This window comes from Bubalus kerabau, chromosome 4 (genome assembly GCF_029407905.1).
Source record: "Bubalus kerabau isolate K-KA32 ecotype Philippines breed swamp buffalo chromosome 4, PCC_UOA_SB_1v2, whole genome shotgun sequence".
Lineage (NCBI taxonomy): Eukaryota > Metazoa > Chordata > Mammalia > Artiodactyla > Bovidae > Bubalus > Bubalus kerabau.
Window position 1 is genome coordinate 31,514,844 of NC_073627.1, and position 71,439 is coordinate 31,586,282.

The window sequence follows — 71,439 nt, forward strand, 5'->3', positions numbered from 1 at the left end:
TTTCTCTGGCCAAGGAAATGCTGAACGTTGAGAGTTATTCTGTTCATTATTCAGTGCTCTTCCCAAGTCAGGGTGCTGTTTTTCATAAAAATGTGCCTGTCACTTGATTTTCCATAGGCCTTGCTTTGGGGATTGAAGACCTGCATCAGAGGAAAAGTGTTAATAGTCAGGTTTACGCCACAGATGAGAGCCCACAGTTCCAGGCAGGGGGCTGTACGAGTTGCACGGTTGGTCTCAGCTGTCTCCACGGTGATGCTGCTGGAAGCTTTGTGAGCACACAGCTCACCAATCAGAACAGGGCGGCCATGAGGAAGCACACATTGAGAGTGAGACTTTAGAAGCTTTTAGAGAGATTTTACATGGCATGACACCCAGTGTGTGACCAGGGGACATGTCCCTCTGGCATATCTATCGGATCCTACAGAACCTTGGAGTCTTCTCAATCTCTTTCTCTATCACTCAGAAATACAGCTGAGCCAGTGATTAAAGCCTGTTTTCTAGGCTCCAAAGAACCAGGAATGTGAGGAAGTCTATCCATGACCATGGGTGGGGCCGGAGTGGGGGGTTGCAATTGCCTCTGCTGGCAGAGTCCTGCTTCTGATTATAACCTGTTTGATATGAAATCCCAACTCTATGATTCTTCATGTATCAGCTAGCTTTAGCTACATAAGAAATCATTCCCAAACTTTTATTTTTTTGGCTGAACTGTATGGCATGTGGGATCCTAGTTCCCCCACCAGATATTGAACCCTACATTGGAAGTTCAGAATCTTAACCAATAGGCCACCAGGGAAGTCCCCATTCCTAAGCTCAGTGGCTTAAAATGACAATTTATTGATTTTCAAGATTCTGAGAACTGGCTGGGCTTCGTTTGGCATCCCTTCTGATCTGGGCCTGAATCCACTGTTCTGTCCAGGGTGGCTCGTGGGTCTGGGGTCTTTGCTGAGTTGGGTGGGATGGTTCAGATCATGCTCCATGAGGTCTCCCCATACCCAGAAGGCTTCCCTGGGCTTGTTGTGATGATGGGGGAACAGTCCCCAGCAGTAGTGGATTAACCCTCAATGGGCAAGTGCTCTTTAAGCCTCCTAATATCCCATTGGCTAAAGCAGGTCTGCTCTGGATTCAAACCCTGCAGAAACAGACTGTACCTCCTCACAGAGGGAACAGAAAAGCTACATTGTAAGGAGGCGAGCATACAGGGACCAGAAGCTTTCCTGGCTATTTTTGCATTTAACGAAGATTGACGAGACCCTGTGACAATGTTCACCCCCGGCTCATAGGAGCTGCTCACTAAAGAGTTATTAAATGAATATGATTTTAAGACTTTATTTTTCCTTCTTTTCACATAGTTGAGGTTAAGATGCTCAAAATACACTGTTCCCAGAGGCTGGTTCTGACTGTGGATGCCAAAAATGCCCAGCCATCTGTTTACTCTGTCATCATGGAAGAAGCCAGTAAAGTCCAGTGACCTTAGTTAGAGGAACTGTATAGCTTTTGTTTCCTTTATAGAAGCAGCCACTGGCATAGACTGGGAACTCAGTCTTCATCCATTGTGTGGTTGTTAAAACAACACCAACTGGTTTCAGCTCCACCCAGGTATTCACACATAACATTGTGTACAAGCAGTAGGGGGTAAGGATCAGCTGCTAAAATTACTGGGTGAAAAGTGGCTCTATCAGGGATATCTCTGGAGAAAAGTCTAGTTTGAAAAGATGCATGCACCCCAAAGTTCATAGCAGCACTATGCACAACAGCCAAGACACGGAAGCAACCTAAGTGTCCACTGACAGAGAAATGGGTAATAAAGATGTCATACATATATGTCATATGTATACAATGAAATATTACTCAGCCATAAAAAAGAATGAAATAATGCCATTTGTGGCAACATGGATGGACCTAGATATTATTGCACTAAGTGAAGTAAGTCAGAAAGACAAATATCATGTGATACTACTTATATATGAATCTAAAAATAAAGATACAAATGAACTTATTTATAGCACAGAAATACACTCACAGATATAGAAAAGAAAACAAACTTATGGTCACTGAAGGGAATTAGCAGGGAGGAAGGATAAATTAGGAGTGTGGGATTAACAGATACACTACTATTTAGAAAATAAATAATCAACAAGGACCTACTGTATAGCACAGGGGACTCTACTCAATATTTTGTAATAATCTATAAAGGAAAAGAATCTGAAAAAGGATATACGTACACATGCGTAACTGAATTCCTTTGCCATCCACGTGAAACTAATACAACATTGTAAATCAACTATAATTCAATTTAAAAAAAAAAAGGAAAAAGAGGATAGAAAAACTTGAACTTACAGAAAAAGTCTTATTGCCTTTTCTAATAAACCCCACATTCTTAGGAAAAAGAAAAAGAAAAGTGGCTCCACCAGTCACCTGGGTGGACACATACCTGCTGGTGTGTCGTCTGAGTACAGGGCTCCGGTGCCACCGGGCTTGTGCACAGGCTGGTGGACCAGGTTCCTATTTTCTCTAGCTCCATAGCTGCGGAGTCCAGGTATCCAGCCCCTCAGTGGTCGTCTTCCTCAGCTTGCTGGAGTGGAGCTCCTTCTCAGAAGGTCTTCCAGTTGGGGGCCCATCCCTGACAACCCTCGCCAACCACTCTCCCTCTGGATTCTCTGGAAGAACCTCTTTGGAGGGGGTTATTTGAGGAACCTGGGGTGATCTGAGTAACAATGTGATCAGGATGCTTTTATTTCGCTGGAGGAGTTCTTGCCCTCCCTTGCAGCCTGCAACCCTGGGGCATCGTTGGGCTTCTGCGCACCGGCTCAATGTTCCTCTGTGTGTCACTGGTCTCTGTGTGTGGAGGTGTGTCAGGGGGTCCTGGAGCTGACCTAGGAGAAAAGACATGGCCACAAGAGTCTGCAATACACAGCAAGCTTCATCAGTGGATCTTGGACAGGGTCGCATGAGAGACAAGGTCAGTTCATCACAGCTAGAGACCATACACAGGGACCACTATCCAGAAAGGGAGGAGGGAAAGGGACTCCTGGGGAGCAGGGCCAGGAGCGAGGGCTTACATGTGTATCTGTGTGTATCCAGTGATGCTGCCCAATGGGACATCTCTGGGTCAGAGGACCGAAGGACCATAGCGGTTTGCGGGGGTATTACAACCACAGACTCTTTCTCATCAATGGCTTGGAGTCATGGGGTAAGGTCTCATGGGGCTTGCACAGCAGCCAAGTTCTAAGTGGCTAAAACTTTTGGGCTATTTTTAAATAATTGGATGTGTAAGCATTGGAGTTAGAAGCCAGGGAGCTTTTAAGTAATGGGTCTCAGCCTGCAGTGAAGATGTAAACCACCCGGAGGCCACAACCCCGTAACTGGGGTTTGGGTGTTCTTCCAAAGTCCATGATGAGGCCACGCCCTGAGCTAAGACTCAGTGGTCCCCCTGAGAGGAGAATGACCACCTGATAGGGGAGAGTCTGAATGGTTACTGGGAATCACATGTCCCTGATGGCCTCAGACCACATCCTCCCTATTCCTTACTGGGGATCACAGCCCCTGTGAACACTGCCTCTTCCCTGCCAGGGCTGGGGAGGCCTTGGCCGATGTCTCCTGCCTCCACACCTGCCTCTTCATTTCCTGAAATGCCTGGAGCCATCTCTTCCGTTTGTGTCCATTGATTTAGGCTAGAATGTCAGGGCCCACGAGGGTCATGTAGCGCAGTGTTTCCAGTGGTGAGTTCCAGGGAATCTAATCCTTGGAGACAATCTGAGAATAGGCATTCAGTGCTCTGATATATCTAGGAAAGGCTTCATCACCTAGTCTCCTCCTAGGGGCTCCCAAGACACAGTTGTAGGTTCAAGGATCCAAGATGATAGTGGAGTGAGTATGTTGTGTGGGGCATCCTTTGGGGAGGTTCTGGAAAGGACCTCGCTGGGGAGAAAAATTCAAAAGAGTCCTGATGTCTCCAAGGATCGAGAAGCTTACAAGGTAGTGAAATTCAGATTTTAATGGTATTTTGATTTCATTATCGTTGTACAGCATAAAGGATGAATGAGCTATGAGAGCGATGAGGGAGAGAGAGCAAAGAGGGACAGAGAGAGATTCAGAGACATAAGATAGCAAGACAAGGGGAGGGGCTTCCTTGATGGGCCAGAGGTTAATGCTTCACCTTCCAATGCAGGGGGTGCAGGTTTGATCCCTGGTTGAAGAGCTAAGATCTCATATGCTTCGTGGCCAAAAAACCAAACCATAAAAAAACCGAAGCAATATTGTAATAAATTCAATAAAGACTTTTGAAAAAGGTGCACATAAAGAAATCTTTAAAAAGAAAAGGACAATAAGACAAGGGAGTCATTTAATCCCCATGGTTGAATGGACCACACTTTGCATCTGAATCATGTCTGACCTTGCTTTTAGTGAGGGTTATAATGACTCTCAGGCTTCCCAGGTGGTGCTAATGGTAAAGAACCCGCCTGCCAATGCAGGAGATGTAAGAGAAGCAGGTTTGATCCCTGGGTGGGGAAGATCCCCTGGAGAAGGGCATGGCAACCCTCTCCAGTATCCTTGCCTGGAGAATCCCATGGATAGAGTGGCCTCGTAGTTGTGGTGGGCTCAGTACTTGTGGTGCATGGATTTAGTTACTCCTTGGCATGTAGGATCTTCCTGGACCAGGGATCGAACCCATGTCCCCTGCACTGGCAGGCGGATTCTTAACCACTGGACTAACAGGGAAGTCCAACACTTTCATTTTTGTCACTGTGAAAACTGGGTTGAGTCCACAGAGGCACATTTATGGGATGTAGTGGCTTATGGTCCAAGTTTATGTTTGGCCTGCATCACCTGCCAACTCTGTGCCCTTGGGCACTGTGGTAACCTCTGGGGGCTGAAGGGGTCACAGTGGTCCACCCCTTCTGGGATTGTTGTAGGTATTAAAGTCAAGGTTTCAGCACAGTGTCTGGGGAGTGCCTGATCAGTTATAGGCATCACATTTTGTAATTCCCTCCCCAACCACACGATGTTGACTTTTCTTCATTTCATTAAATTATCTTCCTTGACACTATTTTTAATATCTTCACAGCATTTCATCTTATGACTGTACCAACCTTTATCCCCTATTGTTTGAAATATGGCATGTTCATTTTCCTTCTACAACAAACAGCTGCTTTTTTTTTTTTTTGCATATCCATATTTCTAGAATTTTCCTTTCTGGATCAAAACTGTAAGGTAATTGCCACGCAAGGTCCGGGATTTATCACTGAAGTCCCCCAGAGAGGTATTTCCTAGTCTTAAACAATGAAGAGTAAAAATACTTGAAGCTTTGCCCAGTCTTGCTTTGAACCTCTCCAAAGGTTTTGACCTTGATCTGTGAACTTCCTAGGCTTTCGCTGAGGTTTCCCACTGGTTAAGTGGTTCAGGGGGTCACAAGGAAGAAAACATCTGTTCTCAAGTTCAATTGAAGTGCAGTCTCGTTCCTCCAGCTCAAAAGTGCTCAGGTAACAAAAGGAAGCATCGTGGGGAAAATGAGGCAGCTTGGGGAATGCTCCCCTGGGTCTCTTGCTGAGATGCTTTGTGTGTGCCCGTCTTTTTGTTTTGCTTTGCTGGTAATGAATGCTTCGCTGCCTGGTATGGTCCCACCTGCCTGAATCAAGCATTCCCTTGACTTAGAGTGGACCTTCCTGTCCACCTCCCTCAAAAACAACCGGCCTCTGTCAGCCAGCCCAGGTTGCCTTCTTGGCCTTGTTTCGCCTGGCCGCTGGGACTTGAAAAGTCCGTCCACGCCTCTCCAATTCCCTCACCTCAAGACTGTTACCTCCTCCATCCAAGGGAGCCTCTCTCCACCAGGAGAAGAAAAACGTTCCTTAGGAGTAAGAGTTTTTAGAAAAGTTTCAGAGTTCTCAGTCCCAAGTGCAAAGCCACATGGGACCCTCTCTTTCTTGGGTTGCTTCGGAATCCCCGCTCTCGCCTGCTCGTGAGATGCTGGAGAAGACCGCCTTGCCCCTCCACTTGCATCTATGGAATTCGGCCTTTCTCAGCAACAATGTGTTTGGGAACAAAGAGTTCTTTGTACTTCGTATCGTGCCAATGGCTCCACACGACCATTCTGTGCTTTGTCTCTCCCATAAGTGGGGCAGCTAAAGATGCGATGTATCCCATGATAAACTTCAATCTGTGTAACTGAGGGAATGGCCCTGTGCCAACCTGAGTTTGTGTGTCATAGGCTGCTTTTTACCTGCGTCTTCGTTGCTCGTTGAGAATATCTTCTAGGGGCTTGGAGATGACATAACTTCAGATATGTCCAGCTATAGCAGAATCTGCACACGGAAGTCAACACTGGCTTCATTCCTCCTCTTCCCCCTCTCCTCCTCTTCTTTCTCTCCTCCCTCCCTCTCTTCCTTCATCCCCCTCTTCAGCTCACTCTCTTAATAATAAACTGCTCAGAGAGTCTAAATGGGTCTGGATGGGGCAGTAACCAGCCTTCCGAGGCCCTTTCAGACCAGCTGTGTCTGAGCCCCGCCAGAAACGCCCACACAGGCTGCTGGCTGTAAGGAAACAGGAAGGGCCACCCTGCTGGAGTAAACACTCCCCAGATATTGACTGAGTGCTTGGTGGGGCTGATGTGCCAATGACATTCATCCCCTGGACAAATGCCCAAATGAGACTCATGTCTGTTTTTCCTTTGGGGAATTCTGCATAATGGAAAAACATCACAGGTTTGGAAACCAGAGGAGCTGGTTGCAAGTCCCAGCAGGTACTCGCTGGTGCACGGAGGAAAGACCCTCAATTTCCCAAGCCTCAGTTTCCAGCTAGAAAATAGTCCCGATTCCCTTCAAGTAAGATACTATATGAAATGGCATTTTGGCCACTCTAAGTGCAGAAGACAAGGGTTGCCTCTCACTTCCATGCATCTGATTCTCCTCCCTGTAGAGAGCAGTGATGGTCTCATGAAATCAAACTACCAGCCGTGCGCTGGGTCCACCTTGTGCCGGCTGCACAGGTGAGTGATGCTGACAGCTTGGAGGCAGGATGAGTAAGGGCACTGGGAATGGGGGCCACACAGGATGGGGCAATGGGTAGAGGTTGTAGGATGTTCTCTCTCTCTTTTTTTTTAATGAGAAAATAAACTGGGATGCATAAACAGATAAAACGTGTCAGTATCTTTGGTGAAAAAAGGGAATTAGATCACATAACATCTATGGAAGCACCATGAAAAAGGTTTAGATGTACTATGAATCCAGACAGCTATGTGTGTTTGTCGCTCAGTGGTGTTTGACTTCTTTATTTTTTTGTGACTACATGGACTGTAACCCACCAGGTTCCTCTGTCCATAAGATTCTCCATGGGAATCCTGGAGTGGGTTGTCATTCCCTTCTCCAGGGGATCTTCCCAACCCAGGGGTCAAACCCAGGTCTCCTGTGTTACAGGCAGATTCTTTACTGTGTGAGCCACCAGGAAGGCCCCAGACACCAATAAGAGGCTCCAAAAAGCAGTGGGTACCAAGAGTGGATTCTGCAGCCAGGTACCCGGATTGAATCTGTCCTCAGCCGTTTCCTCATGGGGCATCTTGAGAAAGTCACTCCATGTCTTACCGTGCCTTGATTTCCCCCACACCCCATCTTGCCCCAGTCTCCTTCCTTTGAATTCTTACACCCTGAAGCAGGAATCTCCAGGCTGAGTCCTGGCCTGAGTGGCAGCAGCCTCTGCAGTGCAGTCTTCAGAGTCAGATCCTGGGGGCATCCAGGAAGGCGGGGTGTCTGGGTGGGGGGTGGGGTTTGCTGAGACACCGTGCTCATCGGTCCCCATCACCACCATGTCAGCAGAGGACTGTGGGAACTCCTCTCTCTCTCTCTGTCTCTCTCTCTCACACACACATACACACACATCAGGTATACATACAAGCCCCTCTTATGCCTGCCAAGACTGACCACAGCTGTGTAACACTGCAGCCTGCACTGGGACTTACCTCGATTTGGGGCCACCTGACACCATATGCTGCAAAGAACCGACTCATTGGAAAAGACCCTGACACTGGGAAAGACTGAAGGCAGGAGGAGAAGGGGGCTACAGAGGATGAGATGGTTGGATGGCATCATTGACTCTATGGACACGAGTTTGAGCAAACTCTGGGAGATGGTGAAGGACAGGGAAGCCTGGCGTGCTGCAGTCCATGGGATCACAAAGAGGCGGACATGACTGAGCAACTGAACCGAACTGACGCCATGTGATGATCTGACTGGATGCTGGAACATCCCGGTGAATGTTAGAAATGACCTACACCTGAGCCCCCTCCCAGACCACCGCGTCCATGTGTGGCTCTGGGTCTGGGCAAGGACATTCCCAATCAAGGACTGATTCTGAGGAGCAGCCAAAGTTGAAATCTGAGATATGAAAACAGACTAAATTGTTTCCCTGTGACTGGGGAGATGCTGCCTGGGGGCAGAACTCCCTCCTGACTGTGGAGTCCAGCAGAACAGAACACAAAGTGTCTGTGGCAGAGCGGGACCTCCCTGCATGCATGGGTGCTCCAGACGGGGGATCCTTCACAGAAGAGGGAGAGAAACTGCCAGAATTTCAGGAAACTCATTCACTGAAACCAAGCCCCCTTGCCCGGAAGCTTCCACCTAGAGAACTTGGTAGAGATGGAGGACATTTTCTTTCTTTTTTTTTAAAAATTAATTTGTATTGGAGTACAGTTGTATTACAATGTTGTGTCAGTTTCTGCTGTACAATGAAGTTAATCAGCTATACATATACATATATCCCCTCATTTTGGGATTTGCTGCCCATTTAGGTCACCACAGGGCACTGAGGAGAATTCCCTGTGCTCTACAGTAGGTTCTCATTAGTTATCTATCGTAAACATAGTATCAATCTGTTATACGTGTCAATCCCAGTCTCCCAGTTCTCCCACCCCTTGCAGAATGTTTTCTGAGGGTTTGAAGGCGTCCAAGCTGCAAAGAGTCTGAGAAACACCCTCCTTTCTTTTGTGTGCCTCTCCGCAGCTTTTCCATTGTCCTGCCCGACAGGTTAGAATGTTTGCAACAGAGGCTTGTTTATTTGAATTATCTCATGAAGGTCAACATTTAATCCTGACTCGATTAAAACCCCACGGAAGACAGAGCTGTAGGAACCCATTTCCAGGAGCTGCGTTTCAATGTCTGCCTGTGTGACAGGGTGGAGAGAGGTCTAGACAGTCATGGCAGGTGGCGGGGGCCCTGATTTGGTTCCCTGCTGAGATCTTGTGAAGAGATGACCTGTGCAATGTTTGAGTGCCTTAAAATGATGTCGTTGATAAAGGATGAAACCTACTTGCACACACATTATACACATAGTGTACTGCATTGGCCTCAAAGTCCGTTTGAGCTTTTGTATACGCTGTAAAAGAAAAACCTGAATGAACCTTTTGGCCAACCCTATGTTTCATCTTCGCAGACTTCACTGGGGGTGGGGGGGCACTGAGGACTGGGTGATCTCTTTGCTCTGACACAGGCTGGCACTGGGGGTGAGAATGGCCTCGGATCCCAGCTTTCGGGCACACCTGAAGCTCCTCTCCCTCCAGTCCAGGCTCCCCACACTCTAAGGGCCTCTTGAGATCACTGTGTTCTGGTGACACAAAGCTGGGTGCTGTCTCTTTAAACAGTAGAGGCTGAGACGCTCTCAGGCCACCATGACATATCCCAGCATTGGACCAGCCCCTGAATAAACTGGATGGATGCCTGGTCTGGCTTCAGTTACTGGGGAGCATCACCAGGGCGCATTTCGGGGATCCTGGTGGGAAGCAGCAGGATTAAACCTGCCAGCTGCTGGTGTCTCAGCTGCCCTGTCCTGGGAGGGGCCTGCCTGACACGCGTCTGAGTGTGAAGAGAGCCGCGTGGAGGAAGGGGTGACCCTGTTTGGCCCGGTGAGTTGTCTTGGCAGACTGTGCCTCTGGATGGTGTGTGCTCATGATTTACAGAGCACTTGCTGCCCAGCCCCACACCCTGCAAACCACAAATGGAAAGGATCGCAGGGGAGACAGCGCGTGTGTGTTGGAAATGACCAGAGAATCCAGGGGTTTCTAAAATCCTTGGCTAAGAGCTGGGTATACACTCTGGCTGGGGAGGCCAGAAGGGCCCTTTGGGAGCACCTAGAAACCCTGGCACATCCAGAGTTGAAGGGAAGAAGGGGACCAGACACGCCAGCCCTGATGGAAAACAGCCCCACGCACACAGCTGGCAGGTGACCTCGGATTGTAAGCAGGTTGGGGAGAGGCTTTCACTTGTAACGGAGCCCTGGCCGGGACCTGGGTGTGGCCGAGCTGGTGACATCACCCTAGGAAGCGGCGTTTGTCTTCCACAGCTGGGGGCTGAACGGGCAGGAGGCAGGCGAGGGGCAGTGAAGTGACTGACAGGGACGGGTGGGTTCAGATGTCCTGTACTGTGACTACTGTGCGAGCTGGTTAATGACTAAAACCTTGGGTGCAAAGGAAAGGAAGAAATGAGCTATATCTTACCATGTGTGCACTTTTCTAGATGTCTATATTTCATTCAGAAGTTTAGCTGGGAAAAAAGACAAGAAAGGAAGAAAATCCTGAGTAGATATGCTAATATTTATAAAGTGCTTAGAACAATCCCGGGGAACCTGGTGATCATGTCAATGTTGGTTTAATAAATAAAAAGTCTGGATGGCACAAATTCCCAGGCAATTGCCCTGGCAATAATTCCCAGGGCAAACCCATCCTAGAATATGACCCAGGAGAAAAGTGATCACTCCCATTTGTTTAGTTAGTCCTTCTACCTACAAATGTGCTTTCAATCTAGGAGGCTGATAAGCGATGTTAGTTTAGGGGGTCGGGCTTTCCTTAAAAGGTTGTTGTGAGGATTAAATGTGAAATAATATTAATAATAATAGTGACAATTTCCTGGGTACTACTGATCCTTTATTTGGTTCCAGACACTATGCTAAGTATTTCACAACTATCTCTTTTAATCAACACCATAACCCTTTAAAATGGGCATTCTTAGTCCTGTTTGCAGATGAGAAAACTGAAGCACCCGGTACCTCAGCAAACTGACCAAATCCACAGCCCTGAGTAAGCAGGCTAATCAGGTTTGTTTGAGCCTCCACACCTAACCACTGGACCACACCCCTCTTACAGACCACCTCAGAATCCTGCTAACCCACCTGCCATATCACTGGGCAGGGAACAAAAATTTCCCAAGGATTCGTCTTTTTAATCTAAGGATTTTTGAAAGACCATTGTTTGAAGAATTTTTCCAAATTATCTTTGCTTGAAGAATGTATAATTAGCTGCCAGAGGCAGCCGCTTTCAGATAGTAAAATAAGTAGATGGGGGTATTTGAGTCATTCAGAGCGGTGATGTTCTGTGACACAGAGCTCTGGCAGGTGCTGGTGACTTGTGTGTGACCTGCTGCGTTGGCAGGCAGACCTGTAACGCCCACCTTCCCGCTCCGCGTTCCTGCATCAAGGCGGGCTCCCAGAGCGTCTTCCCCTCTTACTGGGGCGCACCCACCCTGCGCCCGGAAGGGTTATCCTCTCTCCCCGTGACGCTGGGCAGACCGCCTTCAGCCGACTATGAATCAGCTGATTTCCCTGGCTGCTCTTCCCCCACCTCAAATGGCCAACTCACCACCCTATGGCCGGGGACGCAAGCCCAGGCCGGGCACCAAGCCAGCAAACTCGTCTGGAGCGTACCCGGTTGTGGTCTGGATTTGTCCAGCGACCCCCGGGCGCGCTGTCCTGCAGTGGGCAGCCTTCTCCCCCACCTCCTCCAACTCTCCCCCTAGCAGGCCCGCTAGATCCGTCCCGGGAATCCGAGGCACCTGGCGCACCGCCTGGGCGCAGACGGGATCGCGCGGGCGGGCTTGGTGCGGGTGAGCCCCGCTAGGACGCAGGGGCAGGCCAGGGGCGCCAGGACTCCAGGGGAGGGATGTCTGCCTGCGCTTAAGTGCCATCTCCCCCTATCCGTGGGAGGGGCATCCAGGCTGGACCTCCGCGTGGGCGCGGTCCGAATGCGTGCGTCCCAGAGCCTGGCGCTGGGCACCCGCGGGGGCAACCTCTGGTCGACTTTCCCACGTGGGCGGAGGGGGCGGAGGGGCCAGTATATCGGTCAACTCTTGGTCTCGGTAAAGTCAGCGAAACCACGGGAAACGGAGGTGAGAAAGCTGCGCGGTCTGCTAGTTTCCAGGATAAGTCACAGCAGTTTTGCCGTCATCGACTTTCTCCCGGGGCGCAGCGTAAGGCCCAGGCTGTCTCCTGCCCTCCCTCTCTTCCCGCTGCCCTTTCCCCTCCCCGAGTCCCGCCCCCCTGCACACGCTGACCCAGGGACACACCCTACTGCAGCGACGCAGACAGGGCGTTGTTCCCGTTAAAGGGGAACGCCGGGAGCCTCCCTCCTGCCCCTCGCTTGGCGCGCGTAGCCCCGCAGCACAGCTGCCTTTGCGGACGCCAGCCGCTGAGCGGACGCACGGAGTGTGTGCCCGAGGCAGCTCTGAGGATCTCTGAGGATCGGGGACAGCTATCCTTTGGGCCGTAAGTGCTTTGGCCGGGAGAGTGGAGGAGACGGAGGAGGAATGTGGGCATCTTCCATCGACGGCGCCAGAACACGCGGAGCGAGGGGGCTTCGGGCTGGCGCGTTCCCCGAATCGCTGGCAGAACACCGCCTGTCCGGCGTCATTCCTGCGGGGCTAGTAAGGGTCTGTTATGGAGAACCTGCGGGTCTGTGAACCGCCGGGGGCGCGGGTGCTGATGTCTGGATGTGGGGCAGGGGCGGAGGACTTTTCGTCTCGCTCGAGAGTCGCCTACTCGGAGACTCGCTGGCAAAGCAGTCCCTGCGGTGGACATCTTCAGGGTATAGGGTCCCCGGGGCCCCCCAATTTCTAGCTACATACCCGTTCATCTTTCTCTTGTCTCCCCCCACTTCCCCTCGCCTCCTCGGCATGAGGAGTCACTGGATTTAATTTAAACCTTCTGGGAGACGTCAGAAAACCCTGCTTATTTCCTCTGCACGTTCCAGGGTGTTTTTTTTTTTTTTTTTAAGTGTTGCTGAAGGAGAGGACGGAGGGGCCTGCGACTGGGTACTTTAAACACTGAAGTTATTGAATCGTTGTTTCTAGCCCAAGACTCTGTCCTTCAACAGTTTCGTAAACGCAGCTTCGTCTTAGCAAACGTGCGGATCCTTCCGCAGATCAGACGCGGGATGTGAGGTGTGGGGTGAGGACCGCACCGCGGCGGACAGAAGAGGTCCTGCCGGCTCCATGCTGCTGCACTTATTTCTGGCGGCGGGGAGCTCACCCCGTTACCTCCGCCTCTCCTTCGCACGGACACTTGCTCCCCTCCAGCCTGGGCCCTGAGCGCATCGGCCCGACCAGCGCCCGGGGAGGGCAGGAGGCGCCGGCCCCAGCAATTCTCCCGGGCGGTTCTTTCCTCTCCCTCGGCTCTGCGCCTTCTCTCCGGGGCCGCGGGTGTCTTTGCCAAGCGGTGGTGGGGTCGGGGCGGCTCTCCTGCGCGGGCCAAACTTGAGTGGAAACTCAAAGCCTAACGAAACGCGGAGCGGTCTGGGGACCCGGCTCTCCGCCGCGCGCTCTCCCTCCTAGCACGCCGCTGGATCCCCGGGCCTCTCGCAGAGACCTAGGCCCCTGCCTGCCCCTCGCCCCCACCTCCACTCCACCGGGAGAGCGCTCGCTCTCCCTTTTCTGCCCCCCTTCCGCAAGCTGGGCCGCCCCCGGAGCGCCCGGGTGGGTGGAGGCGCGCTGCAGCCTCTGCTTGGCACTCTGGAAAAACCTCCCCTCCCGGGAAGACTTCGACGTGCGTCGTGCGTACCGCTTGTTTTCTTCCAAAAGCAAAAGATATTCGGCCCGGCGGGCTGCGGGGCAGGGATGCTACAGTCGGCTACTGCCCTCTTTCGGCGGCCGCGGGGCCGGGTGGGCGGGCGGCGGGCCAGGCCCTGGCATTCCGAGCGCAGGACCCTCCCTCCTCCCCTCCCTCCTCTCCTCCCTCCTTCCCTCCCTCCCTCGCTCGCCCGCTCGGGCCAGTCAGCCCGACCTCACGTCCAATTCGGCTGTGTCTCCTGTCAGGGCAGACGGAAACTCCGCTGAGCAGAACCCGCCGCCAGAATGCTGCTCCTGCTGCTGGGTATCATCGTCCTCCACGTGGCCGTGCTGGTGCTGCTGTTCGTGTCCACCATCGTCAGCGTGAGTGTCTGGCCGGGTAGCACGCGCGGTTGGGGCGCCCGGAGCTCGCCCAGAGCTTGGCCTCCGGACCACGATTTCCGCCACGCCCCCTCAAGTTTGCAGATCGCGAGTCTCAGACATCCTTGGGCCTTTTGCAGTTTCTGGCAATCCGTGCCTTTTCAGTAGTTTTTGAGAATATCAGAGTGGATTCAGGGGTGGGGAGGAAGCAAGCAAGCGCTGGGCTAGGTCAGTACACAGGCCTCTCTTTAAGCCAAAGAATGTGAGTGCAGATCCAGGGTCCCCCCCCTACCCCCTTCGTGTGATAAGCTTGTTTAACATTTTTCTTGATGGGGCGGGGGAGGCGGGGAGGTGATGGGGGGCGGTGGTGGTTGTCCTAGAGGAAGGAAGTGGAGAATTTAGGAAGGTCTGTTTTTTCTCCAAATGGCATCCATCAGATGGGTGACTTAGTTCATGAAACGGCCTTTAGGACTTGAAACTGGCAAGTTAAAATTAGATTTTCCTTAATGGTTCATAGTCCCAGGTCTGTTTTGTGCTGTGGACGGGGCACCTTCTTAGAAAAGCCTCCTCCAGTACAAACAGATCATTGGGATAACTTGCATTACAAAATCAGCAAACATCCAGCTCAGTAGGTTTTAAACTTATTTTCTTAAAGATGAGCCCAGACTTGGGCAGTCATGTGACTGTGGTCTTAACTTCTTAATATACGACAAGTCCCAGGTATGATGTTCTTGCTTGGTTCAAAGATTGAAAAATAATTATGTTGGGGACTGATGAGTTGATTCATCACTTACCAGCATCTTCCCAACATCTTAACAGTAGGTTGACGGGAATTACCAATAAGGAAATGAGTTCAGAGTGGCCGTGGCACGGGATCTGGGACTCAGGAGATCAGGGGAGGAGAGACGGCTTGGATGCAGGTGTCCTGGCTAAAGTCCACGGCTCCTTCTACTGCCGTACACACCTTGGCACAGAGCAACTCATATTTGTGAGGTTCTTTTCCACTTACAAAGTGCTTTTTACTTGAAAAGCCCTGGCCCTCCCCTCGAAAAAAGGTTTGGGCCAGAGCACCACCTCTCCCCTTTCTCTAGCACCGTGGGCTCTGGCTGGACAGTCGATGAGGCTGCTCTTTGCCTTGCCTTGGTCTTCTTCCTCCCCGTCTCTGTCACTCCTCACTCCTCCTCTGACTTACTGCATCTGGTTCTTTCTAGCAATGGATGGTGGGCAATGGACATGCGACTGACCTCTGGCAAAACTGTAGCACCTCCTTGATGGGCAGTGTCCAGCACTGTTTCTCGTCATCAGCAAATGGTAAGGATGGTTTTTTGTTCCACAAACTCGTCCTGGTCTGTCTGCGACGTGCCTCTCTCTCCAGACCTAGAAGCACTTGTTCTTGGAAGCTAGAGCGGTGTTGCTGGGCTGGGGTGAGATGTGGCCAGGGGCTTGGAAGCCAAGATGAAAGGTAGCTTCACTGGCTAAGCTGAGATCTCAGGGAATTGTTGTGCATTCTCTCTACCTGGAGAGAAGCCCTAGACGTGCCCTCCTGTTCCTGCTCATCACTTAGTGTAATTCTTTTAGTGAGTGAAGAAATGTGGATGCAGATAAGCAATGATGATGCAAAATCTCAGGCAGATTCTGCTGGGAGTTTCGATCCAACAAGCAAGTTTGGTTTGCTGGTGGAATATCCAGGAGTGCCCTGGGTCTTCCTGGTGCAGTGATGGAGGGGCTGTCCCAGGGATCCATGGGCCCCTTTTGGTCTCCAGTTACAGGACTTCCTCTCTGGGTCTTGGGCCTCAGAGATCCCATATAGCCATCAGAGCTGTAGAGTGATTCCTTGTTGCAAGATGGGGCATTGACACTGTTTGCATGTCCCCAAGCTGAGCCCGGGGGTATTTTTACTCTGTCCTCAGCATCTTTGCTTGTGCGATGTTGGAATCCAGGCTTTCTTGGGTTCGGGTTAAAGGGATTAATTGGCAGTGGAAGCACACTCTTAGATCCTTGCAGTATCCAGAGGGAGGGAGGGCTCAGCAGGGCCCTGGGGCCTGTGAATGTAGAGAGGCAGTAATAAATACGATGCAGTCTTTTTGGTGGCTGGGAAGTGTCTGGTGGCAGCATGGACCCCAGCAGGGGCCGCAGTGCCTGGTGTTGAGGACACAGTGGGCCAGGCTCTTCATAGTCTCATGTTCCAAAGGATGTGTCCTCAGCCTGGACATGAGGTTTCAATGTGGCCACAGCTGCCCCTTGATCAAATATTTCCGTTGAAGATGCTATAGCCAGTGAGAGAAACCATTTCAGATGCAGCTGAACAAGGCAGGCAGGGCAGTGGCCATTGGTTCTGGCTTCTCATCGTCCAGTTTCACTGCTGGGCTTTCCTTCTCTGGGCTGTGTACCCAAACTGTCCCTGAAGCATCACCAACCAAACATCTCTAACCTCAGCATAAAGAGAAACTGCTAGAACTACTCGAGGAGGATAGCCAAGCAGTAGAAAACACTGTTTTATGTGTCTGCTTTCCTGGGGGCAAGAAAAGAGACCCCAGTCCTTGTGGAAGGGAGCAGTCCTTAATTCTTTTCTCTGAGTCTGTGAAGAATATTGAATTAAAACCACCCTTGAGACTGCGTGGTGAGTTGGTAGCCAAGTAACCGAAACCCTCAGGAGTGTCTGAGCATGTGGCCGGAGCACTGCTTGGCCCCAAAGCCGCAGCATCCGGTGTCTCCTGGGCAAGGTCTGGCTGAAGTTCCCCGAAGGCTGAGAGTGGGAGGTGCTCTGCTCCCTACTGACACCTGGCGGCCATGCGTGGTGACTCCGCCCACAAGGGCTGGCTTTCCCTGGGACCCTGGGTACCCACTCGCACCTCCCCTAAGTGGTGTGTGGCCATGTGGAGTTGGCTGGGGATTCTACACTCACAGGCCCGGAAGGGGCAGTTTTGGCAGGCATGTTCCAACCCGGCTGGGTTTCAAGAGGGATGAGTCGGCAGAGGAGCAGGGATCTAAATTGTCCTGCAGCAGGGCAGCGATGTTCGTATGCTGCTGGCCTGCCTTCTGCATCGCCCGCGGTAGGTTAGGAATGGCTGCTATACTGTCCTCCCAGCAGCTCCCAAAGAGGCACCAGTGTCGTTTCAGTCGGGAACTTCCCATCGCTCAGCTAGCTCTTTGTGTTCAACCTCATCTTCTTGGATTTGCTGACAGTGACCTTGGAGTGTTTCATCTCGGGTTTTTATCCAAATCCACAGTTGCTTTCCTGGGAGGGGAGGGGGGCGGTTCCAAGATCCTGCTTCTCCCCTACACGTGCCTTCTCGTCTCTCCCAGGAAGGGCGTTTTTGAGGCGCTCTGGACAAGCTGTGTTTGTTTGCACTTGAACTTCTAAGTAAGATGTTCCCATTTCAGCTTCCCCAGTGGTCAGTATCTCTGCTCTCATCTTCTGATGGGTCAGCTTGTGTTACAGCCTAAGCTCTGATGGATTTGAAGCCACTGGGCCTCCTTTGCCTTTTGGACTGGGTTTAACCATTTCTGTGCCAAACAAGAGGTGAAAAAAATACGTAATTAAGAAAAAAATTAGACTGCCTTTACAGATGAACCCTGTTAGTCATAAACCAGTCACCATGGTTTGTATTTGCTCTTAGAATGTTTCAAACACACCTTTTATTTAAGTCATTGAAAGTAATTTTTTATTGATACTTGTTTGTGAAGAATATGTCAACAAGTTTGTTATGTGAAAATGCGTTGGTTTACATGACTTGCTATTTTTTTTGAAGGGGCATATCTTTGTGTGAGTGGATGCACCAGAGCATCCACTTTTTTTTTTTTCTTATATGAATGGTGCTTGTTACCACATTGACTGCATGGCAGTCAAACATCTATGTTACTTAGTTGGATGGAGACAGATTTTCCTTGAACTCCCTCTTTGTATTAGAGTTGGTTTTAGATTTCTTAATAAATGCCCTCAGCTTTGTCTGCTTTTCCATTATCTAAATGCATTTACATACATTTAGAATATAAATCCCTGGCTCTATCCTGATCCTGGCTGCAGGCAGAGGTGAAGGAGGCCAGTGAGGGAATATTTATCATGACCTTGTTTTGAATGCCTCTTGACCCAGGGCATACAAGGACTTGTAGACTCTGGACTTTGGTCCTGATAGTCCTGAGCTCTGTGAGGAGTCAAGAGATCACTGCGGGGAGATGAAGAGAGCATAGGCCAGATGCCCGAGGAGTGGAGGCAGGCAGGCAGAGCCGGAGTTCAGGGGAGGAAGTGGAAGGCAGGTCTCCTGTGGGAGGTGGGATTTGATCCATCCTCCAAAGGATGGGCAGGATTTAAATAAACACGGGCAAGGAGGAGGCAATTCCCTGTCGAGGCAATGACATGACCTAAAGCAAGGGGAAAGGTAATGGAGAGACGTGTTCCAGTTGAGATTAAGATTGACCCCACAAAACAAAACATCTTTAAATGGTAGTGACTTAAATAAGATAGTTTATTTCTCTCTCTTTCAAAAGAAGTATGGAAATAGGCAGCCTAACATAGATATGGCAATTCCAGGAAACTGTCAGAGCCATAGGCACTTTCTACCTCATTTCTTTGTCTAATCCTTATGGAGCGGACAGCTGCCACAGCGCCAGCCATTTCATCTCGGCTTCAAGCTGCAGAATAGAGAAAGGAGAGGAGAAGAATGTGTCCCCCTCCCTTTTAATGAAACATCTTCAGATAGACCACACACCTCTGTTTTTGTCTTTTCCTGGAAGTCAGTCACAGAGCCACACCTACCGTCAAGGGAGGCTGAGCATGGAGTCATTTGACGTCATGGGAAGCATGACTTCTTGATTCACAGAAATTTAATAGCAAGCACCTCCCAGTAAGCCTGGCTTCTCTTCAAGGCAGTGACCACATCTGTCCGTACCCAGTCATACTCTGACAATAGTTCTGGTGCATCCTATGCTGTTTCAGACTGGAGCCCGATTACTTTAGGATTCTGCAGACAGTCCATCTCTGCCGTGTCCTGGGACCCTTCAGCAGCACAGTGACCTGTGTTGGCAGTCGGATGACCCTTTGACTTCCTTCTCTTTTTCTCCACTTCCCCAGTCATTAACAGCTCTTACTGTTTCATGATGTCTCTTGAATCCTTGTTTCCTCCCAGTCTAGTCCTCTCTTCTGACCTCCGGACCAGCCTGGCCAGCCACCCACTGGACAGTTCTGCTGGGATGTCTCAGAGGCGTCCCCAGACCAGCCAGCCTTCGTCCTCCTCCACCCAGTCTCCCCCTTTGACAGTTTCCAGTATTTTAGTGGAGGCTGTCTCACCGTCCAGTGAGCTTCACACTCAGAGTCTGCCTGGATGTGTCTCCTCTCCCTTCTCAGAATCGTTCTGGTCCCACTGGTCACTCGTCATCCCCACCCACATTGCACCAGGGCCTCTGCAGCAGCCTGCTTACTCCTGATCTTTCTCTCTTCATTGTTCTTCATTTTGTACATCGAATCCAGGATGATATTTAAACATACAAACCTTGTCATATCACTCTCAATTTAAAACCTCTCAGAGGTCCCTTTGGTCTCCATCTTCAGATGAACATCTTTGCTAAGGTCCATACGTCTACCTGAATGATCTGCTCCTATTAAACCTCGCCCCATCTCTTCTCCCCTTCATCTTGGCATTTCAGCCTTCTCTAACTTCAGTGATCATGGACTGCCTGCCTGGACTGCCTGCCTCAGGATGCCCCCTCTCCTCCCTTCTCCCCTTTCTCCCTGGTCTCTTCCCTTCTCTCCTGTGCCCTTTCATGCAGGACTATTCACTGAACACCTGTCTTGCAGAAGATTCCACTGCAGACACTGAGGGTGCCAGTGGATGAGAGCTTCCATTTTACTGGGCAGATCAGTCAATAAATGTGGATAATCAGGAGGCAGTGATAGGAAGGATGAGGAGAATAAAGCAGGGTGATGTGTGGTGAGGGACTGGGGTGGGGAAGAAATGATCTCTTGAGGATGACCGGGAAGGAGTCAGCCACAGGGACATCAGGGGGCAGATTCCAGACAGTGGGACTTCCTGAGGACAAGGTCCCTGGGGCAAGAAGGAGCCTGGCAAAGCTGATGTACGGAGAACACAGGGGATGGAGAAGCAAGCCAGCCTGCAGGGTCTTCTAGATCCCAGGAAGGACTCTGGGGCATGTGGATGGGGTTCTAAGTATCATGGTTTAATTTATACCTGCTCTGTCTTGCATGCATTTCTCAGCTGTTCTATTCCAAGTTGGAGTAACAATCCTGTGCATTTATAAGGCAGAATATGTCAGAAATCTTACAAAGTAGAAATCCTATCTATTTCCAGCAGTAGCGACCTTATGGCTAGCAGTAGGTTGTGGGCAGCCTTAGACCAGTCCTTTGGATTGAAAGTCAGAAAACAATAAGTCTGGCCAGTTTCAGGAGCCCCTCCCTGACTTGAGCGCTCTGTGTCTCCTGTGATTGCCAGGTTTATCTTGTTTATCCGTTTGGTGGCATTGCCACTTTGGCAAGGACATCAGACCATTTCCTCATCTGTGGCTCAGCTTTTGGTCAACAGTTTTAAAAACATAGGAGGCCCTCTGCACTTAGGGCCTCATGTTTTGCAATTTAGCATCTTTGTGGCTTCCTGGGCTAACCCACAAGCTCTGCCCCAGCAGTGGCTCTGGATTCTACACGCCCTTGTGGGATGCGGAGGTCCCGGCGGGCAAGGGAGGTGCGGGGTGGGACGAGGCGTCCTGATGCTGATGTTTCAACCATTGGAGTCTCTCATCAGATGCCAGCACCTAGGAGTAAATTCAGAGGCTTGTGCAGACCTGTGTCTCACCATATGGTGCTGGATGCTCAGTCTTTGCTTTTTAAAAAATGTAAATTGCTTTCCTGAGATTTTACCAGTGTTGAGAAAGCATCCTTTGTAGTTCAGAAGCTGGGATTGGCCATGGGGCAGCTTGAGGGCATGGATGCTGTCTTTTGGTGCCCAAGAAAAGGATGCCTGGCAGGAAGCCTTCTGAGTATGTGCTCATCAGCACACACATAGACTCTGATGCTGGCAGGGGCTCGGGAGGTCATCAGACCCATCCCCCTGCCCCATGTCACTCACTTCAGACCCCTCTGCAATGTACCCATTATATGCTCATCCTACCAGTGACAGGGGACTCACTACCTTTCAAGAGACTCCCTTTCATTTCAAAGAGCTATCAGAGTGGTCCATTCATCCATTCTTTAACTAGACTGAGCATGTGCTAGGTACTGGACACTGTTCCAGAAACCGAGCCGATGGAGCTGAACAAGAAATACCAGTCCCTGCTCCAGAGGATGGAGCTCACAGTTACTCGGGGGAGATGGAGGAAAGACAATGAATGAGTCACTGCGGGCAGCGGACAGTGCTCTGCAGGAGACGGCCAGAGCGACGGATAGCAGGGCGCCACTAGGGAGGAAGCAGCTGGTCACAGAAGGCCTCTTCCTGCCAGAGTCACATGGGCGGAGGCTTAAAAGATGGGAGGGGCCAGCTGTATGAAGAACCACAGGAGGAACATTCCAGGAGGTACTGGAAAGGGCCAGCTCCTTCGGCAGGGAGGAGTCTGGTGTGTCCACCAGTGCTGGGCCAGCATGACTGAGTGCAAGGCTGCAGGCAGGAGGGGACAGGCTCTGATGCTGAAAAAGCCAGCCCGGACATACGGAAGGGTCTGAAGCAGAAGAGGGGTGTGATTTGATTTGTGTTTTGAAGACGCATTCTGGCTGATACATTGAGAAGGTACAGTGTCAGCAAAGCACTTGGATTTAGCAATCTGTGGCTCAGGGTAGACGTCTGGCATGGACATTCAGCTTTGGGGTCATCGGTGTCCGCAGGAGGGTATTTAATGTCTGGAGGGGAATTGATGAGAGGAGAGGTGGAAGGAGCAAGGGGTCCAGTGTGAGTCTTGTGACATCTGGTGGCTGATGGGGGCAGGAGGGAGCTGGCAGAAAGGTTGGGGAGGAGGGGCCCATGATGTAGAGGGAGTGAACTGCTGTGGGATACTGTCATTAAGAACTTACTTAGCTGTGGGACTTCCCTCGTGGTTCAGTGGTTAGGCCTCTGAGCTCCCATTGCAGGGAGCATGGGTTTGATCCCTGGTTAGGGAACTAAGATCCCACATGATGTATGGTACAGCAAATAAAAAAATAAAGCAACGTAGAAAAAAGAAAGAAATCACTCAGCTGAGGCCACATCAGTCCCCTAAATTTTCAGTGGTTTCTGGTTGTCTTCATTCATACCTGGAGGCTTGGACCTCATCCTCAAGGTGTCTAAATCCCTGTTCTGTCCCTGGAAGCTGTGGTTTTTTCTTCCGGGGTCTCCCCTTCTCCAGATGGTGCTTCCTCCTTGCAGTGACCTTCCTGCTGCTGGTGGCAGTTCTCTGCCCCCCATCCCCGCCTGTGTAACATGTTGTCTCTGGACTATGGGCATTGGCCTCCCGGTGCTGCTCAGCTGCTGGCTTGTGGTTGGCCTGGCAGGTAGATGCACAGAGAGGGGGATCTCTCTCCTGTGGCCACCCCATTCATTCTCCTCCCCACTAGGCTCTGTGGATGCCAAACCTAAAGAAAGGCTGAAGGATCATTTAACTCCTTAGAGTTCAAACATGCTTTTGAACTTCTTGGGCTTCCCTGGTGGCCCAGACAGTTGAGAATCTGCCTGCAATGCAGGAGACCCACGTTCAATCCCTGGGTCAGGAAGATGCTCTGGAGAAGGGAATGGCTACCCACTCCAGTATTCTTGCCTGGGAAATCCCATGGACAGTGGAAGGGTGGGCTACAGTCCATGGGGTCGCAAAGAGTTGGACACGACTGAGTGACTAACACTTTGAATTTCTCAGCAGCCCAGTGGATTGGCACCATGAGTCCCTGCTTTTCTGCATGGGGTCTGCCTCTCAAAAGCTGGTTACCTGGGGCAAGTGTCCTCATGGCTTAATAGGGTAACTGTGGAGGTGAGACCTGGGGTGGTTGCCCATCATGTCCCACGCATCCTGAGTCCTCTTCCCATTCAGGATATAATTGTGACATGGGGGGATCTTGAGTGGACACTGCCTTTGAGCTGGGCCTTGGAAACTGGGTAGAACTTCAGTAGGTGTGGGGAGAGAGGAGAGTGCATGGTTTACTGAGCTTGGTGAGCTAGTGGCTCTTAATTTCCATGATGCTTGGACAGAAGGTCTCTGATAGTTTGCATATGGAGAATGCCTTTTAAACCTAAAGATCCTGAACCCCTTCCTCCACCAGGCATCCCCTTTTCCTCTGTACATCCCTTACCTCCCCTGGGCAATTGAAATGTCTTTCTCTTCTCTTCCTTTCTGAAGTCACTGTCTGTGGCCAGACTCCACATGTTCAAGTGTTCTTGACAACACCAACACAAAGTGTTCTCTGATCAATCAATTTGGAAAATACTATTTCAAATCTACTCAGGCTATTCTTTTTAATGGTAAGACGTTTCGGAACCTTGAGTACCTTACTGTACGTTGCAGTGTCCAAGGAGGGACGTTAATATACTTGACCATGGAAGCCACTTACTTTATTTTTCTGTGTGTGTGTGTGTGTTAGATGGCTCAGTTGTATCTGATTCTTTGTGACCCCATGGACTGTAGCCCACCAGGTTCCTCTGTCCTTGGGATTTCCCAGGCAATAATACTGGAGTGGGTTTCCATTTCCTTCTTCAGGGGATCTTCCTGACCCAAGGATCAAACTCACATCTCCTGCATTGGCAGGTGGAGTCTTTACCACTGCACCACCTGGGAAGCCCTCCATTTTTCTGTTTAATCAACAATGTTTTGGGAAACAGCCTAACCTGACCCTCCTGTTACTAGAGTTTTCCAACCAGGGAATGGAGGAAGCCTGAAATAGCTGGACATTTTCAGTAACCTCGGAACCTCAATGACTGTATTATATTCCCTGTTCCAGTTTGAAGACTAGTGGGAATAAGACTGTTGGTGTCAAACCACACATATAAATTAGACTCTGGAACAAATTCCTCTGCCCATGAGGGAGCCTCTTGGTCAGGAGGGCAGTTAACCAAGTGACGGTGTCAGGTGCAGCCTGAGCGCCTGGAACATGAGTTCACTCATCATCAGCCAGAGGTTTAGCTGGAGTTGAGATGCCCCCCGGGATTAGCGTTGAAAGAGCCTCCCCATGGTCTCCCTCATCCTTGTGAGCTTCCGGCCGGGGTCTGTGGGCTGAAAGACCCCATGTGGCTTTCCCCTCTGGCTGCATCCTTGTGGGTCCCAGGGAAAGTGAAGCCGGGGCCCAATTTCAGAGCTCCCAGCTGGGTTGGATGGGAAGAAGCTGGAACCCTGGGCAGGGACCACTCGGTCCCTGCTCAGGCTCCTGCCAGTGGGCAAAGCAAACATACAGCAAAGTCCTCGTGGATAGGATGGAGGCTGCTCGCAAGTCAGCAGCCTCTGGAATGACATCCATCCCAAGAAGGAAGGAAAGTGGCAATTTGTGGGATGTCAGTGGGGAGGGTGCCAGCTAGTTCAATGGTAAAGAATCCGTCTGCCAATGCAGGAGACGTGGGTTTGATCCCTGGCTCAGGCAGATCCCCTGGAGAAGGAAATGGCAACTGGCTCCAGTATTCTTGCCTGGATAATCCCATGGACAGAGGAGCCTGGAGGGCTACAGTCTATGGGGTCTCAAAGAATCAGACACAACTGAGTGACCAAACAACAACAGCGGGAAGGGAGGTTAGCGGGTGTGTCAGCTGCTTTGCAAGACGGCCTGGCATTCTGGACAGGACGGCTCTCACTCCTCTAGTGGTGATTCACCCCAGTGGCTCCTTCCTCCTGGCTTGGCCTCCCCAGTTCATGCTCTGACCCATCTGCCACTGCCCTTCCTTTCACTCTTGATGGAGTCAGAGAGCTTTTGTGAATTGCCAGAGTGGGACTTGAGGTTGGCGGGGCAGGCGCTCGGGCATGCCTCTAGGCTGGGAGGAAAGGAGGCAGAAGGACGCAGAGGGGCCGGTGCATTGAAGAGCGTTGCAGCCTCCCTGAGCCCTTCACTCGCTGGCTCGTTGGCCCTGGGCTAAGAATACAGCTGAGGGGGCAGATGTATTTCCTTCATAGCTTAGCTGCTGTGGGGTAGGAATCTGACCTTTGGTCATTGGGCATCTGCAGCTTTCCCTTCTGTGGCGGGGAGGAGCGGGTTTCTGCTGGCCGCCATGGCCTAGCCCACGTCAGAAAGCTGTCAGCAACCCTATTACCTGACAGGCTCATCAGAAGAGCAGGTCTGCAAGGAATTCGGGGGTTTTTAATTCCCGGGCTCAGCACCAACGTTGGAGGTTAAAACGCTGTCACTGGGCATTCCACAAATAGTTGCCGGGCACTGAGCAAGGCCTGGAGAATGACCGTGGGTGCTGGTCATGGGCTCTGCCAATGACCTTGAACTTGCAATTTGAGAAAAAAGAGTATCACTGGCCTGGGGCTTGGGTAGAAGTTCAGATTTGCCACCTGGCATGTTGGCCTCACATTAATTTGACTTTGTATAAAACAGGACTGCAGTGGACAGCATTTTCCTCTGCATCCAGGTCTTTCCACTCTAATCACTGTTTTCTGTACATTGGATGTATTTGGCTATAGTAGAGGTTGGCATCTGATGCAAAGAGCCGACTCACTGGAAAGGACCCTGATGCTGGGAAAGACTGAAGGCAGAAAGAGAAGAGGGTGGCAGAGCGTGAGATGGTTGGATGGCATCACTGACTCAATGGATATGAATTTGAGCAAACTCCGGGAAACAGTGAAGAATAGGGAAGCTTGGTGTGCTGCAGTCTATGGGGGTCACAAAGTTGGATATGACTTAGTAGCTGAACAGCAGCAACAGAGGTTGGCAAGCAATGGCCTGCAGATCCAGTTGGGTCCACTGCCTGATTGTGTAGATAAGGTTTTGTTAAGGTGAACAGGCCACACCCACTCATTTACATATCGAATGAGGCTGATTTTGTGCTAAGATGGCAAATTTCAGCAGTTGCCATGGAAACCATATGACCTGAGAAGCCTAAACTATTTATAGTTTGACCCTTCACAGATAATTTGCCAACCTCTGTGCTGAAGCTCTCATAAGAACTGGTATCAGAATTGTATTGAAATGGGCTCTGCTCTCAAACAGCATTCTGGTTGGCACCCTATAATGGCTTATGTGGACACAGTTGTCCACCTTATTCCTTGGTGTGGCCCAGATAAAGATACCCTAAGGACCCCCTCCCCACCCTCCACCAAAGTCTACAGCTACTAATTTACTCTGCCCCTGAGCTCAGCCTTTTAATGGGGTTATTTGTATTGTACAGAGCTTTTATATCAACATTCTTATTTGAACATTACACAGTCCTCTGAGGTAGCTGGTCCCTCTTGTTAGCCAGTTAAGCAGGGGGTACCCAGGCCTGTTTTGATGGAGCACATGACCTGGCCTGGCTGGGGCCACAGCCTGTAGGTTTAAGGTACATACTGTCAGTAGCATTCCTTGCTGAAGAAAGCTTTACTTCTCATCTTGATTTCTTTATCCAAGGAATTATCTGGAATAGTCTTTTAACATTTCCGAATTTATTTTGGCTGGTTTGTTTCCTTTGAGATTTACTGAGGTTTTTTTGTTGTTGCCTACTGCATAATTGGTAAGACTATCCCATATGTGTTTGAAAATTTTATCGTCATCACTATAGAGACATAAAATAATGTATATCTTATCATATTTTTGATCTACTTGATTTACCTGTTCTGAGAGAGGTATGCTGAAGTCTCCCACTGTGCTTGTAGCTGTATCCGTTTCATCTTATACTTCAGTCATTTGTTGCTTTATATTTTTTCCAGGTCACACTGTGCACAGAGGTTTATGACTTTTGTTTCTTTATGATAAACTGGAAATATCATGAAATATCCTATGAAATATCCCTTTTTGGCCATCTTCATCTTTTTCAGTTTGAATTCCAGTTGTCTGATGCTATTATTACTATATCTTTTTGTTAATATTTGCCTGGTGCCTCTTTTAAAAAACGTTTTAACTTTTAACTCTTGTTGGTTTTAGGTATCTCTCTCGTATCAGACTCTAGATAGGAATTACATAATTCAAGATGGAATTCTACATCTTATAATGATTTCCATTACTGTGATTGATAATATAGTTGAATTTATCCTACTTTCATCATGTATGTGTTATTGTGCTTCAGGTTGAAAACTTTCTTCTTCAACTTTGTATTCCCAGAGCTCAAAACAGTAGATTTTTAGCCAAGGCCTGCTGAATAAAAACTTCCTTGATTCCTTAATTCTGGTTTGATTAGAGAGCTAACTTATGGAAAATTAACTCAGTTGTAATTAGGTTGGCATTAAAATTCAAGTTCCTGGTAAAAGAAGTTTTGAGAAGAATTTAGTGACATTATTAAATTTAAGAGACTTTTCCTATTGATGTAGTTTTCACTTGTATGATTTTGAGTTTTCTCTAAATGTGAGGCCTGGCAGAAGTTTCTGTTATTAATGAGAGTGGGGGTAGAGACGAAGGAAAAGATCTCAGAATTGGATAAAGAAATCTAGGATGTTACCTGCACCAACCGTGCTCCTTCTAAGGGTGTGCCTTGAAGGACATTCCTCATGATCTCTGTTTTAGTTCTATATTTAGTTCTAGATTTATTTTTGTGGCTCAGATTTCTTTATGTTGCCAGCTTCACTTACCAGACTGCTGGATAATTGCTTTATTCAAAACATAGAGTCTTCCCTGGTGGTCCAGTGGCTAAGACTCCATGCTCCCAATGCGGGATGCCTGGATTTGATCCTTGGACAGGGAACGAGATCCCACATACTGCAACTGAAGATCCCAGTGGAGCCAAATAAATAAATAAAAATAAATATTAAAAAGATAATATTATGGCGGCAGTAGCTTTGTTGCAGACTGCTTCTCCAGAAGAACCACTGCACTGGGTGTGAGTGAGTGAGTGAGTGATAGTCTCTCAGAGTGAAGGTCACTCAGTCATGTCCAACTCTTTGTGACCCCATGGACTGTAGCCCATCAGGCTCCTCTATCCATGGAATTCTCCAGGCAAGGATACTGGAGTCGGTTGCCATTTCCTTCTCCTACTACACTGGGTAGAGTGGTTCAATGAGAGATATGAAAATGAAGTCAGGATGGCTCATAGCCCATTAGATATCTTTTTCTAACCTTAATTGACAAAGAAATTGCAAAGATTAAAAAAAGCATATGGTCCATCAAGGGAGAAAGATCACCAGACTAGAACAAGGGCCTCCTAACCTTGGCCATGCCAATGGTGCTCAGTCGAACATCTCTGGAAATCTCTCTCAGTTCAAAGGGCCTGGGTTAGCTGATCCCACAGGCTTCTTCCAACTCTAAAATGCTTCCAGAAGATTCTTCCAATCTTCCATGAAACTCTAGTCACAGTTGACCTAATCAGCATCCTTAAAATTCTTTCATGAACTACTTGCAACTCAAACCAGGGTCATCTTAGTGAGGTATTGATGTAAGCCATCCAGATTTCACAGTTTTTTCTACCGTGCTAAGCATAGGCATGTATTTTTCTAAGCCAATGCACATGAGTCTGTTCCTGACTGTAGAGGAGCAGACCCTGGGTCTTCTCTGATCTTCCTTGTTTAGAGCAGCACCCACCCCCAGGATTCTTTGGCACTTGGAAGGAGGGATGCAGGAAGGAAGGATGACAAGGCCCCTGGAGGTCTCCAGAGGGAACCTGGTGGGTTCCTGTCTCTGATGCCAAACCCAGGTTTTTGCCTCTTGTCGGTTCCTTCTGGAATTGACATTCACTTGTAGTAGATGGTGCACTACAGAGTTCTCTTCCTTGCCTGAATTTCAGTTGGACGCTTGGAGATTTGATCTAAGGCTGGTGGTTCAGCTAAGATAAGGAATTGTCATCTGTGTTCCTATCTCATGACCAGACTGAGCGCTGACTGCTCTGAGATGAGCTGGGAACAGACACAGTGTGGCTGAGCGAGTGGTTCATAGCTAAATAAAGCATGCTCTTCCCATCAGCATCTTCTTCCAACGTTCTGCAAAATTAGTCTTGGCTCCAACATAATTTTCTTCCTCCCAGCCATCCCCAGGATCTCTCTGACTCCTTGGGGGATGCTGACATTTTGAATGGTGGTTTGGAACTATTCTCAGAATCCAGGGGTTCCAAGAAGCCCTTCAAACCCCCTGAGGACAGAGAGAGAGAGGAGGCAGAGGGCAGGGTTCAGAGCCCCTTGAACACATGCATATCTGTGTAAGTAACTCATTTGGCTAAAGGACTGGAAGGAAATTTAATATATTTTAACTTGATTTTAGCTCCTTGTGGTGGGACTGAGTATTTTCTTACAGCCTTTTCTTAAAATGTCTACAATTAAACATATATTAATACCTCTTTTTTTTTCCTCCAAAAGAAAGCATGAAATCAAGAATGACTTTTAAGAGTGGGAAAGTGAAGAGCCTGAGTTTCATTCAGAAGAGGGCTGCTGCTCCAGGGGGTGGGTGTGGCTTTCTGCTGCCCAGGCCACGCCCCCTGGCAGAGCCCCGCCCCTCTGGCTGGCCCGTGCCGCCTTTTCCTAACCCCGTGTCTCCTCCTCTAGAATGGCTACAGTCTGTCCAGGCCACCATGATCCTGTCCATCATCTTCAGCGTTTTGTCTCTGTTCCTGTTCTTCTGCCAGCTCTTCACCCTCACCAAGGGCGGCCGGTTCTACATCACTGGGGTCTTCCAGATCCTCGCTGGTAAGTTGGAGAGGACCAAGTCCCCGTGGGGGCTAGGGTCCCCCAGACTGCATGCAGGATGGCCAGCCAGGTGGGCGTGGCTCCAGAATAACTGACGTGCGTGAGTCTTCCCCCGGATGGATTTCATACAGCACAGGGGTGTGTGTGGGTGTGAATCTGGAAACTCTCCATGGAAAGGGGTACATGGGGAATAGGACTTGGGGGCTCTGGAAGGAGGGTCCCTAACCGTTGGACGGAGCTACAGTCCAGGATGCATCCTCGGAGGTAAATGTTGAAAGTGTCCATAGAGCAGAGGCCAGTCTGGAGGCTGGATTTCTGTAGCTAACATTGTGTGCCCTGGGAAGCACCCCTGCTCCAGTGTGGAGATGGCCCCTATGTACTGCCCAGATTGCTCTAGGGTACGTGTCTCCCTCTCTAAGCAGTGGTGGAGCCACCTGCCAAATCTTTCTCTCCTTTACTCCAGTCCCTGGGGTCCACTGGGCTCCTGTTTACCAGCATCTTCCTTTTGTGTAACATGTAATGCATGGTCAGTTCCAGACATGGGGCCATGACACCAAGGTCTTCTCTGCCCCCTCCTGAACTGCCTCGAGCAACTCCCTTCGCACAGGTTATTCACACGGTCTGTGTGCAGAGTCCTAGACGTGACGCCTTCCTGCTCTTGTCTCTGGATACTGGCCCTTGTCTCACTTTGTTGCCTCTTATCCTTCTGTCCATCGATGACCAGCTGACTGAGTCCTCAGGGCACCAGAGAGACATAGGAGGTGGATGTGGTGGATTCTGTAGTCCAGGATAATAACCCACAAACCCCGTATGTGCTGGAGTACATCTGGGGACTGTAAAGTATTCTCAATTCTGACCCCTGATTGGGCAGTGGGTAGCATCTCTTGTTTAGTTGCTGGATCACAAGCAGTCATTGGAGGGTTGAAAACAGCCCACGTGTCCTAGATGGATGGATGGACGGACAGGCAGATCTCATGGCTTATGCAGGGCTGTATGACAAGACACAGCCTCAAGTTGGACGTCAACGACCCTTTTCTAGAAGACAGAGAGTTACCTTTCCCTGGAAAAAGGAAGTAAACTAGAAAACCGTTTCTCCTCAAATCCCTAAATGCAGCAGGTCAATGTGCACAGTTTGGAATTTCAAAGTCAAATAGAGCTTGGCTAGTTGCCCAGGTTTCATTGTACCAGCTAAGCTTCTCGGGTGTTTCCAGCTTTATTAAAGTACTAATTCCGCCGTGAGAAATCATCTCTGGGGATGTTAGGAGCAGAGACCATCAGTCACCCCATTTCTAAAAGTAACAGAGAACTAGGATGTATTCTGGGATTTCTTCTTTGGGTCCCTATTTACCGTTGGATATCAGAGGTGATCATCTCCTTTGTATCAATGACTGTGTCCTCAAGAAAAAGGGACACAGACGTAGGAAGCAGAAGTTTCATAAAATACTTATATTTGCTCTGTACACTCTTGTTATGTTACTGATAAATAAGCTGAGACTAGGAGAGGCTACATGAAAGCGCAGCTCATGCAAGCACACTGGGATGTCCCCACTTCCTCCCATCCCACGTGGAATGAATATATTTAGAGATTCAGAATCCACTCCAGTTTTCAATGAACACAAGATCCAAGGCGGAAGCTACTTTTTATGTGATCTTTCATTGAACCTGATTGACCATGGAAGATGAATTCAAATCTACATCCTTTTTGATCCCCAAGGTCCCAAACATCTGTGATGAATGAGTCTATGTGTCAGAACTGATGAGTAGTCAGACTGAAAACGGAGTGAACTTATTACTGTTGAAGGGGCATCTCAAGGCAGGGAGGATGTTATTTTTTTTCCTCTGACATATTTTAGCTTAAAATTCTCTAACAGTGTCTTTTTAGCAAGGTCATTTTCAGTCAAAACTGGAGTCCAGAGATGAGTACTTCCTTGCAGCCTGAACATTCTTAGGCATTGAATGTTTCTAATATAAAGTTTATTTACTGATTCCTACTTGTTTCACCATTTGGATTCTTCTCCGAACTCAGTCCAAGCTGTTTGGTACTCTGCCACAAAAACCTCTGAATTTAGAAGCACTTGATTTGTTCTTGCATTATCCCTTCCAGATCTAGCTTCTTATCGCTCATGAGACTTCATTTTCGGTTATTGGTTTGTCAGCTTAGCGTCTATCTGTGAATAGGAAGTTACTGAATTAGAAATGTTGATCCAGAATAGCAGGTGTACTCGATACGTCTAAGAGTGTTCCGTGCTTGTTCCCTCTGGGCAAAAGAACCCGAGAGCTGGTCTAAGAAACCTCAGCTCTCTAGAATGTTGCATTTGAACTTGCTGAAGCATCTTTCCACTCTAGTTGGGATCTAAGACAGTGGGGACTTCCCTTAGAGATTTCGTAACTTTTAGCATCTGACAACCCTGCTCTTGTGTGTTTCTCATCTCATGATCTAAAGGATCCAGTAACTAGGGAGATTGCAGACAGTGACTACAGTCATGCAATTAAAGGATGCTTGCTCATTGGAAGGAAAGCTATGACAAACCTAGACAGCATATTAAAAGGCAAAGACATCACTTTGCTAACAAAGGTCCATCTAGTCAAAGCAATGGCTTTTCCAGTAGTCATGTATGGATGTGAGAGTTGGACAATAAAGAAGGCTGAGCGCCAAAGAATTGATGCTCCTGAACTATGATGCTGGTGAAGACTCTTGAGAGTCCCTTGGACTACAAGGAGACCAAACCAGTCAATCCTAAAGGAAATCAACCCTGAATATTCATTGGAGGGACTGATGCTGAAGCTGAAGCCCCAATACTTTGGCCACCTGATACAAAGAGCCAACTCATTGGAAAAGACCCTGATGCTGGGAAAGATTGAAGGCAAAAGGAGAAGACGGTGGCAGAAAATGAGATGGTTGGATGATATCACCAACTGAACGGACATGAATTTGAGCAAACTCCAGGAGACAGTGAAGAACAGAGGAGCCTGGCATGCAGCAGTCCATGGGATTGCGAAGAATTGGACACGACTGGGTGACTGAACAACAACAGCAACAAACTAGGGAGACAGTTCGGGGAGGGTTGTTGGTGACAAAGGCTGGTGATAGCCCGAGAAATTACCCCTAAATATCAAGGAGCAAATCAGAAAGCAAAAACAGCCAAGCAGTAAACAAAAAGAAGAGTAGAACAGAGTAAGGAAGGGAGGAAAGAAGGAAGTAGGTCCACAGTTGCGGGGTGCAGTCCACAGGCAGGTCGGCCACCGCAGGCAAGGTCCGCTCAGGGCTGGGCAGATGCTTCTTCAAATACTGCAACCTGTTGGGTGGAAGCCCCCAGAATCCGCTGAGCATCCCCGGGGCTGTTGCAGCTGGAGGGCCTGGCTATGTGGACTCCAGACACACACCTGAGCGTGCAGGGAAGGCAGGTGAAAGGTTGTGTGGAGCTCTTTCACTGACTACAGACCTGGGAGCTGTCTCTGCCTGGCGCTGCCTGTCTTGCTGCATCATCCCTTCTCCACATGTAATAAGCTGAGAATCTCACCTGTAAGAACTATCTTTCCTTGATTACATATTTCTCAGTTTGGCTGTTTCCTGAAGACGTTTCTAGAGGCACCCCGTCATCCTCTTTGGTGCTTCTCAATCTTAGCTGCACATCAGAATCCCATTTTTTTTTAAAGGGGATGCTTTTAAAAAGGGCTTTCCAGGGGGCTCAATGATAAAGAGTCCGCCTGCCAATGCAGGAGACGTGGATTTGATCCCGAGGTTGGGAAGATCCCCTGGAGGAGGAAATGGCAGCCCATTCCAGTATTCTTGCCTGGAGAATCCCACGGGCAGGGGTGTCTGGCAGACTATAGTCCAAGGGGTCGCAAGGAGTCGGACACAACTTAGCTACTGAACAGCAACAAAAGGGCATTTAGAATAAAAACCTGGGGGAGGAATAAAAACCCAGTGCCCTTTCTGTTCTGAGTGGTTCAAAGTCGATTTAAGTCGGAGACCACGTTTAGAAACGCTGGTTCTGGGTGACTCATCCCAGCTGTCACCCTGGCCGGGCCAAGATGAGCATCTTGTAAGGCTGGGGGGTGATGTGTGAGGCTGCAGGGGTCACTCGGAGGCTGAGAGTGGAAGGAGGGACAGCGGCTTACCTATTCCACGGGAACCTTCATAAATGCATCCCCATCTACTGGTGGCTGAGAACGCGAGCCACAGTCCCCTTACGGGGGGAGGTGTTTGACTTTTCGGGATTCCTGTATGACACTGCCTGCTCTGTATTCCAGGGCACGACTGTTGCTTTGCACACAGACAGCCTCGTAATGATATATTCCCTAAAACATCAGTCTCCCGACAACAATAATTATCAAGTAGTGTCTCTTCTCGTTGGTTTGTAAGTGTACAAGCTTATGGCTTCTTGAAGCTAAGCACAAATTCCTTTACTTCTGAGATTCTCCCAGGGCGAATGTCACACAATTAAGCCATCGACTCAGTCACTGCACTTGTGCGTGCTGTTTCTCTTGCTCCCCCAGGTCACAGATGGAGGGTTCTCCCTTTGCTGTTTTTTGTTTGCTGGGGAATTCTGGGCCCAGCTGGTCCGCACAGGTGTCATGGCATTTCTCCATGCTGGGTGGACATGGGTCCCATCCGGAAGCCCTGCCAAGAGGCTGGGCACCATCCTACCCTTCAGATGCTCTGTTTAAACCTCCCTCTCCCTTGGTCAGGCCTCCCCTTTGAGAGCTCTGCCCTCATTAGGTAGGTCAGACAATGAATTAGCACACTTGAGGTGAGCCATGGACCTCGAGGCAAATACAGCGTGTTTCCAGCAGGTCAACACTGCACTTCCCCCCATGACAGTCCACCACCTATGACATCCCCATGGACACAGATGTCTTTGCGTCTCCCAGGCTTTCAGGAGGTGGAAGGTCCTGGAGCTGACCCCCTGGGGGTCTCAGGCCTGCTGTGTGGCTCCCTCAAGGTGGGGGGGGGCAATGCAGTGGGAGTCTCCTCTCTCGGACTTGCAGAAGGACAGTCTTATTGGGGTGCTGAACGTGACACATTCCCACCTCTGCACTTTGTTCAGACAGAGCCACAGTGTCCAGTGAAATAGCCCAAATAGCAGTGAGGTTAGATGTAGGTGGTCCAGCCTGGGGGGCCCTGGACCCACAGGCATCCCACATGCTTGCTGGACTCATAATAGAGTCACTTAGAGCCTGTCAAAGCCCCTGTGTTCAGGAGGGGACAGAGTGGCCTTTGTGCTGCTGGAGCTGGGGTGCTGACCTCACTGGACCCCTCCCCGCAGGGATGCTGACTGTCCCTGTGGGCAGGGACCGTCACGCTGGAACTTGCCTGCTGTGTGAGGTCCCAGGTGGAGGTTTTTCTTGTCCCTCCCACCCCAAAGGCTGCATGGTCAATAAAGCAGGGGTGGGCCGACCAGCCTGCCCATCTGAGACCTTCTTACCTTCGTCTGGGCTGCAGACCAACCTTGGGGGACCACGGGTAGCTGAAAGGGACCAAGCGCCATGAAGCTTGTCCATGATGGCCTTCTCTCTTGGCTGTGTCCTTCCTCCTGTGTTCTTCCCCCACCACCCTGTTCCCCTCCATGTGTTCCTCTGTCTGCCTAGCAGTGCCCACGGGCGTTGTTGCTCTGTCTCTGATGTATTGATCCTGCCATGGGGGTCAGCACAGCCTTCTGCCCTGTGCTTGGCGTGAGTGCCACTCAAATAATGATAAAGTGTCGCTTTCCGTGGTTTCAGAGACCGCTACCACCCATCTATGGAACGCTTCACAGCTTCCAGGGGCTCCACAGCCAGCCATCCTTGCAAAGAGATGGACGGGCTTCTCTTGATACCTGAATTCTCACTGGTGCCCTCGTGTTGACTGGCCATGGGTGACAGTTAAGGGAGATGAAGCAGGAGAGAGGCTGAGGGGCCCGTGACCTGGGTCAGGTGGACTGGACACAGAGAGAGACTGTTTGCTGGTTCCTGTACCTTCCCCTTCCTCCTCACAGTTCTTGGTCTGGTGGCAGATTCCTGCTTGAGATGGACTTGCCTTCTCTCCCTGCAGCCTACATCCTTCTCCCTAAGAAAGAGAGAAGGGTGCCCTGGTGTGTGTGTGTGTGTGTGTGGTGTGTGTGTGTGGTGTGGTGTGGGGTGTGTGTGTGTATGTGTGGTGTGTGTGTGTGTGTGTGTGTGTGTGTGTGTGTGTGTGTGGTGTATGTGTCTCTGTGTGTGGTGTGTGTCTGTGTGTGTGGTGTGTTGGTGTGTGGTGTGTGTGTGTGTGTGTGGTGTGTGTGTGGTGTGTGTGTGTGTGTGTGTGGTGTATGTGTGTGGTGTGTGTGTGGTGTGTGTCTGTGTGTGTGTGGTGTGTGTCTGTGTGTGTGGTGTGTGTGTGTGGTGTATGTGTGTGGTGTGTGTCTGTGTGTGGTGTGTGTGTGTGGTGTATGTGTGTGGTGTGTGTGTGTGTCTGTGTGTGTGTGGTGTGTGTGTGTGTGTGTGTGTGTGTGTGGTGTGTGTCTGTGTGTGTGTGTGTGGTATGTATATATGTGTGTGTGTGCAAGTGTGAGGTGAGCTGGAGTTTGGGGGAAGAGAAGAGTGGGTGGGGGAGGTGCCCAGGGTCTTGGGGAGTCTGGGTTGGGGGTGGTGCAGGGTCCCTGCCCCGTGGTGACCCCTCCCACTCCCAACTGGTCCCTCTCCTTCCCAGGTCTGTGCGTGATGAGCGCGGCGTCCATCTACACGGTCCGGCACCCGGAATGGCATTTCAACTCGGACGGCTCCTATGGCTTCGCCTACATCCTGGCCTGGGTGGCCTTCCCCCTGGCACTTCTCAGCGGTGTCATCTATGTGATCTTGCGGAAGCGTGAATGAGGCCCGGGGATGGGACGGCCGAGGCTCTGAGCTCACGTGGGGAGGGAGGAAGCAAACCAGAAGCCAGGAAAACAAACAAAAAAAACCAAGCTAGCCAAAAAACCCAAACTCAAACCAAACCAAACAGAAAGCAGCGCGGGGGGTGGGGGGGTGGTTAGTGTTGATTGAAGATGTATATAATATCGACGGTTTATAAAACCTATTTATAACACTTTTTACATATATGTACATAGTATTGTTTGCTTTACGTGTTGACCATCAGCCTTGGGTTGAACCTTAAAGTAGCTAAGGAACTTGACATCCTAACCATATAATCAAGCTCAGTTTTTTTTTTTTTTTTCGTTTTTCTTTGTTTGTTTTGCCCAGAAAGAAAGAAAGCTCATCACGCCCCTTCCCCTTCATCTGAAAAAGTTACCTCCCTCCCACTCCACCTCATTTAGAAAACCAAAGTGTGGGTAGAAACCCTCAATGGCCCAAAGCCTTTAACTGTGGGTGACCCGCCGTGTGTCACAGACACGCGCTGCCCACGCCTCTGTGTGCAGCCTTACCTGCACTCAACAAAGCCCCCAAACTGGAGCCCTCGGAGAATCGCGGCTTGTGGCTTTGGAGTCCTTGCCCTGGAGAGGACGCGGTGTCCCAGTCGCGCGTCTAGCTTAGAAATCGGTGACAACAAACCTACGAAGTGGTGCTATGTATTTACCATTCCTTACGATCACTAATCATCTAAACGCCTCACTGGAAATTCAATTAACAATTTTACAACATAAAGCTGAATGGAGACCTGAATAATTCTGTGTAATATACATGGTTTATAACCGCTTTTGTACCTGGCTAGGCTGCTGTTATTACTATAATACGTAACAATGCACCGCCTTTATCACTCCCACATTTCCTTATGGTCGGAGCATCCGGACAAGCTTCTAGACCCCCTGGGACGGTGGGATCCCAGGATATGGCGGAGTCTAGACTGTCCTCTGCCTCCAAGGACTGTCTGGCAATGACTCGTACTGGCCACCAACTGTAGATGTATATACGGGGCCCTTCTGATGCCAAGACTCCAGACCTTGTTTTTTCCCTCTTTTTTTTGCTTTGCTTTTTCTGATTTTATACCAACTGTGTGGACTAAGATGCATTAAAATAAACATCAGAGTAACTCACTGAGCTCTCATGGGTTTTTGTGGGTGAGGGTGTGAGGTGTATGTTGGAGCAGATGGAAGAGGGTTGTGAAGCTGCTGTTGGGTAGATAATCTGGGTTGTAATTTGGTGCTAAGGAACCAGAATCTTCACCTTTGTCCAGGCTCCCAGGGGCATCTTAAACCTTCTAGAAGCCTGTGCAAACATCTGCTAGCTGGAAAGGCTAGCCCTTGTGGCTGAAACAGACCCTACAAGTGGGCTGGAGGGACTCAAGTGTTATTTAGCTGAACCATCTTTCTCCTGTTCTGGTCTCTGATGACCCACATGGGGTCTGGAGCACCGCACACACTCACGTAATGTATGAGATGTTGGCATGAGCAGTGCCGGTCCCTAACCTTTGGGGGGGCAGGTGTGATCTGGTGGATTGTCAGTGGATCATCTGCATGATGATGATCTGAGGCCAGACTTTCAGGTCAGACGTTAGTCAGAACCAACTCCTCCCCATGCCGTCCCCAGGGAGCCGGGTCACTGTGCCGTCAGCTCCAGGGTCCCAAGCTATGTCTCACTCTCACATTTTCTTTTACTCAATACGTTGAGATAACGATGACCTTGCTATTCTTCAGCATTATCCAGCACATATATTGATGGACATACTTCTTGATCTCCAAGGTGACATTTTAGTGAGAGGCACAGCAGAGAATTAACTATGTTACAATGTTGTTGTTGTTCAGTGGCTCAGATGTGTCTGACTCTTTGTGACTCCATGGACTGCAGCATGCCAGGCTTCCCTGTCCTTCAGTATCTCCCAGTTTGCTCAAATTCATGTCCATTGAGTCAATGATGCCATCCAACCATCTCATCCTCTGCCACCTTCTTCCCCTCTTGCCTTCAGTCTTTTCCAGTATCAGGGTCTTTTCCAGTAGTCTTTGCATCAGGTGGCCAAAGTATTGGAGCTTCAGCTTCAGCATCAGTCTTTCCAATGAATATTCAGGGTACACATAAATTAGAGACCTTGACTTTGAACCTGCCCTCTGCCCCTTACCAGCTATGTGAGGCCGGACAGTTTCCTTAAACTCTAAGTTTCTATTTCCTTATCTGTGAGATGAAGATGCTGATTCCAAGCTTACAGGATTGTGGAGATTAAAAGGAGGTGATCAACGTGTATAAAACATTTAGCCTAGGGACCAGCGGGTAGACAACACTCTATAAATGAATGCTTATCCCCAAAGTCATGTTAGAGGTGTATTGGAAGATGTTGGCTGTTCTGGGGAATCAATACCTACATATTAGAATCGCCTGTGCAGGGCTCACCCAGAGATGCAGGTTCCTTGTGCTGGTGGTGGGACCCATCTTGTCTGGATAGTCTTGAAGAACCTCGCCAGTGACTGCAGCATTCAGCTCGGGGTGACAAGCTCTGAGCTCGTCCAGGGCTTTTAGACTTGAACCTGCTAGTGAATCTCCTGGGAGTCCTGTAGTCCTGTAAAATCTGAGTGGGGACTGAGGTGCTGTATTTCCAACTTAGAGCCTGAGAGATGCCGGTGCCGCCAGCCCAGATCACACTCTGAGTAGCAAGGATGTCGAATGAGGCCACCTTCAGGCACCTCATGCTCCCATGTCTTTGAACATCTGTGATGGAAGGCCTTCTCCCTTCCAAGGTTTCTGATAGTAACCCACACGCTCTGCTTTGACTTGGATCGATTGGGTAAGTTGGCACAGATGGCCGTGAGGTGACTGAAAACTGGAAATTTCACTTCATGAGCTCGAACACTGAAGATACACACTTTCATTTCATAAGCTTTCTTTATAACATTTAACTAGAAATTTTAAATGAATACAGTTAAGAACAAAGAAGAAAACCAGAAATGGCCCAAATCTCACCATCCAGGTAAGTGTGTTGGTCACTCAGTCGTGTCCAGCTCTTTGTGATCCTATGGACTGTAGCCCACCAGGCTCCTCTGTCCATGGAATTCTCCAGGCAAGAATATGGGAGTAGTTGCCATTTACTTCTCCATCCAGATAAACCTTTTGGCATTAAAAAAAAGTAAGTCTAGGGTCATGACATCCTGAAGTTATCCAGAGGGAAAGATAAGATGCGAAAGCCTCTTTTCCTCCTTTTTTTTTTTTCCTGTAGTCTCTTGCCAAAGGTAACTAGAAGACATGGCTTATGATTTCCTCCAGGATAAAAGGGGATACCCACATAGATATCTATTCGAATATTTGTAAGATTTCCACAAAATGGAGCAAAGTACTCATATTATTCTACACCATGCTGTTCTTTCCCTGTAGCAAGGATATAAATTGGAGATCTTTCTATAGCAACATATACCTTATTCTATTTTTAGTGAGCTCTGCTTCATTCTTTCAGAATCCACATAGTATTTCACTGCGGAGCTGCACAGACATTGATTTCCCAACTCCTCAATGATAAGCACTTTGCTTGTGTCCTGGTTTTTATTATTACCCAAAATACGTCAGTGAACATCCTTACACGTGAGTATTGGTGCATTTTAAGAGTACATCCAAGTGCTAAAATTCCTGTAAGGATATTGCTGAGAAAAGGACATGCATATTTTAAAAAATGTACTAGCTGTGGCCAGCTTTAGTCTCCAAAAAAATTACACCAACTCTGACAGGGAGCTTTATTTTCTAATCATACCTCATGAGGACTGCCAAATACAGACGCATGTTAAAATAAAAACACTTGAGTAGAATCAGGTATTTGCTACCAGTTCCTTTGTATGTGACTGTGATGGATCTTTCATCCACAAGCCAGTCTTTCTGATCTGGGAACCTGTCTGCTATAGATTATTCTAAGTGTGAGAATACTTGTAAATCGTTTATCTGGAATTGACTTGTATTCAGAACATATATAAGGAACTCTTATCAGTCAGTTCAGTTCAGTTGCTCAGTTGTATCTGACTCTTTTGCCACCCCATGGACTGCAGCACGCCAGGCTTCCCTGTCCATCACCAATTCCCGGAGCTTGCTCAGACTCATGTCCATAGAGTGGTGATGCCATCCAGCCATTTCATCCTCTGTCGTCCCCTTCTCCTGCTTCCAGCAAGTATAAAAACTCTTATACTCAATAATAAAAAGATAAACCATCCAATTAAGGGATCTTCTTGGTGTTCAGATGGTAAAGAATCTACCTGCAACACAGCTGACCTGGGTTCAGTCCCCGAATCGGGAGATCCCCTGGAGGAGGAAATGGTAACCCATTCCTGTATTCTTGCCTGGAGAATTCTATAAACAGAGGAGTTGGTGGGCTACAGTCCACGGGGTCACAAAAAGTTGGACATGACTTAGTGATTGAACAACCACATATATACAAATGGCTAATAAGCAACTGAAAAAATGTTCAGCATCATGGGTCATCAGGGAATGCAAATCCAAGCACAGTTCGGTGCTGTTAGTCCACACCCACTAGGTGAGCTTGGGTTGACAAGTGTGATGGTAGCACAGGGTAATGAGGAGGTGGAGAAATTGGAGCTTTCCATCCTTGAGCAACCTGGTATGCTGCTGGTGGGAATGGAAATGGCACAACCACTTTGGAGAACCTTGAATAGTTCCTCAAAGGGTTAAACATAGCATTGCCCTAGGACCCAGCTATTCTAGGTACTCATGTAAGAGACATGAGCAAATATGTCTGAGCAGGAACTTGTATGTTCCTTGGATGTTTATGGCAGCATTATTTATAGTGGTCAAAGATGGAAACAACTCAAATGTCTATCAACTGATGAATGAATTAACAAAAGTGTCCATGTGCCGGGCTACTACTGGCTACGAAAGAAATGAGATACTACTATGTGCTACAACATGACGAGCCTAGGATATTTTATGCTAATGAAATAATCTAGTCATAAAAGACTGATTGAATTTCCATGAAATTCCCAACTGAAAAGACTTTAGAGACAGAAGTCCCCTATGGGTTGTTTAGAGCTGGAAAAGGTGGGTGAGGATGTAGGGTTGTAAAAACTAACATGTGTGATGTTCCTTCGAGTTGATGAAATGTTCTAAAATGGACTGCGATGATGGTTGCATTCCTTTTCACAGATGTGAATATACTAATATCCAATGAATCGTATGCTTAAAATGGGTCAATTGTATAGGAGGAGAAATACATCTCAATAAAGTTTCTAAAAAAGAAAAGGGACAGCTGTCTGCTGTAGCTGTTCCTAATTTTCTCATCAGTCTGTTCTCTCTGGAAAGCAATACCTCTTTTTTTTTTTTTCCCTGTGGTTTTGGATCTATATTTTAAAGGGAAGAGATTCTTACTCCTTCTGAGCAATTTAAAGCACAACAGGATATTGGAGACGAACAGTTAACATAGTTCTTCACTCAGAATCTTGAGTTTTCCCAGAGATTGTTTTAATGACATTTATTTTCCATCCTTGAGCTCTTCTGAGAAATAATGCAATCTTAAGAATTTGTAGCAATGGAAATTTGATTCAAAACACCCTCTGACAGTTTCTTTGTGCTTTGCACACCAGGGAGGGTACCATTTAGGAACGGTGAGTGCAGACAGGGGTGAGGCTGGCTTCTTTGCAATTGTCTTCTCTCCAGGACCTTAAACCCTTCATGTCTTAGCAACCCTGAACTCAATTTGTCTCCCAGCTCTTTGAGCTCCTGAGAATGATGTTAGCCTTCTTGCCCTCAGCAAGTGGTTTCAGGCAGCTTTTCAGTTTCTTGGTCTGTTGCTTATTAATTGGCAAATTCTTTCAGCAGGAATTCAGATGTTGGACTGGTCCAAATGGGGGGGTTTTCGTCTCACACCTGCGAGCTCCTGAATCCTGGAGGCCTTGGTATTCTTGATGCCGTCAAACAGAAGGAAAAATCTAATCCAGATTTTCTAATAATTCTTGGCCAGAAGAATCTGTCTTTCTATAAGATGCTACAAGCTATTCTACAAGAAAGCCCTTTGTTCCGAAACAAAAGTTCAGTATTTATTTTGAAAGAGGTCATTTAATTTTTTATATTTATTTATTTATCTGAACGCAGGATCTTTGGTGTGGCATGTGGGATCTAGTTCCTTGACCAGGGATTGAACCCAGGCCCCCTGCATTGGGAGAGCAGAGTCTTAACCACTGGGCTGCAGGGAAGTTCCAAAAGAGTTAATTTAAATGTATAAATGAATGTCAATGGGGAGATATTGATATCGTCTCAGGCACGTTCCCAGTCTGAACAAACTCTAATGAGTCTGTTCCCTTGTTTACACCTTCATAACATTTTTTTGTTTCCATTATATAGGTCCTATACTTTTATATTAACTCTATTTCTAGGCATTTACATGCTTTATAGCCTTTATGAATTTCTTTTATTCTGTGGTGTTTTATTGTTAGCTCTTGTGTGTGTGTTGGAAACATGGATTTTTCTCAACCAGTTTTATAATTGTTTCTTTGGCTGAATTGTCTTATTGTTTTCCATATTATTCAGTTGGTTATCTTGGCTTTTTACATAGATAATCACAGCAATGCAAAAACAGAAAAAAAAAGAGAAGTAATGTGCTTTTTTTTCCTTTTCCATATTTACAGTTCTTCATTTTTAAAATTATTTGATTGATTTTCTAGATCTTTCAACACATGCAAGTAATAGTTGGGATGGTAAACACTGTTTCACTTTTTTCCCCCTGAATTTAATGGAAATGCTGATGCTTATAGTTAACTTGTTTAAACATAATTTATTTTGGTAAGTGCATATTTCTGATTCTCAGCTTAATAGGAATTTTAACCAAGAATTTATATTACATATTACCAATGTTTTCAATCTTTATCTGATGCTGCTGCTAAATTGCTTGGTCGTGTCCGACTCTGTGTGACCCCATGGACAGCAGCCCACCAGGGCTCCCTCTGTCCATGGGATTCTCTGTTCAAGAATATGGGAGTGGGTTGCCATTTCCTTCTCCACAATCTTTATCAAGAAGACTTAATTTTGTTATACCTTTAACCAGTTACTCTGGGGAATCCTATCAATAGTTTTCTTAATATTGACTCATTCATTTTGTAAATGAAATAAAGGTCAGTTTTGGGAAAGTGGCATTCTTTTGATGTTGATGGTTATTTATTTATTTATTTTTGACTGTTTGGGGTCTTTGTTGCTTTGAGGGCTTTTCTCTAGTTGCCATGAGTGTGACGACTCTCTAGTCGTGGTGTAGGGGCTTCTCGTCGCGGTGGCTTCTCCTGTTGTGGAGCGTGGGCTCCAGGGCATTAGGGCTTCCCTAGTTGAGGCACACTTGCGTAGTTGCTCCCCTGCATATGGGCTCTTCCCGGACCAGGGATGAACCTGTGTCTCCTGCAGTGCAAGGCGCGTTCTCCACCCCTGAGCACCAGGGACGCCCTTCTTGGCTTATTTTTGCTTACATTTTATTAAGGCTTTTTACATTTTATTAAGGTATTTACATTTGTAAATAAGATTGATTTTTAGGGGGGGGTGTGTGTGTGTAGGATGGAAAGTGACATGAATTCCATCCGTATTAGTACAGAGAAAACATTAGCTTGTTTCTCTGGGGTACTGTATGGATATTCTCATTTTCTGTACAGTTGGCAGTTTTCATGTAAGGCACACTGCTGGGCAAGTGACTGCTGGAAATTGTAAGACAGTTCACAATCGATTGACTTATCGACCTGACATAATTGGTAGTGACGTTTAGACGCTGTCATTCACAGTCTGATCAGTGGACTCCAAAATTTAACTCCACATGTTTAGAATTTCAAGTGGATCTTGTCTGGAATTTAAATTGGTCCTTTTCTTTTTGAATTCCAAATGGAGCCAAGAAGAAAGCAAAAACAAAACTTTAAAATGCCCAGGCTTTATTACTGCACTCAGATTTACAGCGTAAAATCTTCAACCACTGATCCTTAGCGGGCAGGCATGTAGGTTTAAGAGCTGGAGACGCATGGAATCATCTTGAGGCTCCTACACAATTTATCAGAACCTGAATCTCTGAGAAATATACGGTGAGTCCCCATCTCCGATGGACTGCAGCCAAGACACATTTCCTAACTGAATGAAAAATCATTCCCTTTATTCTTTGTGCTCCCTTGGTTTCCATTAGGTATATCCCAGGATAACTTTATTGCCTGCCAAATTAAGACTAACAACAAGAAAACCATTCTCCAAGAGTGCCTCCCTAAGACTTATAGCATCTTTCTATACTCACCCTATTCATCTTAGAGCAAGTGAACATTCACTTTACTAAATCAGCAACTCGGCTTCATAACTACCAGAAAGGCTTTCATTACCCACATAGACAGGGGATGTCAGTCTTGCAAGGTTAAATTATGGGTGCTTTTCTCATTCCATTCCCAAGGAGGTAATTCAAGGAGTCAATTACAATGTATGGGTTTCAAAGTAGATTTCCAGCAGGGGGAGCCCCTGCTTGGATAATAGAGTGTTCCTTTTATCTTCGTTAAAATGCACAAAGTGAAGATTTTGAATAGAATTCATTAGCATAATTTTTCCACCTCCAGCTCCATTTGTAGTCAAACGCTCTATCACTGAGCTCCACTCCCCACCATTCCAGCTCTATGTGTAGACTAAGCACATAATTTTTTTTTTTTTTTTTTTGGCAGAAACGAACCAAATGACTATTTCTATATCTAGACCCCAGGGCAGGAATTGCCCAGGGTTCAGGACCCTGGCTTTGGTGCCTGGTAATTGGCCATCCCTGTGGCTCAGGTGGTAAAGAATCTGCTTGCCAGTGTAGGAGACCTCCTGGAATACAGGAGACCTGGGTTCGATCCCTGGGTCGAGAAGATCCCCTGGAGAAGGAAATGGCAATTCGCTCCGGTATTCTTGCTTGGGGAATCCCATGGACAGAGGAGCCTGGCTCAGTCTAGGCCTCACTAGTCCCCTCCAGAGGGGCATTCTGAGCCCTGTGGTGGGAATGAATTGAAGGTGGTGGAGTAAGAGCCTGAGGTTCAGAATCAGGTGCCTAACGTTCAAATCCCAGCTTTTCCATTCACTGACTGTCACTTGGATGCATTGTGCAACCTTTCCAAGAGAATGCCAGTATTTACTATACAGGGTTGGATACTGAATATCAGGTGACATAATGCTGGCAAATAATAAGAGCCTTATAATATGTTAGGCATTATTGCTGTTGTTGCTTTTATTAAACCCAACTTGCCTTTGGGGTCCTAAATTCTTGCCCTGAGATCCTCTAATTCTGCTTCACCCTTGCAGCTTGCTGACAACCGTAGGAAGAATAATTAGGCAATTGTCATGTGTAATACTCTATATAATTTTTCCCCCACTTTACATTGTGTGCATAATTTTATCATTTGGTATCAAAGGGAGTTGAAGAGTTCTCATACCATTCTCCTGTTCCCAAAACACTGGGGCAGAGGGTGTGGGAAGGACAGGGTGTTCAGAGGGTGAACACAAGATCTCATTTTAGTTGTTGAGGAAAATGTCTTAGAAAGCAAAACCCACAAAGACAGATCCAATGCTGCCTTTTCTTACTTCAAGGCACTGGAACCTTTTTTTAATTAGGGGAAAAAAATCTCCTGTAAATATATGTACACCAATGTAATCTTATAAATTCTTGTCTGATACAAACTAAAATCATTAGCATAACCCTCAATATCCAGTTTCAGATTTTAATCCATATGTTCTGGGCTGAACTGGTTATCTTCAATTGGTCTCTATTGATTGGACTTCTCCTGAGAGTTACTCTCATTTCTGGTTTGACAAAAGAAACATTTGCTGTTGTTAAACCCCCCCTTTTTTTTTTCCTATTGATTTTGCCCTTTTTCCTTTAATCTCTTACGTGATCTGCCTTTTGGGTGAAGGACGTTCCAGAGGTCTGGAGGGAATGAAATAGGGTTTGCAAGAGGAGGGGTTGTTGAGTTGGGGGTTATTTTTGCAGACACCCCTCCTAGAAAGAGGTGTGGAAAGCCCCCTCTCCTTGTAATTCTTCACTTTGAACTGATGGAGGTGGATGCGGAGGGGGAACCTGAGGTTGCAAAAGTAAATGATTGTTTTCTGGGAGCTCTAGCAGCTTCCAGTGGGGAGAGACAGCCAGTTCAAAGGATCAGGACCACTTGGACACACCCAGCTGTTCCCAAACGCCATGGCCACCACTTTCTAAAAATGAAGTGTTAAGACACCGGGAGGAGAAAAGAGATGTCTGCCTTTTAGCTGCTAAATGTGGACTCACCGTCACTCATTGTAGGCGGGTAGCAAGCACTGGGAAGATTAAACTGACCTTTGTTTTTGCATAAATACAGAACCAGCGAAAGTGTGTATTCTCAAGTGGTTTCGATCTGCATTCTCCTGCCCAGGAATCAGCAGCCACATGTGTCCACTGGGCGCTTGCAATGTGGTCGGTATGTTGAACTGAATTTTTAACTTCAGTAATAATTTACATTGAATTCATGTGCAGGGTTTTTGTATATTTATTATATATTGAAAAAAATATCCCTGGTGCTCAGACGGTAAAAAATCTGCCTGCCATGCAGCAGATCCAGGTTTGATCCCTGGGTTGGGAAGATCCCCTGGGGGAGGGAATGGCTACCCATCTCAGTATTCTTGCCTGGAGAATTCCATGGACAGAGGAGCCTGATGGGATACAGTCCATGGGGTCACAAAGAGTTGGGCATGACTGAACGACTAACACACACATTATAAATTGAAATGATAATATTTTAGATACACTTGGTTAAATATATTTTTGAAATTAACTTCATTGTTTCATTATACATTTTAAAAAATATGTGAAAATATATTTAAAAAATGTGTCAGTGGTTCATTCCTTTTAGTTATGGACAAGTGTTCCATTGTTTGGCTACCACACTTCGTCCATTCACTTGTTAATGGATATTAAGATTGTTCCTGTTTAGAGACCATTATATATCAAGCTGCTATGAACATTCATGTTTGAGTCTGAATGAGTACATATTGATATTTCCTTTTTGTTGTTGTTCGGTTGCTCAGTCGTGTCCAACTCTTTGTAACCCCATGGGCTGCGGCATGGGGTGTAGGAATAAAGTGACTGACTTTCAGGTCAGGGTTAGTCTACCTTTATAAGAAGGAGCGATAGTGTTTTGCAAAGTGGCTGCATCATTTTATACATTCACCTGCAAGGCAAGAGTGATTTGATTCCTCTACATTCTTGCCATCATCAGATCAGTCTTTGATTTTAGCAGTTTTGGAAGATAATAGAAAATATATGTCGGTCTCTGCCCCCTGGTTCCTGGCATAGAGCTCCTAAAGCCCTCGTAATTTCCTAAGTGATAAGAACACTAGGAGCACCTCATTCTAATGCTGGTCCTTGACCTCTGTTCCTGACACAGAGCTCCCAAACTCTTGGAATTTCCTGGGTGATAAGAGTGTCTTTTGTTTTAATGAGGCCACTCTGGATGAGGGCTGGCCACCAGAAAGACCAAGTCATGATTAGAAGCTTGGAATTTTCAGCTCCCCCATTCTACTACAATTCTCTTGAGAAGGAAGAAGGACTAAAATGGAGTTAATGATGGATCATGCCTATGTGAGGAAGGCCCCATAATATCCCCAAACTACAGGGCTCAGAGAGCTTCCGGGTTGGGGTTGATGTACATGTGGAGATGCAGGCGGAGTCGGTGTGGAGCTCAGCCCCGTTTCTTCTGTGCCCTGCCCCAACCCCTCTTCTCCATGCGTGTTCACCTGTTGTTGTTCACTCCCTAAATCATGTCCAACTCTTGCAACCCCATGGACCATAGCACACCAGGCTCCTCTGTCCTTCAGTGTCTCTCGGAGTTTGCTCAAATTCATGTCCATTGAGTCAGTGATGCCATCCAACCATCTCATCTTCTGTTGCCCCCTTCTCCTCCTGCCCTCAATCTTTCCCAACAAAAGAGTCTTTTCCAATGAGTGGGCTCTTCGCCTCAGGTGGCCAAAGTATTGAAGCTTCAGTTTCAGGATCAGTCCTTCCAATGAATATTCAGGGTTGATTTCCTTTAAGATTGACTGGTTTGATCTCTTTGCCTGTCCAAGGGACTCTCAAGAGTCTTCTCCAATTCGAAAGCATCAATTCTTTGGTGCTTGGTCTTCTTTATGATCCAAGTCTCACATCTGTACATGACTACTGAAAAAGCCATAGTTTTGACCATACAGACTCTGGCGGCAAAGTGATGTCTCTGCCTTTATCATATTCTTCGTAATAAACCTATAAGCCTAAGCCTATTGTTTTCTCGAGCTCTGTGAGCCACTTTAGCAAATTAATTGAATTCATTGAAATCTCCCATCTCTAGCTGGTTGGTCAGAAGTCCAGGTTATCACTGGTCTTGCCAGGGATCTGAGGGGGAGTGTGTGTTTGTGTGTGTGTGTCTTGTGGGACTGAGCCCTTAACCCATGTGATCTGACACTATCTCTGGGTAACTAGTGTCAGAATTGAGTTAAATTATGGGACCCCCAGCTGATGTCATCGAGAATTGTTGGGGGTGGTGGAACCTTCACTCATTTGGTGACCAGAAGCGTCAGGATTGACAGTGTCAGCTATCTGTGTACATTGTACAGAGAAGAAATACAACTTGGTTTTTCCCTACACAGGAGGTAGATAACTGAGTTCTTCCTTTACACATTCTGATCAGTTTGTAGTTGTATCTCATTGTGGTTTTAACTCACACCCTCAAATGACTTACAAGGTTGAACATTTTTTAATGTGTTTATTTTCAAGTTGCATATATTTGCTTAACTCCCTGCTCACATGTTTTTGTCATTTTTGAATGGGGTTGTTTGCTTTCTTCTTATTGGCTTTGGATATATTTTTATTTATTCTGGTTACAAGCCCTTTGTTGGGTGTAGGATTCATAAATATTTTCTCCTGATTTGTGACTCATTTTTCCATTCTCCTAACAGTGTGTTTCAAAGAGCAGAAGTTTTTGATTTTGGCAAAGCCCAGTTTACAGATTTTTTAATTGTATAGATTATGTTTTTGGTGTTTGTGGCTGTGAAACCTTTGCCAAACCTGAAGTCGTAATCATTTTCTCCTGTATTTTCTTTTGGAATTTTATAGTTTGGGGTTTTACATCTAGGTCTCTCATCTGTTTTGAGTTAATTTTTGCATATAGTGTGAGGTGTGGGTCAAAGTTCCTTTCATCTATTTTTTTTTTTTTTTTGCATGTGGCTATCTGATTGTCCTGCCACTGTGTGTTGAAAACAATCTTTTCTCTACTAAATTTCCTTAGTGTGGAAAATCAGTTTTTCGGCATGTATAGGTCTATTTCTGGACTTGGTTTCTTTGATCTATTTGTCTATCTTGATGCTAAAACACACTATCTTGATTTCTGAGGCTTTATAATAAGTCTGGAAACTAGATAGTTTACTGTTAATGCAAGTTTGCATGCCTGGCGCACAGTGAGGCCAAAGACACCAAAACATTGGAGTTTGGAGCAGAGAAAGGTTTATTGCAGGGTCATGAAAGGAGATAGGTGTGGCTCACGTCCCCAAAAGTCCCTGACTCTCTGAAGGGTTTCAGCAAAGTGTTTTAAAAAGCCAAGTGAGGGAAGGGGTGGTATGTGATCAGCTGGTACAGTTCTCTGATTGGCTGATGGGTGAGAGAAGAGGGTGATGTCACAGGGGTTAACCTTCTCAGTCCTGAGGCTCCAGGTGGCCTGGGGCCATGTGCTCATGGTCCTCAAGTAGTCTAGCATCTTCCATTTGGTGGGAGGTTTTCACATCTGAATATTCATTGAAAGGACTGATGCTGAAGCTGAAACTCCAATACTTTGGCCACCTGCTGTGAAGAACTGACTCATTGGAAAAGACCCTGATACTGGGAATGATTGAAGGTGAGAGGAGAAGGGGACGTCAGAGGATGAGATGGTTGGATGGCATCACTGACTCAATGGACATGAATTTGAGTAGGCTCCGGGAATTGGTGATGGACAGGGAAGCCTGGCGTACTGCAGTCCATGGGGTCGCAAAGGGTCGGACATGATTGAGCGACTGAACTGAACTGAAACAACTCAGGAAATCTGCATCAAATGCTATTATCTGGGTAATTCTGAGAGGAGCTAAAGCAGAGGCTAAGGGGGAAGACCTGTCCTGGGAAGTGGGTCCTGCTCTGTTACACAACTACTCTACTCTGATCTGTTTCAAGTTCTTGTGGCCCTTCTGTGTCTTTTGCATTTTGTGCTACTGTTTTTATATATTTAATTTTTACATTTATTACCAATCTCACATTACTTTGTTATAGTGTTTGTCTAAACAATGATCTTTTGGAGTGTTTTTCCCCATTTTTTTTTTTTTTTTGATAAAGTATGCATAACATTTGCCATCTTAATCATTTTTAAGTATTCGGTTCAGTGGTGTTAAATATTTCATAAGGTGGTGCAGCCATCTCTGCCATCCATCCCCATAGCTCTTTCCATCTCGGAAAAGTGGAAACACTAAACTAGTAAACACTAACTCCCTATTCCTCCTCTTGCGAACCCCTGGAAACCACCAGTTTTCTTTGTCTCTGTGAACCTGACCACAATAGGTACAAATGAGGCCATGTTCATTTGTGATGGCTTATTTCACTCAGCACAATGTCCTCAACGTTCATCCTTATTGCAGTAGGTGTCAGAATCTCCTCCCTTTTGAAGGCTGAACAATATTCCACTGTATGTTTAGACTACACTTTGCTTCTCCATTCATCCATTGATGGATATTCGAGCTGCTTCCACATGTCAGCTATTGTGAATTATGCTGCAGTGAACATGGTGTACAGATATCTCTTTGAGATCCTGCTTTCAATTCTTTTAGGTATCTTGTATAGTGTTTTTGAGTATATATCCATGTATAGTTTTTTTTTTAGCATTTTAAATATTAAAAGATACATGTATGATTTTTATTGATATCAACATTTTACCAATTGGGGTACAGAACTAAGGACAAAACAGCTCAATGAGAAGCAAAGTGAATTAAATCTAAGCATCTAGGTCCTTAGAGAGACTACAGACCAACGGGGTGGGGTAGACAGATGTACACTCAGAATCTCTGTGGCATCCTTGCAATTTGACCTAAGCTCAAAACAATATGGGCACATCCCAAAGTGAGAAATAATGGTGTCACCCACCACTTATTAAGTGCTTTACTGGGCACGCACTGGAGTGTTTCCACGCATTGTTTCTCTGACACCGCGTGGGAAATGGATATGAAAATCTGAACTTACAAAATAGATCAATTAAAGGGTGACTATTTGCATTATAAAAGAATTCTTTGTGGTACAAGAGGATTAGCATGGGGTTCCTTTAAATGGCATCTCCCCTGTGTATTAATGTGTTTATTTATAGATCATTAACTACTTGACAAAGATGCCTCGGGGCAGAGCAGCTCAGAGACAACTGGTCAGGGGGCCCTGGGTGGAAGATCAATTAAATTGGAAGACAAAGTGTCTTTGAAAGAATACACAAAGTTAATAGAGAAAGGGGATCCATTTGCCCACATTTGTTTTATCTCAGTGGGGAGCACATGTATTGGGTGAACAGCACACCTACGTGCTCTCATTCATGGCTTGTCCAGGCAGATGCATGCTCTCTTCTGTGTGGCTGAGGTCTGACATGTCCCGGGTCATAGCTATGTTTGGCCCCCTTGTGGTTGTGCTTTAATTAAGAGGTAAAATGATTAAAGTGGCAGATGTTTCTAGCCTGAGGACCCGGGCCCTGTTACATCAAGCAGATGGTCCCAAGCAGGAAAGCATCCTTTAACGAAGAAGCATTTGCAATTCATGAGCGTTCGGGATGTCCGTTTCTCTCAGTGCCCAGTGTTCTGCTTGTCAGGGCTCCCATTGTGTGGCCAGGGAGCATGATGAATTAGGCAAACCCCTTCTGGTTTGGGACGGCATCTCGCGCTGATGAAAATTAAAAGTATTATCGCCCAGAAGATCAAGGGACCCTGATCAGCAGAGTGGGGGTTCTCCTGCCCTCTCTCTCATGTGTCTGGTGATCTGGCCAAGAGCCATCACCCACATCACAGGCTCTACCCGAGGTATGACTTGGCTTTAAGGACCCAGAACTGTGAAAGAACTTCCTTCTTCAGTCGAGTCCTGAAATTTTCACCTTGGAGGGGACCCTGGTTGGATCTGAGGCTCATTTTGATTCTTTCCCAGGATGACTGGCAGGCAGAGACTTTGGAAAGACTGCCATTTACAGGGAAAATATTTTGGTTCGATATCCATGTGACCTGGGGCAGATCACACACACACACACAAAATAAACTTAATCAAAATAAGAGGCAACAAATACACAACATTAGAAATGGGGAAGGTGACCATAGATTCTGAGTGGGTTAAAAGAGCAAAGAGAGGATTCTGTAAACAATTCCATGCAAATCTACTTCAAATTCTTATAAACAGATGCTTTCCTTGGAAATTCAGATGTTGACGCAAGAAGCAGAGACCTAAATAAAGCAATCACCATGAGAAAATTTTTAAGCATTTGTCAAAGGACTGTCCCATCCCGAAAATACTAGGCCAAGGGGGCACTGAAGACTAGCTCTTTGACCTTCCAAGACTAGAAGATTCTTGCATTGTTTCATGTGTTCCAGAGCATAGATAAAAATAGAAGGCTTTCCAACTCATTTTACTAAGTTAGCCTAACCACAGGCGTCCATCAGGTTCCCAGCAGGAAAGAGATGTCACTCTTACAGTGGCTAATTTGAAGAGAGCTCAGTTAAGGAGTGGGGAAGATTCAGAAGCGCTAGGTGGCAATGCAGTCCTGCTCCCCACCTTGGCTTGAAGGGACCAGGAAGCAGGCCTTGTCAGAGTTTCTCAGAAGGGCCTGGTAGGAGCTATGATCTTTGCTCCTGGGATCCAGTCAGCTTACTGACACCTTGCAGGGCAGGCCTGGGAGAAGAGATGCCCTCACCTGCTTCTTCTCCCACCCTCCAATTTCCTTCCTGGTTCCCCATTGGCCAAACGCAACTGGAAGCCACAGGTCAGTGGAGTCCGTTGATGTGGTCCTTGTGAGTCAGCCTCCCAGGGCAGAGAGCGGGTAGAGGTAGGTGGAGGTGGCCCTGGAGGGGCCGATGGAAGTCCCGTCACACCCCTGGTACTGCAATCTGATATGCATTACACAAAGAACACAGGTGGAGAACAACCTGACCTCTGAAGAGAGATGCAAAAACACTGAAATGAAATACTAGCAAATTGAATTCAGAACTCGATAAGGATACTATTAGCAAATAATGCTGTGGAGTTGGGCTGGCTGTTATTTCAATTCTATATTTGTATTTGGGCTTCCCTGATGGCTCAGGGGGTAAAGAATCACCAACAGTACAGGGGACACAGGAGACCTGGGTTCCATCCCTGGGTCTGGAAGATCCCTGGAGGAGGAAATGACCACCCACTCCAGTGGCCTAGGGAATCCCATGGACAGAAGATCCTGGTCGGCTACAGTCCAAAGGGTCACAAAGAGGTGGAAACGACTGAGTGACAAAGTGCATATATATTTTTAGGACACTGTGTTTTTGGTTCTTCATGTTTCAAGGAAAATTCCCATACTTTCCCTCCTTATTCTGTTCTTCCCAAGGGAGGAGAAATGACTGGCTTCACGGATGTGTTGAGGAGGACACTAAAGCTGCTGGGTTGGTTTCAGAATGAGTTTCTCTGTGGAAGGTAAGCCTCCCCTGCTTCTCCAGCATCACAGGGGGGGGCCTCTGGGCTCCACGCTGGACCAGTGACTGGGGGACAAGTTATTGAATTCAGCAGCAAAGAATTAGCAAAACCATTTAGTGCATCTAGGCCGTGTCATCCAATCAGTTTTTTATCGGTAATCAAGCTAATATTTATCTCCATCTAATTCCTCCTATCTTTTATTCATTCATTTTATTATTCATTGGAGGAAGATAAACTGTTAATTGATTAGCCTTTAAAAATGCCAACATCAAGGATATGGAGAAAAGGGAAAGCTTATACACTGTTGATGGGAATGGAAATTGGTGCAGCCATGATAGAATACAGTATGGTGATTCCTTAAAAACTGAACTACCATGCAATCCAGCATTCCCATTCCTGAGTGCATTATCTGAAGGAATAAACCATTGTCTTGAAGAGATATCTGCAGATCCATGTTCACTGCAGCATTAGCCAAAATAGTCAAAACACAGAAATAACCGAAGTGTCTGTCAGCTGATGACTGGATAGAGACAATGTGGTCTGTAGGTAGAAAATGGAATAGTATTCGGTCATAAAAAAGAAGGAAATCCTGCCATTTGCAACGGCATGGAAGGACCTTGAGGGTGTTAGGCTAAGTGAGATAAGTCAGACAGAGAAACACAAATACTGTATGATCTCACTTACATATGGAACGTAAAAAAACAACTGAGTTGTGGATTGGTCGTCCACCACAGCAGACTGGTGGTCACCAGGGGTTGGGGACGGAGGATTTGGGGAGATGATGTTTAAGGATACAAATGGCAACTGGTTGGTAATAAGTTGAGAGATCTCATGCACAGCATACCGATGATAGTCAAAAACACTGTAACTTCAAAGTTACTAAGAAACTAGATTTTAACTGTTCTTAACACAAAGAAGAAATGACAATTATGTGCCCTGATAAACATGTTGGCTAACATTGCTGTGGGGCTTCGTTGGTGGCTCAGTGGGAAAGAGTCTGCCTGCAATGCGGGAAACTTGGGTTCGATTCCTGGGTCGGGAAGATCCTCTGGAGAGGGAAATAGCAACCCACTCCAGGCTTCTTGCTTGGGAAATCCCCTGGACCTAGGAGCTGGGGATTCGCGTATGATGAATTATGACTCATATATGATGTGCATATGTATATATATATATATATGTATGTATATGAATCACCTTGCAGTTCACCTGAAACTGACACAACATAGTAAATCAACTTTATTTTACTAAAAATTGAAAAAAAATAAGGTGGTCTTGCAAGAATCCTGGGCTCTTTGGGGGAAAGCAGCCAGAATTCCCTGCCCCAGCCCCGTGGTGAAAGGCTAGACGTCTGTTAGAGGTCCCTAGAGGACACTTTGCAATTTGCTGTTGTCCTTAGATCCTGGATCTGAGGCCAGGAGCTTGAATTTGGGCAGAAGGGCACAGCTGACACCTTCGGGCAGAGATGCTAAACTCTGCCTGCACTTTCTCCCTCCTGGGGGCCCGGGTAGGTCCCGTCAGCACCTGCCAGAGGCCAGAGGCCAGAGGCTCTTGTTTCCCCCATATTTCCCGGTAGTATTCCTCAGAGGTCCTGGTGTCTTAGGAAGCTTTGCAGTGCTGTGATGCAAGAAATGCGTGTCTTGGCTGTTCTTAAAGGGCCTGCCATGAGCAGATGACGGGGTAATGCTAAGACCATGATCAGATGAAGACAGGAAGGGGGTGATGCTAAGAGTAAAGATGCACAAAAGGACCAAACCTTTCAAAGAATTTGCTCCCAGCAGCGTTGAATCGGAGTCACCCAGAACGGATCAAAACACTTACCCAGGAACACTGTGAGGTGGCAGAAAGAGCGTTCAGACCCAGGGTTCAAGCTTGTGGCTGGTCTGGTCCTCACTTGTTCCTTCTCACTGGGCTGCTGGGATGCCTCCAGGTCGTGATGAATGTCAATGAACTTTTAATGAGGTCTTAATCAACTGCTTCGTTACTGGGACTCTCTTCGGGGAGCCCAGCCATGGCCCTTTGGAGACAAAGGCAGGTATTCAAGCCAGAGGGACTTGGGATCGCTCACAGGTCCCGCTCCTTTTCAAGGCCAGCCTTTTCACCCGGCTACTCCCACTGCTGGGAGGACCTTGAAGCAAACAAAAGGAAACCCTCAGACCTGCTTTGCGTGAGCTCTGGACTGCCCTTGGCCTTGGTGCTAATAAGGAACTCAACAAATACCCTCTGAAAAGTTGCATTTTATTAGCATATGTTTAGCTGGCCCCAGTATCCCTACTTCCTAAGACTGCTGTGACCCTCAGAAAACCACAGGAAGCCATATTTTTCTTCCCTCTCTCTCCGGCCTGGCCTCTTCCCTAGCCCAGCTAACCTGTCTTGCTTGTTGAGGTCCATCTAACAACAAGGTTTAGCCCCTGGCAGATTTTTCACAGGACAGAGAGACAGACATTCCTACACCTTCATTCCAAGGCGCTAACTCAGCTTGAAAAATCCCAGCTTGACCTCATTTCTTACTGTCTTTTCTCCTTCAAAGGCCCAAATGTGGACTCGCTAGTGAATCAGGAGAGCTGCTGCTGGATGAAGGGTCCCTCTCGATAAGCTCTCAGTTTTCAGGCGTTTCACCAGGTAACATGGATCTGTCACGGGTCTTAAGTCTGGGTGCCGAGATCAGACTCAAGGAAAACTGGCAGAGACATTTTGTGTATTTCACAGTCATTCTCATCAGATGCCTTGAACATGGAGCTCTGGAAACAGCCAGCTTTTAAAATTCAGATACTGGCATCTACCGATGTACTTTCTGACTCTATGAATTTGACTATTCTAGGTACTTCATATAAGCGGAATCAAACAGTATTTGTCTGCATCTACTATATATTGGAATACATTTTAAGGCTTAACCCTATTATATAGTTGTGTATTATGCAGTCTTCTAAAGCTGTAATATATTATATAATTCATTCATCAAAAAACTAGGGAGCCCTGTATGTTAGTGGGTATTATACATATATGCACACACAGTAGAATTCATTCATCAGAAAAGTTAGGGAGGCTTCTCACAGAGAGGAAAGTTGGTGATCTCTGTTTTGAAAGACGTTCTATCTACAGGTACGCTCAGAGCAGTGCAGGCCATGGGGCTGCAACCTCAGCTGCTCGAGCAGCCCCAGGAAGACGGGGGGCAGAGGGGCTGTGGTCCCTGGGAGTGATGGCAGCGGACAGGCGCCAAGCTGCCAATTCGGGGATTCCCTTGAGGTCCAATCTGTCCCTTTACATGTCCAGGTGAATTTTAAAACCAATTTCCTCCTTAAGAAAGAGGAGCAACGGCTCAGTGAGGTGTGGACAACACTGATAAGCATGAGGCTAGTAACTGCAGGGAATCATAAAGACAGGTTAGGGTCATCCTTAATGGACTGAGAGACTTCAAACCCAGGAGAAATCTCGGAAAGGGCCAGAGCTGAAGACAAAAGCAAAAAAGGAGAGGTATTAAGGTTAAGAAAGTCCGATATCTCTCAGAGCGACAGTGACCACAACCCACCACCCCCAACCTTGTACCTGCAAGGGTTCATTCACCACACACACTTGTGTAACCCAGCAAGGACTCAGCACTTACATACACCATCTCACAAGGTGAATATCTGTAGCCCCATTTTATTTTATTTTTAAATTCTATATTGAAGTACAGCTGATTTTGGGCTTCCCAGGTGGCTTAGTGGTAAAGAATCCGGCTGTCAATGCAGAAGACATGGGTTCGATCCATAGAGTTGTAAATTCCATAGGGCTGCAAAGAGTTGGACATGACTGAAGAGACTTAGCATGCAGGCAGGCAAACATGGCCAGGTTCAGGACATGCAAGCCCCGAACATGGCCCCTGGGCACACAAAATGTTTTTGACCAAAAGCATTTGAGAAACAGTGGGTACAGGAAGGAAGTATCTTGCTGGTGGATCACTACAACCATTCACATAACAAATGGCCATTTCTGATGAACACAAGAAGAATTGTAGGTGTGGGTAGATACAGGCTAACTTGCATGATTTGGGGGAGAATTTTAAACTTATCCATAGAGGTTCTGCACCTGACTTATGGTTCATTTTTCAAAATTTTTAGCTTACAACTTGAGAAGGGGTGAGGACAGTCATTTAAGATGTATTTTTATTTTCTACACTTTTTTTTTCGCCACATGGCTTGCAGGATCTTAGCTTCTTGTTGTTGTTGTTCAGTCACTAAGTCGTGTCCAACTCTTTGTGACCCCATGGACTGCAGCACACTAAGCTTCCTTGTCTTTCACTATCTCCCAGAGTTTGCTCAAACTCATGCCTGTTGAGTCTGTGATGCCATCCAACGATCTCATCCTCTGTTGCATCCTTCTCCTCCTGCCCTCAATCTTTCCCAGCATTGAGGTCTTTTCCAGTGAGTCAGCTCTTCGCATCAGGTGGCCAAAGTATTGGAGCTTCAGCTTTGGCATCAGTCTTTCCAATGAATATTCAAGTTGATTTCCTTTAGGATGGACTGGTTTGGTCTCCTTGCTGTCCAAGCGTCTCTCAGAAGACTCTCAGGTTTGTCACAACTTTTCTTCCAAGGAGCAAGCATCTAGGGATCAAACCTGTGCTCCCTGCAGTGGAAGCTGAGTCCTAACCACTGGACCTCCAGGGAACTCCTCATTTTTTGTACTTTCACATCTACAAATAGATTTCTTGAAATTCTAGATGATGCTACAACCACTGTAGATCATTAGGTGGACCTGTGTACGACCCTGTACACCTGTGAGATTGGGAGTCAGGGAGGGACTTCTTTAAATGTTTTTTTTTTTTTTTTTTTTGGCTCTGCTTTATCCTACTGAGAATTAGGAATGCTGAATGTATTGTAAAAACCTGGCTCAGAGAAACAGTGAAACCTGTATGAAAGACTTGGGGTTTGGGACTTGGAGGTGAATGTGAGGAGGTAATCACTACATAGGAGGTTCTAAATACCAGGAGTTAATAATAAGCAACTTCTCAATTGCCTTTTCTAAACACTGCTCCACATTTTAAAGAGAAATGAACAGTCACGAATGTTGAAATTCCCTCCTATCCCAGCAGCAATACCGCTCCAGTCTAGCTGATCTGCTCAGCTCACGGACACAGAGTAGAACGGGGGCGGGAGGCCGTTGGTGGAAATATCCTTAAGGAAATTGCAGGCGGATGTTGGCCTGGGTTCTTGTACCTCGTGGGTGCAGTACCAGGCTGTGTCCACTGGGTGGTGCGGGTGGCCACCGACTGGCCCCGCGGATCCCCGTCTGGCTGGACTGAGTGGAAACATTTGTAGGACTTGGAAGCGTTTAGCTCCACACAGCTCATGGTCAACCTGATGTTTTAAAAATGTGCAGTTTCCTCTGTTCTTGATTGAGCCTAATTCTGCTTATTAGCATGGCAAAGAGACAGCCTGTAAAGTGATCTTAAGAGATGAGAGAGCGAGATTGAGAACAAAAGGCCTGAAGGACTCAGGGGGCCTAGGGTCAGCTTGAGGCTCTGGCGTCCCCCAGGTCACTTTACAAATCTAGCCTCGGAGGAAGTCAGGAGAGGGGGTGTGTATCGACCCGTTTCCCAGCTCCCTTTCTGTGGGAGATGCTCTGATGTGTGCTTAGGGGGTTTTGCACAGTCTGAACCTGAGGCAGGGTCTGAACAAGGATCGTGGTGGGAGGAAAGAGAAGAACACTGTGAAGGATGCTTGCTTTGGGATATTGGAGGATACATACGAGTCACATGTCTTTATTCGCTGAAGTCAAATCAGGCCAGACCTCCAGGAGCAAGGCCCCCACCCCCGGGAGGAGAGGAATTGATGGAGGCTCCCTTTCTTCCTGGAGGACCCACTCCCTGTGAAAACAAGGGCTTCCCTGGTGGCTCAGCTGGTAAAGAATCCGCCTGTAATGCAGGAAATCTGGGTTCTATCTATCCCTGGGTTGGGAAGATCCCGTGGAGAAGGGAAAGGCTACCCATTCCAGTATTCTGGCCTGGAGAATTCCATGGACTATATAGTCACAAAGAGGGGTCACAAAGAGCTGGACACGACTGAGCGACTTTCACTTCACTTTCCTCAAGGGTGGTGTCGAACTTCCCCACAGGAAGGAGACACAGCACAGTGGGAAGAGGAAATTGGATGGTGTTGGCGAGGGGATGCTGTCCAGCCAGAGTGATGCAGGAGGCTTCTGGCATCATTGTTGTCGTTCAGTTGCTCAGTCGTGTCCGACTCTGTGACCCCATGGACGGCAGCCGGCCAGGCTTCCCTGTCCTTCACCGTCTCCTGGAGTTTGCTCAGACTCACATCCGCTGATTTTGTGATGCCATCCAACCATCTCTCCTCTGTCACCCCTTCTTCTCCCGCCTTCAATCTTTCCCAGCATCATCATTTGTTTAAAAAATATTTGGGAGCATTTGGGAGAAACTGCTGCTGCTGCTGCTACTGAGTCGCTTCAGTCGTGTCCGACTCTGTGCGACCCCATAGACTGCAGCCCGCCAGGCTCCCCCGTCCCTGGGATTCTCCAGGTAAGAACACTGGAGTGGGTTGCCATTTCCTTCTCCAATGCATGAAACTGGGTGCATTTTATTCATTCAGTCCCTCATTTTTTATTAAACGAGAGAGGACATGCCAGGCTCCAGGGGTGCAGGTCTTCTTGAGGACTTTGTAGTCAAGATGGGGAGGCAGACAGTTGAAGGAATGAGCACACAGATATGTACATATGTGATTGCTCTGTGTAGTAGGTACTCTAGGGGCTGCTGTGTAAGCCAAGAGGCAGAGGGTGGTCAGATCCAGTGTTCATAGCCGTACTATTCACAACAGCACAGACACGGAAGCAATCTAAATCTCCATCAACAGATGACTGGATTAAGATGTGATACAGTGAAATATTTATGTTATTTGCAGCAACGTGGATGCACCTGGAGATTGTCCTACTAAGCAAAGTAAGTTAGACAAAGACAAATGTCATATGATATCAATAATATGTGAAATCTAAAATAGGACACCAATGAACTTATCTATGAAATAAAGAGAGACTCACAGACACAGAAAACAGATTTGTGGTTGCCAAGGGGGAGGGTTAACAAATCTGGAAAGCTCAGCAGTGGCCACAGGCCTGGAAAAGGTCAGTTTTTATTCCAGTCCCAAAGAAAGGCAATGCCAAAGAATGCTCAAACTACCACATAATTGCACTCATCTCACATGCTAGTAAAGTAATGCTTAAAATTCTCCAACCCAGGCTTCAGCAATACGTGAACTGTGAACTTCCAGATGTTCAAGCTGGTTTTAGAAAAGGCAGAGGAACCAGAGATCAAATTGCCAACATCCACTGGATCATAGGAAAAGCAAGAGAATTCCAGAAAAACATCTATTTCTGCTTTATTGACTATGCCAAAGCCTTTGACTGTGTAGATCACAATAAACTGTGGAAAATTCTGAAAGAGATGGGAATACTAGACCACCTGACCTGCCTCCTTGAGAAAGCTGTATGCAGGTCAGGAAGCAACAGTTAGAACTGGACATGGAACAACAGACTGGTTCCAAATAGGAAAAGGAGTACGTCAAGGCTGTATATTGTCACCCTGCTTATTTAACTTATATGCAGAGTACATCATGAGAAATGCTGGGCTGGAGGAAGCACAAGCTGGAATCAAGATTGCCAGGAGAAATATCAATAACCTCAGAAATGCAGATGACACCACCCTTATGGCAGAAAGCGAATAAGAACTAAAAAGCCTCTTGATGATAGTAAAAGAGGAGAGTGAAAAAGTTGGCTTAAAGCTCAACATTCAGAAAACTAAGATCATGGCATCTGGTCCCATCACTTCATGGCAAGTAAATGGGGAAGCAGTGGAAACAGTGGCTGACTTTATTTTTCTGGGCTCCAAGATTGCTGCAGATGGTGATTGCAGCCATGAAATTAAAAGACACTTACTCCTTGGAAGGAAAGTTATGACCAGCCTAGACAGCATATTCAAAAGCAGAGACATTACTTTGCCAACAAAGGTCTGTCTAGTCAAGGCTATGGTTTTTCCAGTGGTCATGCATGGATGTGAGAGTTGGACTATAAAGAAAGCTGAGAGCCGAAGAATTGATGCTTTTGAACTGTGGTGTTGGAGAAGACTCTTGAGAGTCCCTTGGACTGCAAGGAGATTCAATCAGTCCATCCTAAAGGAGATCAGTCCTGGGTGTTTATTGGAAGGACTGATGTTGAAGCTGAAACTCCAGACTTTAGCCAACTGATGAGAAGACCTGACTCATTTGAAAAGATCGTGATGCTGGGAAAGATTGAGGGCAGGAGGAGAAGGGGATGACAGAGGATGAGATGGTTGGATGGCATCACCGACTCGATGGACATGGGTTGAGTAGACTCTGGGAGTTGGTGATGGACAGGGAGGCCTGGCGTGCTGCGGTTCATGGGATCGCAAAGAGTCAGACACAACTGAGTGACTGAACTGAACTGAGGTGAACTGAAGGGTGAGGGATGGATTGGGAATTTGGGATTAGCAAACTATTTTTTACAGGATGGATAAACAACAAGGTCCTACTGTAGAGCACAGGGGACTATATTCAGTGTCTTGTGATAAACCATAATGGAAAAGAATATGTAAAAGAATGTATATATATGTGTGCGTGTGGATAACTGAACCACTTTGTTGTACAATATAAATTAGCACAACATTGTAAATAGACTATACTTCAATAAAATAAATGACAAAAAAGAAGAGGGTGGTCAGAGAAGTAAACAGGGTGTAACATTGACCCTGAAGTTTCCTGAAGCTTTTCTGCTTCCTCACCTAGAAGATCTTTGGTTTTGCTGCTATTATAAATGTGTCAGGTATGCAGTCCATCATTATATCCTGGGGATCTCTCTCTCTGTCTTAGGCAGACTGCGAGGTCCATGTGAGTGAGTCCGTGAATTTCCTACTCTTAGCAACCAGCTAAGGCCGTGCTTGGGCTGTGCAGTCTACCACTTACCACCAGTAGCTAGGCTCCTTGGGCAAGTTAATTCATTTGCTTAAACCTCAGTGTACACATCTGTGTGATGGAAACAGTGATAGAATGGAGCTGTAGATTATTGCAAGAAATGATACTTGTGTTTTAAGTATAATGTAAGTATAATGATATAGTTAGTCTATCTGTTAGTCAGTCATGCCCAACTCTTTGTGACCCCATGGACTGCAGCCCACCAGGCTCCTCTATCCATGAGATTTTCCAGGCAAGAGTATTGGAGTGGGTTGCCATTTCCTTCTCCAGGGGATCTTCCCAACCCAGGGATCGAACCTGGGTCTCCTGCACTGCAGGCAGATTCTTTACTGACTGAGCTACAAGGGAAGTCTATGTATGATGATTTAAATGATGTAAGTGTAGTAGACATGATAAATATTAAGTGCAGTAAAGGCTCCCCTTTGCAGTAACTATTAGTCTTTCAAGAGCTCACAATCCACTGGGGAGGCCAACTGATGACAGGGTGTTTGTACAAACTTCTGGGGAGGAGATAGGTGCAAAAGGGCAGGATACCTGCAATAGAATTGGGGCAGCTTTGAAAAAGGAAATGACTCTTTTTTTAACCTTTTATTTTGTATTGGGGTATAGCTGATCAACATTATTGATAGCTTCAGGTGAACGGTCAAGGGACTCAGCCATTACATATACATGTATGCATTCTCCCCTAAACTCCCCTCCCATCCAGGCTGCTACATAACATTGAGCAGAGTTCCTTGTGCTATACAGTAGGTCCTTGTTTATCATCCATTTATATATAGCAGTGTGTACATGTCCATCCCAAACTCCCTGCTGCTGCTGCTACTAAGTCACTTCAGTCGTTTCCGACTCTGTGCGACCCCACAGACAGCAGCCCACCAGGCTCCTCTGTCTCTGGGATTCTCCAGGCAAGAATACTGGAGTGGGTTGCCATTTCCTTCTCCAATGTATGAAAGTGAAAGATGAAAGTGAAGTTGCTCAGTCGTGCCCAACTCTTAGCGACCCCATGGACTGCAGCCCACCAGGCTCCTCCATCCATGGGATTTTCCAGGCAAGAGTATTGGAGTGGGGTGCCATTGCCTTCTCTGCCCAAACTCCCTAACTATCCTTTATTCCCATTTACCCGCCCTGGAAATCATAAGTTTGTTCTCTGAGTCTGTATCTGTTTCATGAATAAGTTCTTTTGTATAATTTCTTTTTACATGCCACATATAACAGGATGTCATACAATATTTCTGCTTCTCTGTCTGATGTACTTCACTCAGCACGACAGATTCTAGGTCCATCTATGTTGCCGCACATATCTGGTCTCACATTTAGATCTTTGGTCCAACGTGGAAATGACTCTTGAATTGAGTTAAGGAGATTGTCAGAGACCTCTTCTGCCATTAAATTCTTTTTATTTTTTTTTAATAAAAAAGAAGAAAGAAAAAAAGAAAAGAGAAAGAAAATGACAGGCAAGGAACATTTGTTCCCTGCACAGAAGGCTGCAATGGCCGGGGGGCGTTGGGAAGATGGGCGGGTCTTACCTGCTTTTTCCAGCCTTAAGATCGCTCAGCGCCGGAGCATCACTCGGTCCAGATGTTCCATTCACAGGAAAGCAGAGGTGGGCTGAGCGGGAGGATGTGTGTAATGGACAAATGCCCCCGGGCACCTCTGCTCCCGGGATGATGTTTGCCTCTGTGTCCATGGGAAGCCATGTAGCTGGTTTGACTGAATTTGTCTCTGAGTTAATGATGTTTGGGTATCAGGGAGAAACAACCTGATGGAGACAGATGAGCAGTTCCTCTCTGCGTCCTCTCGGGAGCGAGGGCTGCTGTCTCTGCAGGGCTGGCAGGGGTAGGAGGCAGGGGTGTGTCCCTGCCGTAACTGGGCTGGGACGCTCCGTGATGATGTGTCCGGAGAAGGCAGAGGGACTCATTGGCCAGATGGCACACAAAACTAATATGCGTGGGTAGCTGGACTAAATGAAATTCCAGGGTGAAGAAATGTGCTCTCTACCTCTTTGAAAAATCTGATATTTCCCTTCTGCATCTGAGGACTGCCACCATACGATCCACATCACGGTTCGGCTGGAGTGCAACAGTGAGGCAGCATCTTTTATATTGTTGACTTTTTCTTAGAAATGCCTGCAAAATGAGTTCATCAGAGATGCTGGAGCCCTTCACTGGCTGGTGACCGCCCTCAGGGCACCTGGGCTGACCCTTTTCTTCCCACGACTGCCCAGAATTCCCCAGATACATTCACCCTTTGCTCCTCCTCTCCTTTTAAATTTCCTGTTGGATGAAGTTAATGGATGGACAGAAACGGCATGGTTGAAACTTTCTGTACAAAACTTGATCACCCTGCAGTAGGTGCTGGTTTCTGAGACAATGAACACGATCATGTCCTCAGCTCTTAGTTTCAGGGGATCAGCGTCTTTAACAAATCATTGATTTATTTATAGCTGCAAACATGTTATGTGTGAATGGTGGAAAGAGTGGCAGAATACAGCCCAACTCAAAGGAAAAGACAAATAGGTCATTCTGTCATCAGAAATGACCTCTGTTAACCTTGTTATATTTCTTTCCAGCTTGTTTCAATGCAAGTGTTTATAATGACTTGGGATTATTCCACACAGACCATTCCGACAACCCACTTTTCATTCCATTTATCATCCCATTTCATCTTGTCGCAAAGAGTCGGACACAACTGAGACACTGAACTGAACTGAGGCATTCTTCAATATATTTTGTATAATAAAGTATCCATTCTATTCGATTACAAAAAATAATCTACAATGTTCATTGTAAAATGTTTGGACAATACTGAGACACAAGGCCTGGATTGTTCAAACATTCACATGCATTTTCTGTTCTTCAAGGATATATTGAAAGTGTGAGTGAAAGTGAAGTCTCTAAGTCGTGTCTGACTCTGCGTCCCCATGGACTGGAGCCCACCAGGCTCAGGGATCGAACCTGGGTCTCCAGCATTGCAGGCAGACGCTTTTACCATCTGAGCCACCAGGGAAGCCCAAAGGATATATTGAACTGAGATGTGAATCATTTGAAACCAGTTCCTTTCTTCTAGTAGTTCCTCTGTGGTGGCTGGTCCAGTTTGTTCTCTGGTACAGGGTCTGTTCTGGTTTTCTCAGTCTTCTCATAAATTTTTACTTCAGTGGGAAAATCTATTTTCTCTAGTTTTTAAACAATGTTACAGGTTGAACGACTTCCCAGGTGGTGCTATCGATAAAATAATCTGCCTGCCAGTGCAGGACTCGCAGGAGATGCCAGTTTAATCCCTGGGTCGGGAAGATCCCCTGGAGGAGGGAATGGCAACCCACTTCAGTATTCTTGCCTGGAGAATCCCATGGACAGAGGAGCCTGGCGGGCTGCAGTCCATGGGGTCGTGGGGTCGGACATGACCTAGCACACATACAGTTGAACATGCTTTGTTGTTGTTGTTCAGTTGTTCAGTCGTGTTCATCTCCCGGAGCTTGCTCAATCACGTCAGTGATGAGTTGACGTGATGCCATCCAACCATCTCATCCTCTGTCACTCCCTTCTGCCCTCAATGTTTCCCAGCATCAGGGTCTTTCCCAGTGAGTCATCTCTTCCCATCAGGTGGCCAAAGTATTGGAGTTTCAGTTTCAGCATCAGTCTTTCCATCAATAATCAGGGTTGATGTCCTTAGGATTGACTGGTTGGATCTCTTTGCAGTCCAAGGGACTCTCAAGAGTCTTTTCCATCACCACGGTTTGAAGGCATCAATTCTCAGCCTTCTTTATGGTCCAACTCTCACATCCATATATGACTACTGGAAAAACTATAGCTTTGACTATACGGACTTTTGTAGGTAAAGTGATGTCTCTGCTTTTTAATATGCTGTCTAGGTTTGTCATTGCTTTCCTTCCAAGTAGCAACATCTTTTAATTTCATGGCTACAGTCACCAAACAGACTCATCTATCCTTTAAAAGTTCATCAAAGAGGAATTATGGTGTCGGTTTTTAAACACTGAAACATATGGTGAGGGGGAACAGCAGAAAATTTTGCCCGTTAAAAAAGAATTTTTTTTTTTTTTTCGCCACATCATGCAGCAAGTGGGATCTTAGTTTCCTGACCAGGGTTTGAACCCATGCCCCCTGCATTGGAAGGTGGAGTCCCGCCCTCTGGGTGGAGATCAGGTTATGTAAGCAGCACTTATTAAACATTATAATATCTGAAGAAGTGAAGATTCAGGGAGAGATGTATAAAAGTGTAATTATAGTAGGAAATGAAAAATTTGGCAAATCAAATAGCAAGCTATCAGGAGGTATTCATGATATTTGAATACCACAATTTGTAAACTAAGGTACAATTGAAACCTGGGTGTGCGGTACATACACTTACACCACATACATACACACTGATAGAGGGAGAACAGGCTTTCTTTGAGGAAATGTGATTTTTTTAAAAAAATGTCTGTGGAACACATAAAAATTCAGTGATATACTTGACCAAAAAAACTTTAATAATTTACCAAAGTAGAAAGTTAACAAACTACATTCTTTCATCCTAATCCAATAAAACTAAGAATCAACAATGAAAAACAGACCCCAAATGATTTTTTCATAAATATAGGAACACTTGTAAGTAATCCCTTTACTAAATAAGAATTTATAACCAAAAATTTTTTTCCTCCAATGTAATAACCAAGAATATATTTCATTCCCGAAACCTAAGGGATCAGACTTATTTCTAGAAAAGTGTATCACTGTCTACGATATTATCTTTAATTTTGAGAAAAGACCAAAAACAAATGAACAAAGTATATAACCTCAGACATGAGAAAAAGAAAAACAAAGTAAACCATATGAAAGCAGGAGGTGGGTATTAAGATAAAAGCTTATGCTGATTCACTAGAAAACAGAGGAAGAATTGAAAAGATAAATGAAACCAAAAGTTGGTATCTGAAAAGGCTAATAGAATAGATATTTCCCTGCTGATTCTGATTAAATAAAAAGAAATAAGGCAACATTATAATATGTTAGTAACAAGAATGCAGATACAAAGGTGGAAGAGATTAAAAATATTAGAGATGATAATGTACAACAATCTGGCAATTTATTATAAAAAATCTTGAGAACACAGAAAGTCTCCTCTTAAAATATACAGTTCTGAAATGCACCCAAGAGGAGTTAGGAAGACTGGAACAATCACAGAATAGACAGAAATAGGGATTATGAAGCTACCGTGGAAAAGAAACGAGGTCCAAATGATCTTGTAACTGAGATCAATACAGTGGAACCAATAATATGTGTATTTATCTGAATGATTCCAGACGGTAGAAAAGATAGAAAACTCCTCATTTATGTAGACAACCTACTCCAGTAAGGCAATTATACTCCATGCGTGTGCTAAGTTGCTTCAGTCATGTCCAACTCTGTGTGACCCTATGGACTGCAGCCCACCAGGCTCCATGGGATTCTTCAGGCAAGAACACAGGGGTGGGTTGCCATGCCCTCCTCCAGGGGATCTTCCCAATCCAGGGATCAAACCCACATCTCCCGCATTGCAGGTGGATTCTTTACCTGGGAGCCCCTGGGGAAGCTCAGGATTGACTGACTAATGGACAGCAAATACTAGCTGGAAAGATAAGTAATGAAACAAGGATTCTTTCATCTTGGATCGCTAATCGCTTCCTTGGTTTATCCCAAGTCACTCATTGCATGACTGCATTAACGTTAGGGCAATGTCATCATTTCTCCATACTTAACACTATAATTATTGGGAATTAGTTTTCTTAGTGACTTAACTGTTGTAGTAGAGAGGCAGGACAATTGAAGTCTTTGCTTTGCTTCTCTATCTCCAGATGTGGCTTAGCTCCGACAGGTTAGGCAAGGTTCCCGAGTCTGTTTTTCCATCTGAAAATTGGAGATTATGGGGGACCTTAAGTTAGATATCGTTGATATTTGAAAAATTGCATGATATGTTGCATTCTTTCTTTTCCATTTCTCATTATTCGTCAAACTCTCATATCCTGAGCTCTGTTACAGAAATCATCTGGAAATAAAATATGCCATTTAACCACAAGAGGGTGTATTTGACCTTTGCAGGCAAGGAAGCTTAATATTTAAAGCCTCTCTTCATAGACAAGGACTTTTCAGAGGGTTTAATATGTATGAGATCAATTCCAAATGTCATCATCAAATTATTTAGGAAAGTTATTCGTGTGTGTGTGTGCAACATGCAGGAAGTCTTTATATCCCGCCCATGTGTTTTCTGATGGATGTGGAATGGGAACCATATTTTGACAACATTTCCTCCATCAAACAGTAAAGCTTTGGCTTTAAAACAAGAGACTGTCCCACAAAGAGGACAGTATTCTCATTTGGAATCCATTAAAAAAATCCCAGCTTGAAATATGGCTGCAGAACATGTCTTATCTTTTGAGGCACATTGAACAGCTCAGGATGGAGAGCCCAAGAGCCAGGGCACCAGGTCCAAGGCACCATCTTTTCCAAGTGTCCCCACTTGATAACTCATGTTTGTTGTTTGGGCTCCTCAGACTTCTTTCTACCCTCCTTTTCTGTGCACCAGGGAAATTCCAGTGCAGACACAGCATGCCTGTCTGTCCATCTCACAATGGGCTCACTTCTCCTGCCACCGAGTCCTGATGGCTCCCCCTCCAGAGTCCCTTCATTTTCCCAAAGCCATTACAGAAGAAAGCACTCAGGCTTGAGGTCGGGCAGATTTTGAACTTGAATCTTTTCTTGGCCACCTACCAGATGACTTAACTTGGGTAAGTTATGCAGGGCTTCTTAGTTTTCATCTGAAAATCAGACACGACCTTAATTGTCACAGATCTGTTGTGGAGTTTAATGAAATAATCTGAGTCTGAAAGTATATATATATTTTAAATTTTTGATTGTATATTGGAGTATAGTTGATTAACAATGTTGTGATAGTTTCAGGCAGACAGCAAAGGGACTCAGCTGTACTTATATATGTATACATTCTTGCCCCAACTCCCCTCCCATTTGGGTGTTGGCAGTATATTTTTTTGAGAAATACTTGGTTTTGGTTTTCCTCCTGTGTCCCCCTGCCTCCACATCCATTCCGCCAAAGGAAACCCGTCTTTCATGCTTCTTGGCTTTGGAAAAGGATTTCAATGACAGCAGAAGTTGCCCACTGGTCTTCTCCCTTCCCAGTTTCTGTGTGACTAAAGCCTGAGCTCAGCGATGAAAGCCACTTAAGGAATCTTCTTTGAGGGATCTCAGGAGACGGAGTTTGTTTCTACAGGAAAAGGAGAGGACAGAGCCAGGATGGGGTAAAAGCACCAGGTCACAAGCTTCCTTCCGAAGTGTCAAGTCACAGTGAAGGTCAGGAGGCTCTCCTCAGGATGCTTAGGGAGACCGCCTCCAGCCCAGGTGTGCGTGCGTACTCAGTTGCTCAGTCGTGTCCCACTCTTTGCGACCCCCTGGACTGTAGCCCGCCAGGCTCCTCTGGTCATGGGATTTCCCAGGCAGGAATACTGGAGTGGGTGGCCATTTCCTGCTCCAGGGGATCTTCCCGACCCAGGGATCAAACCCACGTCTCCTGTGTCTTCTGCATTGCAGACGGATTCTTTACCTCTGAGGCATCAGGGAAGCCCCTAGCCCAGGCACTGATTCTTAAACCCCCTGCAGGTGGCCCGGAAGCAGAGAGCCTCCAAATCTTAATAAACCACTAGGAACTCAGACAGTGAGGGTTCCAGCAGGGCTAGGATGAAATGGAAGCCCTTCCTTTCTGAAACTTCAGTATTTCACAGACCTTCCTGGTTCTGTTGCAATTCTTGGAAGGATCCCCAGATAACTGAATTTTCCACCAGCCTAGTGGTCTCAGGCCTCAAACTTGGGTGTTATTGGACTTAAAGACAATAGGAAAATGGGTATTTTCTGCATGTCAGTGCTTGTGCATGCAGAGTTACTCCTGTTACACTTGTAAAACCCTTAGACAGGACCTAATACTTAGAAATTCAGGATAGAGTCATCGTTTTTGTTGACTTTGAATTTTTGGACCATTTGCTTAGCATCTCTGTATTCTAGTTCCCCTTGATAATAGAACA

The 71,439-nt window shown here is 46.8% G+C and overlaps 1 protein-coding gene across 9 annotated transcripts; it reads left to right on the forward strand.

The window, feature by feature from the left end:
• The first annotated feature begins 9,723 nt into the window (after positions 1–9,723).
• On the forward strand, positions 9,724–37,852 carry PMP22 (peripheral myelin protein 22). Of its 9 annotated transcripts, none has more exons than XM_055576461.1 (5): positions 9,724–9,886; positions 14,061–14,177; positions 15,386–15,485; positions 29,721–29,861; positions 36,532–37,852. In XM_055576461.1, exons 2-5 carry the CDS (start codon positions 14,100–14,102, stop codon positions 36,693–36,695), a joined length of 483 nt encoding a protein of 160 aa, XP_055432436.1. In that variant the 5' UTR covers positions 9,724–9,886; positions 14,061–14,099; the 3' UTR covers positions 36,696–37,852. The 9 variants fall into 9 exon arrangements, with proteins under 9 accessions (XP_055432436.1, XP_055432443.1, XP_055432439.1 ...); XM_055576468.1 differs by having other exon boundaries at positions 14,066–14,177; XM_055576464.1 differs by lacking the exon at positions 9,724–9,886 and adding an exon at positions 11,998–12,140.
• The last annotated feature ends 33,587 nt before the right edge of the window (positions 37,853–71,439 follow it).

What these genes read in the sequence shown, in the direction of transcription:
- PMP22 (XM_055576461.1), top strand. Translation starts at nt 14,100, where the DNA reads ATGCTGCTCCTGCTGCTGGGTATCATCGTCCTCCACGTGGCCGTGCTG. An exon ending in TTTCTCGTCATCAGCAAATG is followed by an intron (nt 15,486 to 29,720) that starts GTAAGGATGGTT and finishes CTCCTCCTCTAG; the next exon opens with AATGGCTACAGTCTGTCCAG. An exon ending in GGTCTTCCAGATCCTCGCTG is followed by an intron (nt 29,862 to 36,531) that starts GTAAGTTGGAGA and finishes TCTCCTTCCCAG; the next exon opens with GTCTGTGCGTGATGAGCGCG.